Source organism: Astyanax mexicanus, chromosome 9 (genome assembly GCF_023375975.1).
Source record: "Astyanax mexicanus isolate ESR-SI-001 chromosome 9, AstMex3_surface, whole genome shotgun sequence".
NCBI classification, from domain to species: domain Eukaryota; kingdom Metazoa; phylum Chordata; class Actinopteri; order Characiformes; family Acestrorhamphidae; genus Astyanax; species Astyanax mexicanus.
Window position 1 is genome coordinate 24,289,189 of NC_064416.1, and position 72,089 is coordinate 24,361,277.

Below are 72,089 nucleotides of genomic sequence, written 5' to 3' on the forward strand. Positions count from 1 at the left end.
TTTTTTTTCAGGTTCATGTAGATCAGTGGTTTCTGAGCACAGAAACAGTTCATCCAATAACAGTAGTAACAGTAAAAAAGTGGAAGTGATTGACCTGACTCTGGACAGCTCCTCAGATGATGATAATGATGACGAGCCGCCTTCCAAACGAGCTTGTCCATCTCTGTCACCCATTTCACCTCCAGTCAGCAAAGGGTATGTCTCTGTTATAAAACACATGTGGGGAAAATGTACAGCTTGCTTGGAACTGAGCTACTAAATGTTATTTTTTCCATAATAGTAATAATAATAGGAATAACAATAGGAATACCAGGATATCAGAGTAAGTGACATTAAGTTCAAATTGTCATAAGAATTGTAAGAAGTGTAGGATCTGTGGTATACCTAAGTTTTTGATCAAAATATATGTATATTGCTGTGCTGTAGCTCCCCCCATTGGCCAATTGGGGTAATTTTGTTGTCTGTTGAGGTACGCACACAACCTGCATATATTTTTGTTTTGGTTATTTACAGTGGTACCCAGCCTGGACATATGGACACATATGTCTTATAGTCTGGACATATAGGAGCATTATTCTGTTTCTAGTATTAAATTAAAAAGTTTTTATTTGTTTTTTTTGTTTTTTTTTTTGCTCGTACAGGGTGTTAAATCTTCATCGGGCATCACCAGTGACGCGAGCTCCCAGCATGCCAGCAGTGGAGACAAACTACATCCCTCCTCCCCCTCCACTTATTCAGGATTATCGTCCCTATTACCACACACCCAGTGACCTACCAGGTATGTGCCTTAACTGCTTGCTAAGCTGAGAGTGCTTTTGTTTTTTATGAGGCTGCAGTGATGTCTGCTATGTTATTTCAGTCTAACCCATAAAAGCCCATGGTGACGTTTGTGTCACAGAGGCTTTAAAAATGTGTCTTTTCTCCCCCCCCACAGTATTTTGTTGTGCAGTGTTGTTGTAACATAAATGTTGCATCAGCATTTAAACATTAGAATATTTAAGTGATTTTTCTGTCTCATTAAGAAGAAAAAAAAAAACTAACTGCTCAATTAATTTTACTTAACCACTTACTTTGAATACATGTTAAACAGATTTGGTGTTTTTATGGCTAATGCAACCTTCAAGGCAGAAGACATGCTTAAGTCTTAAACAGTTTTACTCTGGTATTCTAATACGTTTTTGCTGGATTTCATTTTTCTTCCACAGAGCTGAACTTCTTTTCATTTCTACAAGGGGAAAATCATCCGGTAAGCTCTGAGTCTGTTAATTATGACTATTTTTAGCTTGGTTTGCCATTTCAATTTTAATTTCTTTCCACATAAACTGGCCTTCAGGCTCAGCAAGGGCCTACACACTCAAACACACAGCAGAGAAACATATACAGGAAAAGACTAGACCCGCTTGCACAGGGCTCATCCTTATTTCAGACTTGGTATTTTTTTTCTGGTAATCTCCAATCTAGTCATATAGTAGAATATTGTATTTTACAGCACACAATGGCTCCTAGATATTCATGTCTTATCATAGGTTATAAGTAATCCTCTCTGTCTGCAGTGGCTAGCAATTTCCCAGTTACACACCAGTGAAACAGATGCTCACAGTAAGTTGATTTGTAATACATGAACATCTTAAATAAGAGAGAGTGTTGTATTTAATACCTGGGCAACCATTAAAAAATCATCTCTATTATGTAATACATGATCATCTTAAAGGGATAGTTCGGGATTTTTGACATGAATCTGTATGGCATCAACATGACCAGTGTCGTGCATTCTCACTGACTTACCCCCGACCATGTCCGGTGAGCGGAGTTCTTGTCCAGTATTGTCCGAGCCGAAAGTAGTCCGGCATGTTTGCTGGGGTCACGAAACGAAAGCGTTTTTCTTCCCAAAACAGTACGAGTGCAAAAGAGTGATTTATTTGCATAACAAAAAACGGTGTCTGCAAAAGTCACGCCTCATTATCACTGGGGCACTACTTTCATTTTGGATCAGTGCGCATGTCATTCTAACTTGCGAGCAGCGCACTAGTCTTTCAGATCATTGGCTGCGCTCAGCTTCAACCAGCAACGCAAAGAGCAAGCTTTAGAGAGAAGTTTATCGGCTTTTAGAAGCTTCTTGAACACAGATTTATACATTTGTATGTGTGTGTGTTAAAATGGTGCGGACTTGTGATTATCCAGGCTGTAGCAACAAAGATGTGGCTGATTCTCCGCACAGTTTCCATCGTATCCCCGTGACTGACATTGCTCTCAGGCAACTTTGGATACTTGCAATGGGCTTCCATGTGGACACCAAAGTGGTGAAAATGAAGAAGCTTCGTGTTTGCGGTGCGCACTTCAGCGAGGATGACTATGTTTCTCCATGCCCGCTGTTGTTTGTGATGCAGGCAGCAGCTGGCCCGCCGACGTCCTCATCAATTGACAGGTTCTGTATCTCGGGCATAACTAAAACCCACTCGTGGCAGCAGTAACATTCCACCTCTGTCGGCATTAGTTCGCACTTCAAACAAGTGCACCAGGATTTGTCGGCCACCCTTGGTATCGCAGCAGCAGCAGCAGCGGCTCCAGCTTCGGTCTCAATCATTTCTCTGTCCACCCTCTCTCTTTCTGCATCCAATTCGATTTGGGCAAGTTCCTCCTCAGTATACTCAGGCTCATAAAGATACCCCCTTGGCTCTGAGCGGAAATCAATATATTCCTCGTCGCTCTCGTAGTCCGACATGTTCCCGAACAGTAAACAGTGAAATCGAAACCGTAGGCTAGCTGCCAGGTTGCGCAATCGCGCGCACTGATCCAAAATGAAAGTAGTGCCCCAGTGATAATGAGGCGTGACTTTTGCAGACACCGTTTTTTGTTATGCAAATAAATCACTCTTTTGCACTCGTACTGTTTTGGGAAGAAAAACGCTTTCGTTTCGTGACCCCAGCAAACATGCCGGACTACTTTCGGCTCGGACAATACTGAACAAGAACTCCGCTCACCGGACATGGTCGGGGGTAAGTCAGTGAGAATGCACGAAACTGGTCATGTTGATGCCATACAGATTCATGTCAAAAATCCCGAACTATCCCTTTAAATAAGAGAGAGTGTTGTATTAATAACTGGGTATCCATTAAAAATTAAATCTCTATTTTGTGCTACGAAGCATCAGATTGCTACTTAATAAATAGGTTGAATACAAGCTCCACCACAACCCAAATACAACACTCAAATCCTACATTTGCTGCTATGAATCATTGAGTACTTGTACTTCTGTTACTGTAATCACGTTTTGATGGTGATGTGGAATTGTACTGGACATTATCTTGCAGGACCTTCACTTACAGGACATCAGCATACATATTCAGTGTGGTATTAGTACTTTTACTTGTGTGAAGGCTGCAAAACTCTCAGTTGCCAACATGAAAACTAGCCTGTTTTAGTGGTTATTATCTTCATTTATATACATTGGTTCCAGACCTTTGAACAGCTGTACGTGCTTTATGTTATCATGTAGAATTGAAGCTACTGTGTGGGTATCTGACTTATGCTCAGGTCCTGTTCTATATTGCTGTAAACTGATAAACTGTCTGTTCTTCACCTCCAGCATTACAACATGGTGATGGCAGCAGCAGCCGCAGCATCCGCCTCAGCTTCGGAAGATCATGAGCTCCTCCTGAACCGCTTCATGCCCTACAACTCGCAGCTGTACCTGGACCAGGCGGGCACACCGGTGAGCGGCTCGCTGGCACCAGCCAATGGCAGTGGGGGGAGCAGCAGTGGTAGCAGCAGCAGCTTGGTGTCATCCAGCAGCTTGCGGGACGCCCACCCCCACAGCAGTGTGTCCCGCTCACGGTCAGACGCTGCCGCCTCGGTCATATACGGCTCCATCCCCGACGTCATCTCACTGGACTGACCTCACGAGGGCGCCACACCTGGCCCTTATCATTATCCATGGGAGTCGAGAGAAGTTCCATGCACTCAGAGAGGATTTAAACACGAATGAGAAAGGGAGAGAAGAGGAGAACAGAAAAATAAAAGAGAGAACTTTTGTATAAAGAAGAGAAGAAAAAGAAGAAGAAAAAATGCTGTACAGAGAAGAAATATCTATTTTCAGTTTTACTTTTGTATATAAACAGGACGCTGCCTGCTCAGTGCGTGACTTCAGTTGATATTTTTTGTGTGGATACTGAAGATGTTTTTTCACTGCTCTGTGTCTCGTCCCTTGATCTTATTCTTTACCTTTTATACTCTTTTTGCTATTTCGTTTCACCACAAACACTTATTTTAGTCCTAGTCATGGAATTAGACTCATCCTTGGTCAGTTTTTCCTTGTCTTGACGCAAGACTCTGGCCTCAAAACGTTTGTTTTGTTTTTTTGAGGGGTCAGTAATGTTATTTAAGGACACTTTCTTGTGCAGGTAATTTATAAGGCTTTAACTTATGTAGTTTGTATGCTGTATAAAAGCATTTCCTTACGCCATTACAGGATCGAGCCATGAGGCACACTCGAGACGGAAGCGGCAGTCACCCATTATTTCAACTTTTGTTGGCATTTTGCTTTCATTTAGCTCTCCAAATGGTTTGCAAAAGATGTGTGGATGAAGAGTTATGGAGAGACCACTGTTGCACAGATCTCACATAATTTAAAATGAGTTCTTTATCAGCTGATCAATGAGTTGGGGCAGAGCATCAAAGGTGTCAGGTACTATGATGTGATGCATTTATTTATCTAATCACCTGGGTGAGTTACAACTGAAGGCTAAAGAAATTGCAGTATTATATAACCTTGAGACCTTAAAGGTAAATTAAATTTCATTGTAATTCACACTCATTTATGAGGCGACTGGTAAGAGGATATTTATTGTCACTGTCATGCAAAAACCCTGTATCTCTGTTTTGTTTCATTGTGTCAAACTTTCATGATGACCAGTTCAGTAGATTTGGAAAAAAGTATTGATTGGTGACAGTGACTATATTATAATGTTGTAAACGTTATATAAGGTGTGCATGCTCTCCACACACCGGTCAAAAAGATTAACACGTATAAACCAGAAAACATTGATTTTACATCTAAAATCTCAAAGAGGAGATTGCAATTGTGTTGGCTAGCAGAAATCGGTTTAACAGGCATTGATTATATTGATAATCAAGGTTTTCTTCACTGGTTTGGGTTAAGAGTTAAGTTAATTCTTATGCAACTCTACCACAGCGCCCTTTCCTCATAGACTGTGGTAAACAGTCTCAGAGATGCTTTAAAGGGATAGTTTAACATTTTGATAGTTGAGTCTGATCAAATGAGCAGTAAAGAAGATCTATAGAATGACCATATTCTGTTTTTCATCATTTCATTCAGTGGGTCGACACATGATTTACATTTTTTAAAAGGGCAGAGTTCTTTATACCTTTTTTAGGATAGGTAGTGGCTTTGCCTAAAACCCTAACGACTCCCAACTCTTCGGAAGCTTAAGTGCTTCTTTTGCATTGGAGAAATTACATTTTGTTGATGGTTTCTATAAAAGCCTTTTGAAAACAAAGAAAGAGTTCCATCACAATTATGAGTCAAAGGCTACGTTCACATTGCAAAACCTCATTAACCTATTCTAATAATTTAATTTAGTTATCTTGAAAATTCGTAAATGTAAATGTAGGACCTGTATCTGTTTAGATACTAGATACCATACACACAAGTGAATAGCACGTTCATAGAGTTAAGTGGATGTATGATATACAATCCGACTGTTCACACTCATGCCTACAATTCAGATGTCAGATCAACTGACAAATATAAAAATGAATCAAGTAATTTTGAAAATATTAGATTTAAGATTTTGAAAATTTTGAAAAAATGATCTTAGTGACAATAGTCTTATAATTAGAGTAAACGTTGCCAAAGAACCCATTTCAGTACTGTTTAGAACCTGACTTTTCTCAAAGTGTGCATTTGTATAGTATTTTCACTGTCATTAAATTCAGCTTACAGTTATTTAATTTAGTCTTTTTGTAGCATTTCTTTTGGTCCATTGATAATGAAATTTGTATGTACAATGAAAGGAACAAATGCCAGACTCAGACTGTCAAAGCCAAAAGCGACTAAAACGGAAATACTTGGTTTTTGCTTAACAAGAATAATATAAAAAAAATGTTTATATTATCAGCATTTTATGAATCTTTTGCCCTCATGAATTGTCAACAGTTCAAAGAAGATTTCTACAGCAACAGTTCCACAGACGTTCGGGTTATTCTTCAGACAACTTGTGACTGGATGAAGTGGCTTTGTGAAATTGTGTAGGCTTACTTCAGAAAAACTGCCATTTCCAAAAATGTTCATCTATCCTTTTATAGTCTATGATGTTTCTGCAGGTGATCTCACAGCCACATCATCTTTCCTGCCCCCTCCCGTCCCTTTGTATAAAACTGAATTTATTTATTTTTATCTATATATTATATTTTTACTATCTTTGACAATTATGCTTTACTGTCATTGAGCATTTATTTCCTCAGTAATTATTTAAAGAGCTCTCGTCACTCGCTTTGCATTGTTAACAAGTATCTTTTATTTGTCCTTGTGTCTCTCATTCTTTCATGATGCTCTTTGTCTGTGCTGTACCAGATGCTTGAGGCATCAATTCCATCTCCAGAATCTATCATGCTGTGTCAGATTTGACTTTTTTTTTTGGTTGGTGTTTTTGTTGCTATTAAACACTTGAACAATGAATGCCAGCTGAGTGTGAACATCCTCTGGCTCCATTGTGACATTTAAGAACCTTTAAGAAGTGATTCAAGACCCCTCGTCAGACGAGACAGGCTGCAGCTCAATTGCTCACGGTCACTGTGGTCCAGACACTGGCTATTTTGAAGGCATACATTCATACATGTAGACCTTATACACACACAGATATGCGATGCATCTGATAAGAATCATCACACACATGCACTGAGGGACCATGAACTGATCTCAGCATCTCCAAAAGGAGATTACACTGAATTTAAGCCATGAAGATAAGTCGGTCAGTATCTAGCTTCAGTGAGGGGACCTGTGATTTATTCATTTTTATGATTACTCCCCCACAAACACATACACAGATAATTGCCAAGCACACAGTCTTTATTACACATATTGAAACAACCCCCAGTCTTTCATTATTTTCAGACGAGAAACAGAATCATACCACTAGACACGGGAGTGGGGCCCATTTTAGCTGTACCAGTAAAGGCTGGCCAGCATGAGTTCTCTCTGCCTTAAATTCTTGTATTATTTTATGGTACATTATGAGAGAAATCATTATGTATATCAAGCCACTATTGGTTTGTACAAAATATCAAATAAATTATTTATTATTTGCTTTGGAATACATTGTTTACCTAATGAATGTCACTTGTTTATGTAGAGAGCGGTTTAGCTGTAATAAAACAAATACAACTATTAACCACTTCTGTCTTTATTACCTACTCTACATCCAGACTGTGAAATTTTGAAAATCAGGACTTGCTCACATACCACCATTAGGGTTCCAGTGGTATGAGATTTTCATTGTATGACAATATAAGAAATATAAAAATAAGCTGTTGTGTTGTATAATTAAAGTATGTGATGTTATTTTGCTTGTTGGCAGCAGAGGTGGAAACTTTGTTCACCATCTTCAAATAAGTGAAAGTGCTTATACCATACAGTAGATATATATTCAGTTACAAGTGGAGATCCTGCACTAAAAATCGTAAGTAAAATTATGTTAAGCTATGATGTTTATCACTATGAAAGAGATTTGAAAGCGTTAAATCTGCTGATTCTTAGCATAATTTAAATGATGTGGATTTTAAATGGTAGAGCAAGCGAGGGGAGATAATATATGACGATTTTTATAGCAGATATGTCTCCAGTGTTCAGGCACCGTATGATTTATAATAAAAATATTTAAAACGCAGCATATTAGAACATGCTCCTAGCATAAGTGTAGGTGGGCTTTTGGATATACTATATCACTGTGTTAGGATAAAGTTTAATTACGAGGCTGAAGTTGGTTTGATATTCGCAGCTCCAGATTCGTTTGGCTCGATATTCGCAGCCTCGTATTCCCCGGCTGAAGTTGGTTTGATATTCGCAGCTGCCGCTTCACTGAACCACCGTGAACTAAAGGGAGCGTTCACAAACACCCGCTGTTTATATTAAACACCTCACAGATCAACACTGAAGGAGATAGAATGAAGAAAAGCAGTACATCTGTTTATTAACAATGGAAATATACAATATATTATTAAATATAATTTTATATACACGACCTTTCATCACTTATTTTCTCCAGTTTTACTTACAACATGAATTTGCTTTTCTAGTGTAATTCATTCATTTCCTGAGTAAAAAATATCTGAAATAGAGATTTAGCCTCCTACTTTCAAGAAAACCTGGCATTATCCTGTCCGGAGCCAATTGTATATTGTAAAATATTTATTTTAATTACTGAATTTATAATTATATATTATAATAAGTAATAAAAATATATATTTAATAAAATTATATTTTAAAAGCCATTGCGCTCAAAAAATATGAGGCAGATGTTCAAGTGTGATTTTGAAGAACTTTTTCATGTTGGGCCAGAACAAATACACATGATCTGAAGAGTACTAGTCTTCTACTGTAAGAAAAACCTGGAATTAGCCTGGCCCAAGCTGATTTTATACTTTAAAATGAACTGCCAACATGGAATACCGATCCATAAAGCACAATTTTTTATGTAAAGCTGATGTTCCAGTGTGATTTTGAAAGACTTTTTCATCTTGGGCCAGACCAAATACACATGATCTGAAGAGTACTAGTCTTCTACTTTAACGAAAACCTGGAATTAGCCTGGCCCGAGCTGATTTTATACTTTAAAATGAACTGGCAACATGGAATAACGATCCATAATGCACAAAAAAATTGAATATAAAGCTGATGTTCTAGTGTGATTTTGATGGACTTTTTAATCTTGGGTCAGAACAAATACACATAATCTGAAGAGTACTAGTCTTCTACTTTAAGGAAAACCTGCAATTAGCCTGGCCCGAGCTGATTTTATACTTTAAAATGAACTGGCAACATAGCATACCGATCCATAATGCACAGTTTTTTTTATGTAAAGCTGATGTTCTAGTGTGATTTTGAAGGACTTTTTCATGTTGGGCCAAGATGAAAAAGTCTTTCAAAATCACACTAGAACATCAGCTTTACATAAAAAAAAATGTGCATTATGGCTCGTTATACCATGTTGCCAGTTCATTTTAAAGTATAAAATCAGCTTGGGCCAGGCTAATTCCAGGTGTTCCTTAAAGTAGAAGACTAGTACTCTTCAGATCATGTGTATTTGGTCTGGCCCAAGATGAAAAAGTCTTTCAAAATCACACTAGAACATCAGCTTTACATAAAACAAATTGTGCATTATGGCTCGTTATACCATGTTGCCAGTTCATTTTAAAGTATAAAATCAGCTTGGGCCAGGCTAATTCCAGGTTTTCCTTAAAGAAGAAGACTAGTACTCTTCAGATCATGTGTATTTGGTCTGGCCCAAGATGACAAAGTCTTTCAAAATCACACTAGAACATCAGCTTTACATATAAAAAAATTGTGCATTATGGCTCGTTATACCATGTTGCCAGTTCATTTTAAAGTATAAAATCAGCTTGGGCCAGGCTAATTCCAGGTTTTCCTTAAAGTAGAAGACTAGTACTCTTCAGATCATGTGTATTTGGTCTGGCCCAAGATGAAAAAGTCCTTCAAAATCACACTAGAACATCAGCTTTACATAAAAAAAATTGTGCATTATGGATCGGTATTCCATGTTGCCAGTTCATTTTAAAGTATAAAATCAGCTCGGGCCAGGCTAATTCCAGGTTTTCCTTAAAGAAGAAGACTAGTACTCTTCAGATCATGTGTATTTTTGGTCTGGCCCAAGATGAAAAAGTCTTTCAAAATCACACTAGAACATCAGCTTTACATAAAAAAAATTGTGCATTATGGCTCGTTATACCATGTTGCCAGTTCATTTTAAAGTATAAAATCAGCTCGGGCCAGGCTAATTCCAGGTTTTCCTTAAAGAAGAAGACTAGTACTCTTCAGATCATGTGTATTTGGTCTGGCCCAAGATGAAAAAGTCCTTCAAAATCACACTGGAACATCAGCTTTACATAAAAAATTGTGCATTATGGATTGGTATGCTATGTTGCCAGTTCATTTTAAAGTATAAAATCAGCTCGGGCCAGGCTAATTCCAGGTTTTCCTCAAAGTGGGAAAGTAGTTCTCTTCATCTGATGTGTATGTGTTCTGGCCCAAGATGAAAAAGTCTTTCAAAGTTTGCCAGTTCATTTTAAAGTATAAAATCAGCTTGGGCCAGTCTAATTCCAGGTTTTTCTTAAAGTAGAAGACTAGTACTCTTCAGATCATGTGTATTTGTTCTGGCCCAACATGAAAAAGTTCTTCAAAATCACACTTGAACATCTGCCTCATATTTTTTGAGCGCAATGGCTTTTAAAATATAATTTTATTAAATATATATTTAATTATTTATTGTAATATATAATTATAAATTCAGTAATTAAAATAAATATTTTACAATATACAAAATTATATTTAATAATATATTGTATATTTCCGTTGTTAATAAACAGATGTACTGCTTTTCTTCATTTCTTCATCTCCTTCAGTGTTGATCTGTGAGGTGTTTAATATAAACAGCGGGTGTTTGTGAACGCTCCCTTTAGTTCACGGTGGTTCAGTGAAGCGGCAGCTGCGAATATCAAATCAACTTCAGCCGGGGAATACGAAGCTGCGAATATCGAGCCAAACGAATCTGGAGCTGCGAATATCAAACCAACTTCAGCCTCGTCTTCAGCCTCGTAGTTTAATTAGAGTAAAGACATAAAAAAAGTTTTTTGTTCATTAATTATTTTTTTATTGTTATTATTAATTGCCATTTACAGTTTTGTGACATTCAAGCCAATAAAGGCAGTGATCTCAGGTATTTTAATGCGCAAGGGAAACAGAATTATCATGAAAAATAAATATAAAAAAGCTGTGTTCTTTGTTAAAATGCTTGATTAATCTGGAAAAAATAATATAAGTTAACCAAAAAGTCTCTAGACTTGGTATGTTTTTTCTCATTTTAGTCTATTTTCCTTACACTCTAAATTTTCCTGCACTTCTCTTTTGGTTATATGTCCCTTTCTCAGTGTTAAATCCATCCAGTCCAGTCCATCTACAGGCGCATGCGTGTACTTACAGCAAGCGTTTAAAGTCAGTGCCGGTGTTACAACTGCGAAGTAGCGCCCTCTGTGGTCACAAAACCCGACGGTCACAGAAAACGGTGTAACATCGGTTTATGGAAAGCTCTTGTCCTCCGTTATACTTTACAAAATAACTGCACACCGCTAGAGGGAGTCAATGAAGCCAATTAGCTAAAAACTCAAATAAATGAAAAATAGTAACTAATCACTTGTCCAGGACATCGCTTTAATATTATCAAGTAGTTTCAGACAGTAAAGACCTGAATAATTAGCATTACTGCTACTGAGTGCAGACTGGTTGATGAGCTGGTGCTGGAAATATGGAAATACAGTTAGAGCAGATTTTAAAATGCCCAGAACATTTGAACATTTTAAAGGACCATTTTCAGTATAAAAATGTATAAGAATGCATTGAACAAAGTCAATATACTCTCTTTCTTAACTGTTTTTATATTTTTAGAGAAAATATATCTTATGCATTTTTTTTTTTTTAAACAATACATAAAAAACCCGAATAAACTAATGTTTGGAATAAGGGTATCTTTTTAGCGAATATTCGTTTGTGTATAAAAATGTACCTAAACTTATAATTAAATTTACTATACTTGTAGTCAGATGAAGGGTCATCAAAAAAATACAATATATACTGGAATTTAAGAGGAATTTCCTTACCCAACCTCCTCTTCAAGTCTTAAAAAAGAGCAAGACAATACACAAGAAAAAAAGTGTTTAATGGACTAAATGTGGCTCCTTTACAAAAAACTCCTCACTTATATATATAAAAATACACAAAATAGCATTAACCGAGTAGCAAGGTTTAATATAGCAGTTATTTTATTTTATTATTGAGAACATATAATAAAAGTCAAAATAAAACGACTGTTTATCCTTTGTTGAGCTGACCATTTAAGGTACTTTTTAATTTGCTAAAATGATACCATTATTCCAAACTTTTGTTTATTCATATCTAAATAATTATATACACTCACTGACTAATTTTCGACTAATTAAAAAAAAAATCATAAATCCATCGATATTTTATTTGAATCCCACTTTTCTTTTCTTTTCTTTTTTGCTTTGTTTGTTTATTTGTGTTTTTGTTTTGATGTACTTGTGATGCTGATTGTACAGGATGTGTATTTGACCTATTATTGTGTCTATTTTAGGCTGTTGGACTGTATTGTCCTATTACATTGATTCAACATTGGGGTTTATATTTATGGTTTGTATTAAACTTTACTTGAATTTTATGTTTATATATACTGTAAACAAGAAATAAAAATAAGAAGCATATATGACCAGCAAACCATTGGGCTGAGTGGGGAGCGCCCTCTGGCGGTGAGATGAACCCGGAACACGCTCTGAATCGGTGCAGATCCTTGTTCCTGTTAGGTCACATGTCCAGGGCGCCAAAATAACGCGTCAACAGAGAGCCGTAGTGCGGCGCCTTCACCGTGTCTGAATGAACCCGGAGCTGGCGATGCCTGGATTTGATTTTCCAGATATTTTTATTGTTTAATCTGTGAATGGCGCCTAAACAGGACCCTAAACCTAAATTTCAAGAAGGTAAGAGCGCTGCGGGGCGCGCCGTGCGGGGCGCTGCTGCTGCTGCGGGGGGCTGTGCTTTTGTTTGTGCTAATGGAGAGAGTCGCACAATGGCGCTGAGAGGAGCTGAAACACAAACACAGACCCGGAGAGAACCGCGGCTCTCAGGGATCAGAGGACTGGGGTCCGGGGAGCGGACAGGGTTATCAGCAGGGCCGCGGGTCTGTCTGGTATCTGCGGTGTTTCGGGTTTAGATGAAAGCCTCTGGGAAATAAGGCGGGTTGTCTCTCTGTGTGAATATGACCTATAGCTAGCGTTAGCCAATCAGCTCTCCCCCTGATCCACTACTACTACTACTGCTGCTGCTGCTGCTGCTTCAGCCACCAACTAAACTCTAATAGAATAGCTTAGCTTGCCTTAACATAATATTATGTCGCTTTAAAGCTAATTACATTAGCAAAATATCATGTAAGCTATTTTGTTTTTACAAGGCTTTCCAAGCTTCCTAAAACATCACAAACCAAGCTTGAAAATGTGTGGAATACTGACATTAATGAATTCTTAGATGATAAATCTGTAATTTATTATAGAATAGCATAATATTTTTACTCCAAGTATGAAGATAAGATGTTTTCACATGGAAATGCTATTACACAAAATTCATTACAGTCCTTGCAATGTACATGCTTATGGACTTAATGTTTCAAATATGTGTTAGAGATTCTTAGTTATAAAATAAGTTTCTCCATATGTTAGTAAATTCCTTTATTTGTTTTGAAGATGTTTAACAACATGGTAGTTAGTTATAAGCTAAAAATAGCACAATAGCAGTCTTGGCAATAAAAGCCTGTTCATTTCCAAATGTGTTGCGACGTTTGTTACGAACATGCGTTTGTGGGACAAGCGGTAGAGCTGAGTATATGGGTTATGATAAATAAAAAATGGCAAATCCTTTCAATTAATTGTATAATGAAGAAATGGTACAAACTGGAAGTCCAACCTAATTAGCTAGCTATTAGGTTTGTTATTTGGGAAATGTATTCTCAGTTTACTTAAGCTACAGCTATTTTGTGAAGGCCTCATATGTTTGTTAGAGAACACTAGTGACACATGGTAGTTTAAGAAAGATTAGATAGCCCACTGTTAAATCCATCATCCAAAAATGGAAGTAATGTGGCACAGTTGCAAACCTACCAAGACATGGCTGTCCTGGCAAGAAGAGCGCTAATTAGAGATAAGAGCCCCATGGTCACTCTGGAGGAGCTGCAGAGATTTCACAGCTCCCTTATGGAAAAGTAGGCAGAAAAAAGCAATTTTTTTGAGGAAACCAAAAGAAGTCCCATAGAAGACACAGCAAGCAAATGTGGAATTGTGAGAGCAAATGTGCTCTGTTCAGCTGAGACCAACGTTGAACTTTTTGGATTAAATGCAAAATGCTATATGTGGCAGAACACACAACAATCCTGAAGAAAAACCTGTTAAAGGCTGCAAAAAAAAAGTTGTTAAAAGAAAATGCAGTAAGGGTGGCATGACCTGGCCTAATGTTGTCTTGCTTTTTTGTGCCTTTATTTCAGGTGAACGAGTGCTGTGTTTTCATGGGCCATTGCTATACGAAGCTAAGGTAACTTTTTCTTTATATTATTTTTCTTCGGAAAATCTGAATAGATAGATTGAATGCAACAAATTGTATGTGACCAAATACACCATTTACTGTCGTAGCAGAATTAAACAGTGTTTGTGGGCTGGTCTACAGCACAGTTTGTTGTTTTTCTTGCTCAAACACATTTAATTAAGCTGCTAATTGTAAATGTAATGCCTGGCCCAGACTAGACTATAGGATCTTCACACAATCTTTCACCAGTCTTTTGTCTTTAATCAATGTTAGTTGTAAACCTTCTCACACTACATGATCCACCCCGAATAAAAGCACCACACAGAAGTGGATAACAGCAAAACAATTTGTCAGTGCTTCCTGCTTAAAACAGTAGGTTAACACAATTTAAGTCCAACCTATGTAGTCTATAATCTCAGCTCTCTTGGTTGACAGTCTTCACGTTTCCCACCAGACAATCATCATCATCATCCTCACTCTAAAGGTTATTGAGTCATAAATACAAAAAATGTTTGCCACTTATGCCTCACGATTGGCACAGCCCCAACTTTTCTGGGAAAAGATCAAAAGATCAGAGAAAATTGGTCAGATTATCCTGTGGTGTGGGCCGGGCAATAACAGATTTCAGGTGGGATCAAACCAAACTAAGCTGAGCACCAACACAGACCCTGTCCTGAATATCTCTACAGCACCGATATTTCCGGGTGCTGCACCCCAAGTGTTGATCATGTCAGTAAATCTGTTTAGCCTGTTTAGCCATGTGCTTGAAGTTTGTGTGGAAAAGATTTACCTTATTGATCCTCTCTTTTACAGTGTGTAAAAATCAATATTAAGGACAAACAAGTGAAATACTTCATTCATTATAGTGGATGGAATAAGAAGTAAGTATTCTCGTGTTTGTTTTGATGTCAATAAGAGATTCTGCTGCAGTATTAGCAGATTGATTGTTAAAATATTGTTTATTTATTAATAAAATAATAATGCATTTTATTTAATAAGTATAAAGTGCTTTATAAATTTGTCCTGTTTTTTAAAGCTGGGACGAATGGGTTCCTGAAAGCCGTGTGCTCAAATATGTGGACAGTAATCTGCAGAAACAGAAAGAGCTTCAGAAGGCAAATCAGTAAGTTTCTTATGGCGCCAGCTAAGAACGGCAGAAAACGTATTTGTATTAATGTTAAACATTCAGTTCACATTAAGACACTCTTTTTTTTTTGTCATACCTCCTACACTTACATATAGTTTTAAACAAAGTATAAACATTGATTTCACTTCTTTTATTTAGATTATTTAGACTCTCTTTGTTAGATTTCTAACAATGGTGAAAAAAATAACTATTGTTATTGATGGCAGTCAAGACAAAAAGCTGTATGTTTAATTTGTCTTTTTTATATTCAAGTAAGCATTTATTTTTGAGTAGAGTTTATTAGGTTTCAGTACACTTGTTTGGTTTCTCACTTGTCACATTATCACTGTTTGAGTTTTCTATTGAGAACAGTTCTATTTGTATGATTTTTCCCACAGTGTACTTTTTTTTTACTGTTACTTTTGTTTTTAATAGAGACCATTATGTTGAGGGAAGGATGAGGGGAGTCGCACCAAGCAAGAAGATAGCTGCTGTGCAGCAAAAAAATGTTGATGTGTGAGTTCCTCTTGATTTGATTCTTTCTGTAGAAGAGGATCTGTCTAACTCGTGAATTTGTGATATTTTTCTAACATTCAATTTTTCCATAACTAAAAAAACTAAACAGATAATTCAAGCCTTTTATTCTCTATTTCAGGAAAACTAAGAAGAACAAACAAAAGAGTAAGTTTTCAAATGTATCTGTACTTTTTTTTTTCTTTTCTTTTTTGTAGCATTGAGTATTTAGAATGTTCCGTAGTCCATAATTAGACTCAATCCTTGTTTGAGAAACCAACCAGACACCTCATTTCATTGTGGATTTTATTGGTTTGGTAATTGTGGACACATTGTCTGTTCGCCACAGATCCAGTTACAGACTAAGAGTAAAATAAAAAAAGATTCCAGTGATTCAGAGACTCAACTTTGGCCTTGTAGTTTAATTAGAAACTTGATTCTTATTCATTAAATATGCAGAGATCTTATTAATGGAGAAAAAAAACCCACAAAAAATAGTTATGTTGGTAATTTGAGGTCACGGCTACAACAATTGTCTTCTTTTTCCAGCACCAGGACCTGGAGAAGGGACCAGCACAGGGGAAATGCCTCATCCACCGCGCAAGAAGAGGGCACGTGTCGACCCAACTGTAGAGAGTGTAAGTTAATTCCAACTGTGTGTGAAGTTTTATGTGCAGAATTTGTTTATATATGTTATGTATATGTTTGTGTTTATTTTATGGTAGTCCAGTGTTTGTAAACCAGAGAAGCTGGTGATAGTATTGGAAAACATCCTGAGGGTGTCCCAAAAAAATGGAATCAAATTTTTGTTTTTCAGACTAGCTCCAAAGATGTCAAAATATCATGCTCTTAATACTGTTTTTGTGTTGTGCTGATATGTTAGGACATATCTTAATAATACATTGTGTTTTTCTGGCCAAAATACACTTGCTGTTCAAACGAATGTCTAAGGCCAGAGATTTACTTGCTGTTTGGCCACGTTTTCGCATAGACTACTGGCTGTGTTGTCAATGTAGCTGTTTACGTACTTGACTATGTGCTGACACATGTTACTGGAGGCTTCCACTAGAGGGCAGATCAGGTGTTCGATGTCTGCAGGACAAAACACCCCGCTGGCTTTGTTCCCACTCCATGTCTTTGTTATTTTCCACTGGACTGCGGATGTACTTTCTATTTCAATTTACACTCTGCATCTGCATTGACTTTTTAAACAATGCTGATCTCTTGCCAGCTGTTCTGACTAGCATATTTGTTGCTGTGCAGCAGCAAGGACGCATGATACAGATGCAGGTAGTTTCGGACTTAGTCATAAGCTGGTGCTCAACACTTTCCATCAGTTTGATGTGGCTGCTGCACTACCCCTAGTTTTTTGTTTGTTTTTTCCCCTTTCTCTCCTTCTCATATACACCACTTTTATATTTCTGTGGACATGCACTCTAAGTGAACACTGGAGATACGCAAGGCAGCAAACATGCAATTGCAAATACAAGTTTATCTCTAGGCTTAAGGTGACCAAAACATCTGTGCAGTACCCTGGATGTGTAACCAGAAGAAATGCATTCCATTAAAGTTGATTTCCATTGATTGCTTTGTTGCAGGAAGAGACCTTTATTAATCGTGTGGAAGTAAAGGTAAAGATACCTGAGGAGTTAAAACCATGGCTTGTAGATGACTGGGACCTGATCACCAGACAGAAGCAGGTGACTCCTTACAATGGCTATGATAAAACTAACTCTAAATTAAAATCTAACTTAGCTTGTAGAAGAATCACATTGCCTTTGGTGTTACAATGCATGCTAAACTCATTTGTGCATATTATTTAAGAATCATTTCAGTATTTTATTTTACATTTTTAAATATTCTTGTCTTTGTGGCTGTTTTTGTGTTTTTATGGTGCAGCTTTTTCACCTACCTGCAAAAAAGAATGTAGATGCAGTCCTGGAGGATTATGCAAATTACAAGAAATCAAGAGGAACCTCTGATAACAAGTACGTTGAGATCAATAATGTGAAAAATATGACATCCCATTAAACCTTTAGTTCATCATATTATTTTTTTTGCACACCACATTCGGCACAGGTGCTTTTACACATACCTTGTCTGATCCGGACTTTCAGACTTTTCAGTTCAGTTTAAACCAAAGAATCAAGTGTGAAAGAGGACACAAGCCATGATCCAGACCAAAGCACCAGACTATGGCAGTATAAAAGCACTTTTCTAGATGGTCTGGAATTTAGGACCAATTACAGGAAGTTGAGGCTGTCTTTAAACGAACCCGAGAAAAACAAAAAAAGAATTGGTTTTATGCCCAAATCCGATTCCCCTTTCTTTGCAGAGATGTCTCACACCATTGTGGACACAGATGCTAACACTGGAAATTCTGTAGATTATGCTTATTTATAAACAGAAATAAAAGGAATCTGGGGAAAATCTTTCTCATTCTGCTGAGGCGTAAAAACACCCGCATAGAAACCCCATGCAACACCTTAGCAGCCACTTAGCAAACCCAACCCACACCTGTGTGATGTACTATAGCAACCACATCACAAACCCTTAGCACCCACCTGGGATTTCATAGCAACTATCTTATTACTCCACTGGTTGTCCTTTGTGATTACGTGTTCAATCCTCTTTTATGTGTTTTATCCAGAGAATACGCTGTAAATGAAGTGGTTGCTGGCATCCGCGAGTACTTCAACGTTATGCTGGGCACACAGCTCCTCTACAAGTTTGAGAGGCCACAGTATGCCGAAATCCTGGCAAACCATCCAGACACGTCAATGTCTCAGATCTATGGAGCCCCACACCTTCTGAGGCTTTTTGGTAAGACCCTTTAGATTTTGTGTGGGAAGAATGAATGTAATCTGTGTCCACAAGCTTGAGTTATGGTGTGGTAATGGTGGGGGCAGGTTGGCTCAGCATCAGCATCAGTTTCTTAATAAATAAAACTCAGCTGAGGTCTACTGTGAATTCTGGCAGTTTATCAGCATCTGTTGATTACAGAGTCATAGAGATCACGCTGGGACCAGGGTGGGAAAGCTTGTGCTGCTTTTAAAAGTACAAGCGAGTTAACTGGGCTGTGGACATAACTAGATAACTGTAAAAGCTGTGCACAGGTTCTGCCTTCATAATAAACACTGTAAATGTCGCAGAGGTAACTGATTGTAAATCAGACTTGAAGTGAGAAAAGGGCATTCAAGGAGCGTGACTGTTGTGTTGAACTGATCCTGTGTTTGAATGGGAATTGTAATTTTGGCACAGAGGACTATTTTTTTTTTTTAATCTGTGAAGTTATCTGACCATTATTCATTTGAATCCTCTTTTCACTTTCAAAAAGTATAATTCACTTTGTACATTTTTCTCAATTTGAGTTCTGACTTGAGTAGTTGCTTTTAAAAAAAATCTTAGAGTTAATACTAGACATGGATTAACCTGCATTTCTTCATATTGAGAGTGATCTCCCTGATGCCATGTTTCAATTGAAGGGACAACGTAACATCATGCTCTTTAAAGTGTGCTTTAGTCGTTCTTTTCTTTAATTGGAAGCAAAATGTCACTTTCATTATGGAAGGCATTCACTCTTTTTGAATAACACTTGGATAATATTTTTGAAGTTAAATGTTTAATAAATACATTTACCTGAGCTGTATGTGACCTCTGTTTTTAAAATAGAGGAGTTTTTTTTATTTGTGTAGGATATTTCAAAATATTTATATTTCAAAGTGTTAAACTATTCTTATTAGTTAAATGTTCACTGCTTTTTAAATGGTATAATTGCATTATTATGACATCATTAAGTCAGTGACGTCTCTTAAAATGACAAATATAATTTCACAATTAGTCCTGTCATGATAATAACATTATCAACGTATTGTACAATAAATGAACATTACCTTACAAGTATTTGATAATAGTGATATCATCTATTGATTTGATTTTATATATATACAGTGAGTCCAAGAAGTATTTGATCCCTTGCTGATTTTCTTCGTTGGCCCACTAATAAAGACATGATCATTCTATACTTTTAATGGTAGATGTATTCTTACATGGAGAGACAGAATATTAAAAAGAAAATCCAGAAAATAAATCTAAGGAATATATATTAATTGATTTGTATTTCATGGAGTGAAATAAGTATTTGATCCCTTAGTATTCATTAGCAGTTCTGGCTTTTACAGACCAGTTAGACACTCCCAATCAACTTGTTACCTGACCTGAAGCCACCTGTTCTCACTAATCACTTGTGTGAAAAACACCTGTCCACAGAATCAGACAGATCACACAGATTTCAAGTCTCAACATGGGTAAAACCAAAGAGCTGTCACAGGACCTCAGAGTCAGAATTGTTGACCTTCACAAAGCTGGAATGGGCTACAAAAAGATTAGTAAGGTGTTGGATGTGAAAGTAACAACTATTGGTGCAATTATCAGAAAGTTTAAAGAGTATAACATGACAATCAACAGACCTCGGCCCGGTGCTCCAAAGAAGATTTCGCCTCGTGGGGTGGCAATGATGCTGAGAACGGTCAGAAATCGTCCTGCAACCACTCGGCAGGAGTTAGCAAATGACCTGAAGGCAGCTGGGACCACAGTTTGCAAGGAAACAATTGGCAACACTTTGCTCAACAATGGATTCACATCCTGCAGTGCCCGAAAGGTACCCCTGCTGAAGAGAGCACATGTGGAGGCGTGCCTCAAGTATGCCAATGATCATTTGAAAGATGAACCAAGTTATTGGGAGAAGGTTTTGTGGTCAGACGAGACCAAAATTGAACTTTTTGGCCTCAACTCCACCCGCCATGTGTGGAGGAAGAAAAATGCTGCCTATGACCCCAAGAACACTGTGCCCACCGTCAAGCATGGAGGTGGAAGCATAATGTTTTGGGGGTGTTTCTCTGCCAAGGGTAGCAAACCCAAACCCCTCTGCCAGGGATCTGAAAATGGGCCGTGGTTGGGTCTTCCAACATGATAACGACCCTAAACATACAAAGGATTGGCTCAAGAAAAATCACATTAAGGTCATGGAGTGGCCCAGCCAGTCGCCAGACCTCAATCCGATCGAAAATCTATGGAGGGAGCTGAAGGTCAGAGTTGCCAAGCGACAGCCCACCAACCTTCATGATTTAGAGAGGATCTGCAAAGAAGAGTGGGCCAAAATTCCCCCTGGTGTGTGTGCTAAACTTGTGGTTAACTACAACAAACGTCTCACCGCTGTGCTTGCAAACAAAGGCTTTGCCACTAAGTATTGAGTGTGTTTGGCAAGAGGGATCAAATACTTATTTTCCTCATTGAAATACAAATTAATTAAAATATATTCTTTAAAATTATATTCTGGATTTTTGTCTTGATATTCTGTCTCTCCATGTTAGAATATATCTACCATTAAAAGTGCAGAAGGATAGTGTCTTTATTAGTGGGCAAACAAAGAAAATCAGCAAGGGATCAAATACTTCTTGGACTCACTGTATATATAATTTTTTATTTTTTTTATATTTATTTATTCATGTTTGTTCATATATATAGAACAATTAACAGTATTTTAGCCAGTCATGTAATTTGATGTAATTGATTTTTACCAATCTATGATCTAATTCAAATGTTGTTGCCTTTTAAAGGGTATAATTGCTTTTTTATGCTATTATATTATGTCAGTGGCATTTATTGGTCTTAAAATGAAAGAATCGAAGCTGTTCACAAACATCTGTATTAAATTTCATATCGTGACAGGCCTAGTCAGTTATTTTAGAATTCTATTCCATCCAACAAGAATAGTTATTGTGACATGCATTTTTTTTATTTAAATGTACAAGTTTAAATAATGATTACAGCTCTAATAGTATTTGTGTGTGTCTGTGACAGTGAGAATTGGAGCCATGCTGGCGTACACACCGCTGGATGAGAAGAGTCTTGCGCTGCTTCTAAGCTACCTACAAGATTTCTTGAAGTAAGTACAGACTGATGCTTACCTTAAATAACAGATACTTGGTAGAGTGGAGCCATACCTCCAAATCTAATTAGGGGATAGAATGAATGAGACTCTGAGATGTAATTGAATATTGAGTTAAAGCACCATTAGAGACTAACTGAGTGTAAATTCAATTCCTTTTATTGGATCAAATGTTCTTTTAGTGTGCTGAAGAATTGCACAGTCTCCGGGTTTTCCTGGTCCTGAAATCACCCTGTTCTGCACATTTTGCACATAGTGGTTTCCCTGTTTCACTGCAACTCTGAAAACAACTGGTTAAGTAACTAATGAGTTGAATTGGTTGTGTTGAGAAAAGGGGAAGCAATAAATATGCAGTGCAGGGTGCCTCTTTGACCAGGAGTAAGAAACACTGGTCTCAGGTACCATCATTATCATATCTGGTGAGTGGTTTAAGGAGAGCACAGATGATTTAGTGCAGGGTCATTCAGACCTGGTCCTGGCACCCCTTGTCATATCTCCTAACACACATGATTTAAATAATCGGCTCATTAGCTAGTCCTGTGTTTTAAAGGAGACAATTATCTATAATGAACCGAGGGGGCACCAGGACCAGGACTGAAGAACACTATTTATTTTAACAGTCATACATGTGCAATGTCACGGCAAATTTGATTTAAATGTTACAATTGTTCATACTGTTGCATTTTCCATGATATTTACTAGAGGCAGAGTATATCTGGCCATTTTTTTCCTACATGAAGTGCAATTGTAATGTTGTTACTTTTGAACGTTTGGCATATTTAAAAAAAATAAATCAATCACAAAAGAGATTGCACAAAGGAAAACTATCACAATCTAATTTGTTCCCCTACTGTCGTGCAGCCCTAATACATATACATGTCAGTGTCACAGCAGTACAGAAAATGACTCGGGAAGTTTTTTGTTCAGTGCTCCATATGTTCTAGACCAATCCTGTAATGTCTGATGAAACACCTCCTGTTTCAATAATGCTATCTATATTGTTCTGCATAAAGTGCAAAATCATACTGAATGCATTTTTTTTTCAATTGTGTTTTGTCTGATGCAGGTATTTAGTGAAGAATTCATCGTCTTTGTTCAACGCCAGTGACTACGAGGTTGCCCCACCAGAGTACCACCGCAAGGCAGTGTGAACACGATGCCTGTGAGGACCTGTATTGCTGCATTTCCGTTGTTCAGTATTTTTAATTTTGGTTCTTTTAAAAGAAAATAACAAAAACATGATGACTTGCCTCCGGATGTTTTGACTAACTAAAAGGTGAATTAAGACTTTATGTAACAGTGCATTCTGTTGGACTGGTACGGTCATTGGAACGTCACTTAACTGTCCTTATATTCAAATATATTTGGTTTAATTAAACTGATACACAGAACATTGAGAAAGATGAACCATCAAAGACTTTCAACTTTTTTTTTTTTCTCCCATTTTGTTTGGTATGTTTGTTTGTTAATAAATTGTTCCTTTCAAATACAGCTCTGCGGCATCCCTGGTACCATTTTTCATAATATGTAAAGAAATTCCAATATTTCTGATTCACTTTCATTTGTGTTTTGGTCATTCATTAAAATCATTTTCTCTGAGGAAAACCTTTCAAATGGTTGTGTTTTGAATTTTAATTGTTGCTAAAATGTAAGAAACCAGAGTGAAGTGGTCTAAAGAACAAAAAATATTTTTAAACAGGTAAAAATAGAAAGAACATATGGATGCTGTAGTTCGAAGAAGGCACTAGCTGTTCCTCGCTTGAGAACATGATGTTTTGGTCATAGAAAAATACATAATGTAAAAAAAATAGCAAAAAACTGATTTACATTATTTTTCACTTACCCCAGATGTAAATGTTTGTGTGCGCTAATTCAGGTTGCAACTGGACATTGGTTGCATCCAGAAACTCCAAAAGTTACTACTTTTAAGTTAAGTTATTTTTTCCTGATCCTCTACCTCTTCTCCTTTTACTGTTTTTAATATTAAACTATTTACCAATTTATTTTTTATTGTGTATATGTAGAAAGGATGCAACTTAGGTGCATTATATATTATTTGGGTGCATTAGGTACACCCAAATAATATATTCACCCATTATGAACAAATAAAAAAGTAAAATTTACACAATTAACACATTAAAAGGATGACCAGATATTTGCGGACTGTTTGCAGCAGCAGCTGTGATTGGCTGGTTAGTATTAGAGTGAGCTGAAAGCAAAAGTTGGCTCAGGTTATCAGTAGTCAACATCTTATTAAAAGGGATTGGCTGTCAAATTTCACCAATTTCTTCTCCTCTCCACTCAACCTACTTTTTCTTCAGCCTTATTCAGGGTAGGAGAGGAGTAGCAATGTTTAGCTGGTGAATATAATCTAGTGGTTTCTGAAATGCTAATTTTGCATCATAAATCATTAATTAGAAACAGGTGTTCTCAATCTATGCTACCACAATCAGGTGCCAGTGGGTGGACAACATAATGTTTTTGCAAGTGTATCAGGGCACTGCTGTACTGATAATGACCCACCATCCAAATAATACCTTCTCTGTTGTGCTGTGAGGTCCTGGCAATTGTAGAACAGGATACATATAGGAAAATAAAGTATGCAGAAACTGAAGGACTTCTGTCTGAAATGATAAAACTGCAGGATGCTTCTATATGCTCGGTAGAGCTAAAAATGGATAATGGGTGTAAAAAGATCATAATGTTATGTTTTATCTGAGTATGTTAGTTAATGTTAAGTAATGTTAAGTAATATTTTCACTGAACTGTTCCTTTAGTGTTAGATGTAGACGTTAGTGGAGCATAACATAGCTATAATAATGCAGTGTCTGTGGAGACTCTGGAAGTACTCATAAGTATGGCATTTCCAAGCACATGAATACTGGGAAAATATGTAAGGTGGTGTACCCATGGAAACCTTAGCCTGGTATTTGGGAGTACACCTACTTTGTTTTAGAAAGAATGGGTGTGTAGGGAAGTGCTCCATTCTTGTGCAATGTTATGAACAGCCTTTCTTCATCAGGATTCCAGTCGTACTAATAAGGGGAACAGTGTAGATTTTTGACATCTAATTAATAAGCTGATTCTAAAATGGTCCTGGCGTGTTGGTGTGTGTGACTGGTTCATATGCTGTCCATTTCTGATCAAACTCAGCAGTCGTGGGAGAAGAACCTTGGTGAGAGAGGTAAAGAAGAACCCAAATATCACTGTGGCTGAGCTCCAGAGATGCAGTAGGGAGCTGGGATAAAGTTCCCCGAAGTCAACTATCACTGCAGCTCTCCACCAGTTGGGGCTTTATGGCAGAGTGGCTTGACGGAAGACTTTCTTCAGTGCAAGACATATGAAATCCTGCAGAGAGTTTGCCAAAAAACACATGAAGGACTCCCAGACCATGAGAAATAAGGTTTTCTGGTGGTCGAAGCATTTTGCTATCGGGGTGTTCTTCAGCTGCAGGGACAGGACGATTGACTGCAATTGAAGGATAGATAAATGCGGCCAAGTACAGAGATATCCTGCAAGAAAACCTCAGACTGGGCACAGAAATTCAAGCAGTTCAGCTTTGTTTGATGGCTTGTGACCATCCAACATCTTACATTATTACATTCAGAGGTTTTTCAATGGGGTTCAGGTCTGGAGATTAATTGTAAACTTATTTTAATGTCAGTCAGCAACCACAGAATGACATCAAGTGACCTACAAAAAGAATGGCAAATGGCAGCTGGGGTGAAGTGCATGGAAAGAACAGTTCAAAACAATCTCTTAGAGGCAGGAAGCAAGCTAGAAATAGGACCTTCTTCAATGAGGAGCAAAAAAGAGCCAGGCTGAAGTTTGCAAAAGATCAAAAAAATGTACTGTAGAGGACTAAAGTAAGATCATTTTCTCTGATGAGTCCAGTTTTCAGCTTTGCTCAACACCTGGCCATCAAATGTTTAGATAGAGGCCTGCAGAGGTGTGCATGCCTAAGAATCTTGAACCCACTGTGCAATTTGGTGGAGGATCGGTGATGATCTGGGGATGCTTCAGCAAGGCTGGAATTGGGCAGTTTGGTCTTTGTGAATAGTGTATGAATCAAGCAGCATACGAGGTTATCCTGGAAGAAAACTTGCTTCCTTCTGCTCTGGCAATGTTCCCCAACTCTGAGGACTGGCATAAGGTCACCCAAAAGCAGTGTGAAAGCCTGGTGGAGAGCATGCAGAGAAACATGAAAGCTGTCATTAAAAATCTGGGCTATCCTACCAAATATTGATTCTGAACGTTTCCTTAGATTAAACTTTAGTATTGCTGTTGTTTCTAAATGAATATGAATTTGTTTTCTTTGCATTATTTGAGGTCTGAAAGCTTTTTCTGCAAATAACTGCTCTAAATCACAATAGGTTTATTTGTAACTTGTAACTCTGTAATTTTATATATATATATATATATATATATATATATATATATATATATATATATATATATATATATATATATATATATATATATATTCACTCTAGTGTAGAAACAGGGAGGTGGTCATAATGTAATGTGTGATATGTGTCTCTGTGCTGGTGATTAGGGTGAATAGGCTGGGCATGGCTCCAGGCTTTATAGCCAGTCATAGGACACTCTGACAGCACTGCACAAAGTATCCAAAACAAACACTCAGCCCATTGTGTGTGAGTGTGTGTGGGGTAGGGTGTGTGTATGAGTGTGTGTGAGTAAGTGAGTGTGTGTGTGATTCAGAATCCACTGGTTAAATCATGTGAATCGGATTTTTCTCCTCAGCTCGACCTTCGTACCGGGACTTTAACCGCAGGGCAGCGCGGGGCCGGGCCCCGGCTCCCCCGGATGAGCGTCGTGTTCCGCGGGGTTGTGGTTTGCGGGTAGCGGCGGCTGAATGGCGGAGCGAAGTTTCACAGGAAAACTTTAACAGAAACTCGGGCTCGGCTCTTCCTCTCAGCGAACCGGAGGAGCAAAGCGGCGCTTTTCCGTCTCTGCGACGATGAAGAGTTTAAAACAGCGCCTGAAGAAACACGAACTGTCTCCCAGTGTGAGTAACTTATTCCCCCGGTTTAACACTGAATCCTGCAGTTTACTCACTGCGGTCTCACTCTGACAGTGGTTCAGATAATAGTGCTCTCAGGTTCAATGCGGTCGGGGGGGAAATGAGGGTGTGATCGGTCTAAACTCAGTGCCCTGACCCTGTTCACTCTCCAACTGTCTCTACAGCAGTTTTACCTGTGTTTAAACACAGATATACTCAGTTGGCCTGTAGCTACAGGTTATCAGCCCGGCTGTCAGGGTTGTGTCAGTTCAGCATGTCTGCTGTGTTTTTAGCCTGCAGCTCTCCTGACTGTGGTAAGAGTTAAGCTCATGAAGAGAACCTAAAACCCCAGAGAACATTCCACAACCTTTACAGCTGGACTTACTATGTGCTACTTTACACTATTTCTTTATTTTTTTTAATCAAATATTATAGGTGGGTTTTTGTTTTAAATGCAAACATCATACATTCAACAATACATTATGTATACAATTAAGTGGTCTCTTAAATATATGTATATATTTATATATATATTCTGATTCAGAAACTGAAGTGGTCTCTTAATTATATATATATATATATATATATATATTTAATTAAGAGACCACTTCAGTTTCTGAATCAGTTTCTCTGATTTGGCTATTTCTAGGTATATCTTTGAGTAAAATGAACATTGTTGTTTTATAATTTAGAGCATTAATTTGAATTTGAAATAACAAAAAAGATGCAGAGCTTTCAGACCTCAAATAATGCAACGAAAACAAGTTCATATTCATAAGGTTTTAAGAGTTCAGAAATCAATATTTGGTGGATTATACCTGCTTTTTAATCACAGTTTTCATCCATCTTGGTATGTTCTCCTCCACCAGTTTTACACACTGCTTTTGAATAACCTTATGCCACTCCTGGCTTGTGATCATTTATCTTCCTCTTGATTACATTCCAGAGGTTTTCAATTTGGTGTAATCAAAGAAACTCATCATTTTAAGTGGTCTCTTATTTTTTTCTTGAGCTTTATATAAAATAATAGTAAAGTAAATAATATTAAAATAAATGAGATATTAAGGACACTAATAATAAAATTACCAATAACACTAGCAGCAACATCATAGTAATAAAAATAACACTAGACAAACTAATACACTGTTATAGGCTATGTCTTACGGAGACTGTCAGTTAATCCGTACTTAGATGTACTCCAGTGTTTTGGTGGGAAGTTCTGTATAGAATTAATTTACAAATGGCTGCCAAAAAATGTATAAATAGAAAAATAGACATTTAGTTTCATTAGCAATTTCCATATTACAAACTACCTTTCAGTGTTTAGTACAGCATAAACAGTACTGACTGTAGTATAATATAGTGATTCTTTATTCATCCAAAAAAATGATAATCATTCCCTGGTAGCAGAGAACATTGAATAAATGTTAATCTTTTAGGGTATTAAGAAGGTATTATTATTTATTAAAATATAATGTAATACATGTAATATAATACATATATTCATCCAATAAAATGATAGGAGTGAGAAATGAGGTTGACATTTCACCTTGCAGGGGAGCAATCCTTTCAGTTACTCTAAGTTCCACCCATTTGCTCACACATATCGTCACTGCCCAATGAAAAATATTTAAATCAATGTAAAAAAAGAGTTTATTTCAGATCATTTTGTAGCATTTCTATTGGTCTATTCATCAAGAAATGTTGACAGTGTAAAAGACAGTTTGTGGGTTTAAATTATGTAATAATCTAAAATCGACAAAAATAGAGATACTTGTTTTTCATTGGACAACGATAATGTAGTATGTGTAAATAAACACACAACTTGGTTTGTGCCTCTAGAGAAGTATTACCCATACAATAGGACTCTTTGAAGCAGAAAAAACATGAACCTACTGGCACCATGCCTAATGTTGAATTAGGCTTAGGATAGAGGTGTATAAAGCCCCCCAGAAATAAACTGTGGAGCTGTGGAGCTATGTTTCTTGGAATTAAGACTTTTGATTTTGTAAGACAAATAAATGTGCAGGTGTCCCAGTATTTTTGTATGTGTAGTGTAACAGCAGTTGTTCAGTGTTATTTGAGTGACAGATCCACCATGTGCTCTTAAAGGCATATTACAACATTATCATACTGCCTTTTATGGATGTTGAGCATAAATGTATCAGAACCAGACAGATGTAAGAGCTTGTTATAGCTTGCTAGTCTCTGAGAACATAATGTCCATCACTAATATACTTTTCTAAGTGTGATTTGCTCAATTGTTCTTTGGGATGATGATTTTTTTCCATCAAATATTTCTGAGTAGGCGAAAGGATAATGGACCCGTTTAGGAGCACAACCCACTGGAGTGCACAAAGTCAGAATAGACCCTCTGTATACAGACTGGTATACAGGCATTGTGCAGAATGAAATGCAGAGTAAAGCCACAGACTTGTACATATTTCTTGTTTCCTTTGACCTTGTGGATGTTGTGTGTTCTAATATCCTGTTGCTGTTTGCTTGACCTTGCAGAGCTCAGAGTGGAGCAAGTATGACGAGCGTCTGCTGAGAGCAGTGGAGAACGGTGACATAGACAGAGTTACCGCCACGCTCAAAAAAGGAGCCATCCCCACCAGACTTGATGCTGAAGGCTGCTCTGCGTGAGTGCTGCCCTAAAATGACCCCCACAAGCACATACAAGCCTGTTTATTCTGTCTCCATGCTCACCATGAATCAGCCTATCTAACACGTCCCATTCGGTGTAATGAATTACACATTGCCTGGGCATGTTTACCACTTGCTTCATTGTAAGGTACAGAAATGGAGAGAGGACCCACAGTGATACAGCCAAAGAACTGCACTTACAGTTTTGTGCAGAACCTCGTCCTCAGAAAACTTAGTGATACACTTTCACAAACATGTTGTCAAGATCAGACAGATGTGATAGATCTCTATTCTTTACATAAAAAGAACAACTGATCAACATCCCATTTACTACCAACACCTAATTCTGATTGCACCTTCAAATTATCTGCTAATGCTTAAGTATTACATAAATGTTTATTAAATAAATTATTTGTTTCTTCTTATCTACTTTTATGAATTCTGACAATCTGGTCAAATGTATGCAGAAATATATATATACTATTGTATAATTTCCCCCATCACAGAAAAGAACATTTTGAAATGTATTTTTTCCAGTACTCCAACGGCTGCAGTAAATGAAACTGCTCATGCAATATAAACCATTTTAGTATGTAAATCTATACAACACATGACCTTATTTTTAGACCTCTTCATTGTTTCTTATTGTTTACCTTTTAAAAAGGGTTTGAGAATGATATGGTGTGTTGCTGACATTGTGGCTGAAATGATCTGAAAATGATATGGTAACTGAAGTCTAAAAGCTTTCTGTTTGCTTTCCTGTGAGCACGTCTGATGGTGCACCTTTTTAGAGGGTATATGATCAGTGGGAGTGTGTGTTTTCCCAGGTCTCATTCATTTTTCTTTCTCAGAGCTTGTTTCCCACACTTTTTATTAAAGGATATAAGGGGCCCTAGAATGTAGGGGTATTTTCATACCTAAAATTGTGGACCAAAGTTCAAATCAAAGTTCATGTGTGTGTTACAGTGTGTACATTAGGTCCGGTTTGTTCTGGTTTTACACTGCAGTTTACTGAGTGCTCTAAAAAACGTTCCTATGTCCTGTTATCATTAACAGGTGGGCTGCAGCTGCTGGGTTTGTAGAAGGTTGTCAGTTTGACCAGTTGCCTTCCCAGGTGTTGTGCTGAATTTTGCCAGAGCATAAAAATTGTTTTACATTTATTTATGTTTATTAATAAGGAAGACCTGACCTCAGTAGATGGGGTGTAAAATGATGGCCTCAAACTTGAGTAGGTGACCTATCTTACACCGTGCACAAGACGCATCACGATGCTCATTGCATCTTGCACCCTACAAACAGTTTGTTTTCATGCCTTGCACCTGCGCCATTAAAATAGCATTGTAGGGAAGGCATATATCTACGGCAATAAGTGTGGTGGTCTGGAAATGAGGTGTGGTCAGGTAAATCCTTGCCGGTGGAAAACACAGGCCACAGCGCCACTGACTGATTTAAACCCTGACGACAGTCAACCGTCAGACGTTGATTGCACTGCTTTTCTGTTTTCCTTTTTCTTGTTTCTGTTTAATTTAATTTAATTGTATCTGTTGTATAATAGACATAGCGTTCATAGTTTGCTTCATTCCATTCATTTATTTATATTAAATGAGGGATACAAGCCCAGTAAAAACATTGTGTCATTCCTTCACCACAGACTTCACCTAGCTGCCAGCAAGGGTCTAATAAATAGCCTCAACGTTTTCCTTGGCCATGGGGTGAACCTGCACGCAACAGATGCTTCTGGTAAGACCAGTTCTGTCATTTCTAAGCCAGTTTTAACACCCTTAGAAACAAAGAACACGTTGTTTTGCTGTTCAGTACCTTCTTGGTCATCATATGTTGACATTGTTTTCTCTCTGTAGGTAAAACAGCGCTGCATCTTTCTTCGGGAGGTGGACATTCAGCGTGTGTGCAGAGACTCCTGCAGGTACTGCAAGCTTCGCTTTCACTTCCCAACAATCACAGGAAGAAAAGGCCTGTGAGGCAACCGGCCCGGAATGGCACATTATTGATGTCCCACGTGCACTTTGTAAAAACAGCCCCAGCCCTTTTTCAAAGCCTGCTGTACAAGACATAATGACAAGGGTGGATTTGTTCTCTGCTATGGGCTTTGTATGATTGCTGTGCTTTCTTCTTCTTTTGTTCTTTCACATAAAACACTTTGGGTCAAGCACGGTTAGAGCAGTCTTTTGTGCCATGGCAACAATGCCTCAGTGTACAGTACACACATGGGAAAATAATGAAGGAACTTCTTCACAGAGTGGAATGGGATCCAATCTAGTCTCATTATGCTCAGGACTGACTGAAACCAATCCGATAAGATCTTTTTATTTTCAGAAATAATACAGCCACATACTTTAGGTATGAATAATTGGTGCTAAAAATAAATTGTGTCATAGAACATATGAATACCTATCATTTTATTCTGCACTTTTAGCGTAAGCACAGTTTACAAAACTAAACAAATTACTGTGGTACAAAATGCATAAACATTTAAATACATTATTTCTGTATTTACCTTGATCCAGATCCACAAACTTGTATTGGGATACCCCTTGCCCTAAATTATTTAGGCCTGCAGTTTGCATAGTGCTAATTAATGTACATAAGCTGCCATAAATTACTACATTATCTGTGTAGTTCCAACATAAAACATAAGAACATATAAAAAGAAAAACGGTATATATATTTTGTTTTCTTCTAAACCCAGTATTTTTGTTTGTATGTTACTTTACAGTGTAAAAGTCCTGTTGATAGCACTGATCTGCAGGGAAGAACAGCTCTGCATGATGCAGGTGAGGAGGACTCCATGTACACGTCTCCATTTTTTAGAATTAATTATACGAGAGTGTTAGAGAACTGTGCATATCTATTGAATTAACAATGTGCATTATCTTCTGCATATGTTTTTAGATTGCTCTCTGTAAACTAGGGGTGGGAAATAAGACCCTAAAATCACATTATTTCAGAGTATTTCTGCAATAACAGTTTTCTTGGCTATATGAAACATAGACTTTCAGTCTTTTAGTGATCTTGTCAATTCTATTATGGACAGGTGTTTAAAAAAGGGAGGGTTTTGTCAGTGTGGGGTGTGGTTGTGTTGGCATAGGCTTGTAGGCACAGCATTCATTTATGACAGATCTGATCTGATCTGAGTATAAAAATCAGAATTAATTAATGAAGTTTGTCAATTGAACAATTGGCATTGTTTTAATAGCCCTGTTGTTCATATATATGACCACAATGCAGGGTAAGTAATTAGGGATAAGGGATTTTAATTACCCTAATTTATTTGCAGCATATTCAGGTCGGAATACCATAATCAAAATGCTGTGCGACAGTGGAGCGTCTGTCAGTGCTGTTGACACAGTAAGTACTAAGCTTATTTCTTATTTAAAAATAATAAGGTGTGTGTATTTGTGTTTTTTGTGTGTTCTCCTCTAACCTCACTCAATTGAGCGATAAATTTCACCTGGTCCTAGTCTATTGCAAAAACATTTTGTGTGCTGTAGTGTTTATAATGCTGCTTCATGCAGCTGTTTACACACTACAATATCTTCTCTATCTACTGTAACTGTAGATTAACCCATGTTTATGAACAGTATTACAGGGAAGCTAAAGGTAATCTGTAAACTCATTCTGCAGTGGAACATGCGTCTTCTAGCTGACTTCCCTCTCCACTGGTTGGTCTCTGACCTCCTAAGGATCTGATTTGATTGCAGTTCTTAAAAAGCAATTCAGTGCACCACATTTTGATGTAGTTTTTATTTGGATGATAAAAATATGTTTTTATATTTATTGTAATAATAACTTCCTCATTCCACAGTCTGTGTATCTGAATTGCCACTTTTTCAGATTAATTTGAAATCTTTTTAAACCTCTAATCAATAGTGTTGGTTTCACTGCTGCCCAGTATGACCACTGCAGTAGATTACCCACTCATGTGCTCTCCTACTGAGCTGATATATAATAAAGTCTACTTCAGCTTCCTTCAGTTTCCAGTCTATTTTAAAATAAGAGTCAGCAATGGCTGTTGCACTCAGCACAGCGAGACAGAAGGAAAAGGCAGGCTTTGTGATTGGAGTAAACGAAACTATTCTGTTTTTTTGGCAAATGCGTGATAGTCACATAGTTTTAGATTTATTGTGACAATATGTTTGATACAAATTATGGCAATATCTCTGTCTTCCACAGGATGGCCGGTCTCCATTGTTGCTCGCAGCACAGATGTCTCATCCTCGAGCTTGCCAGCAGCTGCTACTCTGTGGGGCATCAACCAATCTCCGAGACAAACAAAACAAGTATGTAGTACGTTACTTTCTGGCGGATTTTTCCACTGTGCATAATTCAGATAGTCTGTGGGCCATCCCTAGGGCTTGGGGAGTTATTCCCGAGTGAAAATAAAGGTTGATTGATTGAATTGCCCTCTCACAGTGAATGACTCCAATAATCCCAAAAGAGTAAAAGGATGTTAGATATTCAAAGTGGAAAAATGAAAAGATAGCAGAGTGAAGCAGCTCTCTAACCTTCATATCTGCTCCCAGATAATTGCACTTTAATGCAAATAATATAAAAATACAATATAGGTCTGGGGCAAGTTGTTAATGCAGACATTATCATCCCTTATTATGGAAATACTTTGATTTCCATAACATGTGTTGGCACAACACTAAGATGGCTGTGCCCACTAAAAACAGGTTTTACATCCCAAACCCACCTACAAATATTGCACCTCCCTTATACAGTAAGTGTGTTTATTAATGTAGTGAGTTAAGTACAGAAGTGTATTGTTTGAAATGCATGCATACACTTCAGGGAGCTCTCATTTCTCTCCATCATCTATAAGATGTTTTTACACTTTGATTGGCGTACATCTGTAGTAAATTCAGTACATTCATGTACATGATTTGGAAAGACACCACTATTGTCTATATATAAGATCTCACAGCAGACAATGCTCATATAATTTAATATACATTTAAATAAATATATTATCAAGAGTTTATATATATTTTTTTATAATATTGCTTTTTTTATGCTTTTTTATGAAGGTGTAATTGTCATTCACTTAACCAAAAAAAAACGAAATGCTCAATCATCTTATGAGATTGAATGGTCTATCAGAATATACATTAATATAGGTAAATATTTTGTGTCCGTAGGTAAATATGTATGTGCTCCAGCAAAGATAAATCAGTGCTAATATCAGTCTTGAGGAAGCAATTTGCTCAGCACCAGTGCTCCATTTTTCAGCAGGCAACCAGTAATGAACAGTCAAGGGCAACTTCTGCTTGAGACCTGCGCGTTTGTGCGTTCAGAGCGAAGCACAGCTGCTGAAATATTCACTTAGTGCTGTTGACTGAGCACTGCTGCCAAGAAAATCAACGCAGCTGAGAAAATATTTAAACCACATTGCAGCTTTTTATTGGAGGGGTCTCTGTTTATATGAATTTATTACTCGCAGGATTCATGGGAAATAAGGGTCAGGTCAGGCATTGTTTTCTGCTGTTTTCTGCTTTCCAAACAAGAGAACAGCAAGCTTGTGAAGAATGTGCAAGACTAAACTCTTGAGTAGCTTCCACTTCTAGCTGTGAAGATGGCCTTAGGTCAGGGTCTCTGAGTGGAATCTTGTGTGGTCTTCCCTGAGGGAAGCGTTCCCCTCTGTATTGTATTGTAATGTACTGTTTTCGTTCTGTGTGTTTGGTTGGGTGTGTGTAGGACAGCACTGATCCTGGCCTGTGAGCACCCCTGTCGTGAAGTAGTGGAGGTCTTACTGAAGAACAAGGCAGATGTTACAGCTGTAGACCTCTACAATCATGACCCTCTACACTACGCCCGACTAAGTAATGACCAGGTCCTGATTACAATGGTCCAACAAATCTTGGAGGCAGCTAGCAAAGGTGAGCCACTTTATCTTTACTAAAACCAAGAGCATCTTTTAATATGGAGAAGAGAAGTTGTGTCTGAGAGATGGTGAGGGGAAGAACAGAACATATTCTAACAGTGAGTATACTGTTTGTACAGTTTATTGTATACACTTTGTATCAGTTTAGCTACATGCCCTAGTTACTTGTAAGTGTCAAAGTGACAAATCAGAGCAAATGAGATTTATTGACGACTTTGATCAGGTCCAGGAGAAGCATATGAATGCATTGTACAAAAGCCTCTAAAGGCAAAGCACGCCAGTGAAGCAGAGGCACAAATCCTGGAAGCTTTAGAAGTGTGCGAAAAATGTATTAAATAATTTTAAAACGGCTGCTGGTGTAGCATTGCAGAGTAGCCAGCGGTTCTGATACATCAGCTCACAGACGCCTTGTGCTGCAGACATCACCCTTTTGGAGCGATGTGGGGAGAGAGCGCCATCTACCCACCCAGATAAAGCAAGTGTGGCATGTGCACTGAAAAAACGTATCTGGACAGACAAAACCCTCTTAAATGTCACCAATATTTCTATTATTTCTCAGTATGAGATAATTATATATATATATATATATTTATATATATATATATTTATATATAGACAATTACTGGTCACATGTTGCTCTGTGGCCTGCTAGTGTGTGAACTAATCTCTATCCACTCTCTCTCGGTGGATATAAATGGTGCTTTCATTCTTTATTACCTGCCAGGCATTGGTGTCTGATGGCTAATGTATCTGAGCTGGGTATCCGGCACTTTCTCCGGGGCACACTGGCTTCCTGGTGATGCTGCATCAGTGGGAGTTTAAAAAGAGGCGATGACTGATGTGCATGTACTTGTCCTCTCCTTCCTAGTGTCAGGAACATGGAAAATGTTATAGAGCATAATACTAACTCTTGTCCCATGAATTTTGGCATGTCAGTTTCTTTTTTTTTTTTTAAGCACGAAAAACATACCCTATCGCTCTGTGTCTTTCCACCTGCAGCTCAAGAGGCTGCCAAGACTGCACAGAAACTACAGCAGCAGGTGAGTAAGGATGGATGGTGGATGTTTAAGACTCATACTGTGTTCAGTGAAGTGTGGTTCATGAGGTCAGCTTTACACACTTTAATGATGTTACCAAGACAAACTGAGTATTTGAAACTCAGCCTCCCATGGAGCTTTAGCTTCCAGCACAGTTCTGTGCTGGCCTGCTGTATCTACAATCTAAACGGCAGTACACTTCTCATGACATTCTCATGTATCCACTAATCTTACTGCCACCCAGAGGTCACTCTGCTAATAACCGTGCAATTCAATAAGCTCTCCTGTGTTCTTCTCCAGTTCTCTGCTGTTAAAGAATATGTGGTGTTCTGTCTCTGCCATGTTTAAATCAATAATGGAAATGAATGTGTGTTGTGTTTTTCTTCACAGAGGTCAATGAATGCTGAAGCTCAAGCTCATATGATGAGGAAGCTGCCCGCACATGTGAGCAGAACGTTGCCCCCTCAGTATCTTTAATAACAGATATGCAGGAATTAACCTTTAATCTGTGCTGCTAACAGTTGTTATTGATTTGACCATAACTATGACTGAATAGGGCAAAAAATAATCAAATTAGCTGCAGATCATTTCAACAATTTGCAGTACAAGGTGTGGCAAAGCAATTTGACTTCCAAACATTTTATGTGAAAGAGATGAATGGTATTAAAACTGTTTTGGATACTGATGTTTATACTTGGAGTTTAATGGCTTGAAGTAACTTATCTTTATGTTTTGGTGCATCTTTTAAATTGTAATAAACATCATACTTCCAAGCTCCTGTCAATGCACAGCCTTAGTCTCCAAAGAAACTTCCAAACCTCCAAACTCTTGCACACTTAATATAATAGCTACATTTTCCTTGTAGACATCATGATTCCTGGTTTCTGTTCCTGGTTCTGTGCTAAAATGTCATGAGGCAATGGACATCAATGATTCATGGGCCTCTAAATTACTTTGTTTTCATCTCAAAGTCTGAATTATGCAATACAAAAAGCATAAAAAAAGCATTTCCCCTGTTAATAACCTCATTATTTGGTACACTCTTTAAAGGCACCAGTTAAAGTCCCATCATCTGGCATCAGCTGGTCCAGCACAGGAGTTCCTCCACAAAAACTGGAGAAGGTTCCAGCACAGCAGCATTCTGTGAGTTGCTTAATAAGCATCATAACCCTAATGAAGATTAAACCACTGGGCAGCTTATTTTTCTTTATAAAGTAGTTCATTTCTGCAGCTGCACTGAATCGATGTATTAATTTCTATGAATCTGAATTTCAGAGAGAACACAGCAGCCGTTCTCCAGATGGTAAGTGCCTTAGGATTATAACTATTGATATTTTAGGAAGCAATTTATACCTGATCTTCTATTTTAACTGTGCCAATTTTGTGTCTTCAAGGAAAAGATGAGCCACAGGCTCCTTTGGAATCTGCACAGGTATCTATATATCCTTTCCCATTGCTTGTTATACTGATATGCACTAATTGAGCATAACACTGTTTCAACATTTATGTAGGACTATAGAGTCTAATCCTTCTATTTCTCTGCGTACATTATTATCCTCCTTTCACCATGTTCTTCAATAATCAGGACCCCACAGGACCACCACAGAGCAGCTATTATTTGGGTGGTGGATCGTTCTCAGCACTGCAGTGACACTGGTGGTGGTGTTGTGTTAGTAGTGTGTGTTGTGCTGTTATTTTGTGGTGGATCAGACACAGCAGTGCTGCTGGAGTTTTTAAAGACCTCATTTTAAACATTGTCCTGTGGGGAGCATCCTGTAACCACTGATAAAAGACTATAGGATGCCCGACACAAACTGGGCAGCAACATATGAGCTTCTGTCTTATGCTTTATATCAACTAATAACACAATAACCCAGTCCTCAGATTGACCCCCTCCTCAAATAACAGCTGCTCTGTGGTGGTCCTGTAGATTCCCATATTTCCTAGTTTTTGCCATAATTCTGCACATTTTGTGGAGAAAACACCAATTTGTTATCTATAGATGTTTGTTATTTCGTTACTATACTCATATGAGCATTTCTGTTTAAAATTTGCTTCAGGTTAGGCACTTTAGCCCTCATTCAGCATCTCCTGCATCAGTCGTTTTACCTCCCAGACCAGTGGAGGTGAGGGCTGGTGAGGTGAAGGTTCTGAGGAGGGAGCTGTGGCAGGCTAGACGAAGGCTGGAGGCAGCTGAGGAGGAGGTGCTGAGACTGGATGCGACACTGGCTCTGCGTGCACGTGAGTACGAGGACCTGCGGAGGAACAGCGAGCGTGCCCTGCAGGAGGCGCATGGCCGGTCCTGGGAGCTGGAGGAGGCGCTTGCGGAGGTGCAGCGCAGGATGGCTGGTTCGGAAGCCAGGGTGCGGCAGATGCAGGCCCACTTGGTGACTGTGCGCGAGAACCTGGTGGAGGAGCTAAGAGTGCAGCTTCACGATGCCCGTACGCACAGGGAGGCGGCAGTGGCCGAACTGGAGAGAACACGGGAGGAACTCGGGCACCACCAGAGGGAGGTAGAGGAGCAGAAGGAACGGAGTGGAGCACTTCTACAGGAGGTTCAAAGACTCACTGAGGAACTGCTAAGCAAAGATGAGCATACAAAAGCCCTCAAGGCGAGCTTGGCGAATTTGGAAGCTCGGAAAGCACAAATGGCATGCAAGCACATTCAGACTCCCTCGGAATGGCAGCTAAAGTCTTCAAAGACCACAATGACAGATATTACCAGTGAGATTCTTCAACAAGAAATGGACAAAAATAACTACATCAGCAGAGATGAGCATACAAAAGCACTGAAATCTACTTTGGCTGCTGCAGAAGCTAAAAGAACAGAAATGGCTTGTAAAAATGTCCAGACCCCTTCAGAATGGCAGTCAGTATCTTCAAAGGCCACCATGACAGACATCACTGGTAATATCCTTCAGCAGGAGATGGGCAAAAATAACTACATCAGTATAGAAGAACACAATGCCATGAGGAGCTCCCTCAGTGCTGTGCTCCAGCAAGCAGAAAGTCGAGCTCAGGAGGCTCAGCAGAGGCAACAACAGGCCGAACAGGAGAACCTAGGCCTTCTTGCAGAGCTTCAGGAGCAAAAGACAGAGCTGGACACTCTCCAGGAAGCCCTACAGGCAAGGTTTGTGCCTGTAGCACTGCTGGAGGAGAAGGAGAGGGAGCTGTCCCTGCTCAGGCTAACCCTGAAAGAGATGGAGAAGAGCAAGGACAAGAAACAGAACTTTGGGAAAACTCATAAGAAGCTAGAGGACACCAGGAATCCCACCACTGTTAAATCTCAGAATCAGCAAGTGTCTCCGAACAGAAGAGAATCGTCTCTTAGTGGAACTCCGGAAGAAACCTCCGAAGGACAGCAAAAGGTTCCAGGATGACTTTTTTTTTATTCATATTGAAAGAGTTTGGTTCCAAAATGCATACATTGACACTTTTATAATTTTTTATATGTTTCTTACATTTACTTTGTCTTTTATTTAATTGCAGATAGTGTGAACCCAAGATATTTTGATATTTTGTCTGGCCAGTTTATTTAAATTAGTTAATATGCATCCATTCCTGCAGGTCAGGCTTGTCTTAACTCCTTAAAATCACTGTTTTTAATTGTTTTGTTAAAAAAAAGCTTGGATATCCCTGAAAAAAAGATGTTGTCTGAGGGCTCAGAGATCATGGGTGTTCAGATTTGGCTTTTGCGCTTGCCCTTCATGCACTGACATTCCTCCATCTTTTAATAATATTATGTACTGTACTGTACTGAAGGAAGTAATATTCAAAGCTCCTTCAACATTTTGGAGGATCATAGTTTTTAAACTACTTCATAAACTGTCCACCTTAAATAAATTCAAAGCCTTTCATGGATACTTCTTTTGAACCAAATCATGATTACAGTCACCTGTTGCTATCGCTTGATTTAAATAACATCATTATTCAATTTTATCCAATCTCTACAACTAAGTTTGCTAAACAAAACATGAGGTATCTTTATTTCATACTGTCTGCAATTTAAATATAGTGGATGTAAGGAACACTGTTTTTCTTTAATATGCAACAGAGCAGTACAAAATGTTCTGTATTTTTTAAGTGTGTTTATCTATTTTATATACAGTCCATAAGCATTTGGGCAGTGGCACAATTTTAAATATTTCGCATCTGTATATATCAAAAAGTGCTTTGATATTCAGACTTCTGTTTTTAATTCAGTTTTGGAATGCCATTATTTTTTTACATAGTCCTTTTATTTTCACAGGCTGACAAGTAATTGGACAATCAACTGATAAGAAGGTTTATGGCTGGGAGTGCTATTAGTATAAAATAGAAATCGTTCATTTTTGACCTTATTGAGGAGAGATTAAACTGAGATGAACTCAGAGCAGAGTGAAAGAAGAGTAGGTTCAGGATCTGAATCTTACAATGTAATAGAACGTATAGAACTGGGATACTGTTGTTTGTTGATTTTTGTTGACCAATCACGATAATTACCAAACACTACACTGTTCACTGTTTACTGGGTGGTAATGATCGTGGTTGGCGGTACGGGACCAACAGACAAGAAACTCGGAGCAGAGTTCTGTAGGACATGGCAAAAGTCATATATTGTAATGTGACTGACTCAATGCAATTGAGTTGTTTCTCTTTGATCTTGTTTCATTTTTGAGCAAACTGCATACATACTAGTCCAAATACTTATGGACCTCATTATTAAATATAGATTGTAGGTGCCATCTGCCCAGTGTTTATGAAACCAGACTTCTATTCTGTAATTTGGAGGTTTTGTAGAGTTATGTATGTTTATGGAGTTTGAAGGTTTGTGGCTTAACTTAAGTGTTTTACATTCAAGGAAGCAGAGTCTGCTGTGGAAGCAGAGACCCAGAGGGAAAGTCAGGTCAGCTCATCAGCATCCAGCCGCCCCTGCAGACTCCAGCAATCAGAGAGCAGCACCCTGCAGGCACACATTAATAGCCTGCAGCAGCAGCTAGAGGTCAGTCACACTCTATAAAACATGAGGAGGGTTAGGCTGCTCTCTTTACCTCTACAGTATAACCACTAGTTTATGCTGCACTGTGAGAACATAGGAACAACAAATGGTGCTTAAAAAATGTCAGGTTGATGTTGCTTTCAGTTTCGTCAGAAATGTTTTATTCCTCCCTGTCTGTTTGTACTGTTTTGTTATAAATTGCATGCTTCAGACAGATTGAAAAACGTGCTTCAAGCACAAATCAAGCAGACAGAAATGTTTCAAGCAGACTTTTTAATACTAACTGCCTAAACACTCCTGAACCTCTGGACTAAAAATGCATTTTAGATAACGGGCCACATTACAAGCAGTTCAGTGCAGTGGGGATCTATGATTTTTCTGAGTAAGGGGCTATCAAGGGGAAACAATATTCATAGAGGGGCCAAGTATTATTTCACCAGTCACACCATCTTCAAACACTTCAAAACGCTTACATAGTAAGATCTATGGAGTTGATTTGGGTTCAAAAGTTTAAAAAACATTCAAGAATCAAAAGGAAAAAGTGTATGTAGAAAATTCTAAAATAAAAAACAGAAAAATAAAACAAATTTGTATGAAAATTATTAATATATGGATTTTACCAGTGTTTGCTTTCATTTTTGTCTTTTGCTTCAGAAATCTCTCATTTGCTTCAGCTTTTTTTCTTCTATATGTTTATAATCTGCATTTTTGATTGCAGATTTCATATTTTTGTGTAAAACTATCGGGTAAAAATTAACTTTTTTTAAACTAATTTTACAGGATTTTTTTTACTGTACATAGACAAAACGAGTGATAGGACAGGGGCACTTCAGGAGCAAGTCAGGTTTCAGGGACCATCGCCCTTATGGCCCCGTCCCTAGAACTGCCAGTAGTCCAGTGTAAGGAGACCACATCACTTTTTTTTTATTTTATTTATTTATTTATTTTAAACTGGCATTGTGTGTATTTTAAAAAGCTTTTTATTTGCCACAGTTTGGATTAAGTGTTCTGCTAGTGGAAAAGTGACTGACTGACTGACAAATTATAACTTTCCCTGTCTGATAATCAGAGCTCTGAGCTATAATATAAGATATATTTTAATCCTAATAAACCGAGTCAGGGATCAGATTTATTAACTCTGCAGGATTCACACAGTGCTCTTATGGGGCTAGCTATATTAAGAACATCAGATTTTATCATAGTAAAGTAGCAATATAAAATACTGTGTCTGACAATCAGTAAATTCATAAGGGTTTGGAACACAAACTGCAACCAAGGGTTATAATATTAGTTTGTTCATTGCAGTAGAGGTGTTTACTGCATTAATCAGCTGCAGCTGGTCTCAGCCTCACTATTGAGTACACTGTTTATAGTCCTGCCCTTCCTGCAAAAGGAAGATTATGATGTTGACTCTGTTGTCCTGTCCCAAGCTGAAATGTCCCAATTTGATTGGCTGTTCTGTTGATGGGTCCCTCTGTTTATGTGGTTTAAGTAGAGCAGATTTCTTATTATAAATGTCTCTGACCACAGTTAATTATGTCCTGCTGGGAACATGAGTTCTAAATTTAATTGTCAGTTTAGATTAAAACCTTTATTGGACCATGTTGACACCCCTGCTCCAGAACATAACTTTTATTCATAAGGAATGTCCTTTATGAGTTCAATTTCAAATTCTTGCATGGTCTCTCTCACTCACAGCCAGCGTGATTTGAATTAAAGGGGGTGTTTTCTAAAGATAAGCGAGAGAAATAGGCAGTAATATGCATTAGCACTCTCAGACAGTGAGGTAGTATATTGTAGTGGAGCACGCAGGGACTTATTTCGTTCCGCTCCTCAGTACTAGAGATGGGCAGGCAGCAGCCCACGCCTCCGAGCTGCAGGGGAATCTTCAGAGACAGAGATACCTCACCAGGGCTTCCCCACCTGCCTGCGTCGACGAGCCTGCTGTCCAGAGACACCCAAATCCTACCTGATTTTTACACCAACAATCCCAGCAAGCACTCAGTGCCATTTCAGTGCCGCGCTGGAGGCTAGCCTGAAATTGTCTGGCATTGTGGCGAGAGGGCCCACGTTGACTCGAGATGGCTGCACTAAATTACATTTTTCGAGTGGCCATTCAGATGAAATTACTCTGACAAAAACTTGAGCCACCCAGATGACTTCTTACAGATATTTTCTTATATTGGTCTGATGCTGAGTGGAAACATGTCTCTGGTTTGCTTTATGTTATCTGCTCTGATTCAGTCAGAATTATAATGCTATTTTTATTCCATGTATGTCTGATTTTTATGTTTCATGTGCAGATTCACTCTCTAGCTCATATTTTGAATGCTGTTATCATGGTAGTGGACAGCACAACAGCAATCCCAAGAGTTCCTTTTTATCTGCCTTTTGTTTTAAATGGTTTATTATCATGTCATTTTTAAAATGAATAATACAGTCTGAGTAAAGTAGCTATAGCGGTGGGCATTCAACTACAGACAACATTCCTCCCAAATTGCACATAAAAATAATATTTGTCATTTAGAGCATTTGCTTACAGAAAATGAGAAATGGTCAAAATAACAAAAAAGAGACATTATTTTCAGACCACAAATAATGCAAAGAAAACAAGTTCATATTCATTTAGACGTGAAAAATAATACCAATTCATAGAGTTCATAAATCAATGTTTGGTGGAACAACCTAGATACAGCTTTCATATGTCGTGGCATGCTCTCCACCAGTCTTTCACACTGCTTTTGGGTGACCTTATGCCACTCCTGCCACCAGTGTTCCAGTGTATATAGATCCCTTGTTTTACCACAGTGTTTGTCATGTATTGACCGTCTGTTACACTTTTTATAAGTGTAATAAATAAATAAAATGAAGTACATTTATAAAATAAACAAGCAAGCCCACAATGAGGGCTGGCATTTCCAAAGTTTACATATCTTGAACAGGCCTCTTTGTATTGTATATTAGCTTGGCACTACAGTTATGTTTTTACAGTATCTGCGTAGAGTGTAGTGCACTGTTGTAGGCCTGGTACACTGATAATAGTGATGTTAGTGCTAATAAACTGAATTTAAAACATTAAGATGTTAACTTGTTTAAGGTTTCCAGCAGTTCTTAGTTTTGCTTTAGAGAACAATGTGCTGAACTGAAGGATTTCTGTATTAAATATTAATGTAAATTAATAATTATGCAACAATATATATATTTTTTTCAATATTTTGTCTCCACTGCAGGACTCTGAAAGGCGGTATAGACGAGTTCTCGATATGTACCGTACACGTCTTCTGAATGCTGCACAGGTATGTTTTAAAGATTATGAGGTAAAGTTTTACCTGAATGCAGTGTCATGCAAATGTTTGGGCACCCTTGTATCATTTTGTGCATACACAGTACCAAGCCTATAGGGCAAGGGTTAATTAAAATCTCTATTATAAATCTCTTTATGCTACAAATGTGTTGGTTCTTTCTGTAAAAATAAATGTGTGAAGCTCTCTACATCTGTAAATCTGCACATTTCAGTTACTATATCACCAAGACAGAGGGAGATAGAGAGCTATTTATTCATATATTCAGTAATAATGGATAGAGAGATTTACTAACAATACATTTACAGAAACTAACAATGTAGTGTATTCCTCTATTATATATATATATATATGTGTGTGTGTGTGTAATAGTCTTAATTGTGTTCTCTTTATCCTTTTTTACACAAAAAAATGTTAAAGTAGTTAAAATTTTGACAAATTTGACAATATTCCCTCAGTAATTGTTATGATCGACAACTATACAAAAGCATAACAGCTTCAGATACGAATAGAGGTGCTTGTTTGACTAGTTGTGCTCTATTTTTAGGGTTACATGGATGAGGAGGCCAGGATGGCACTGCTTCAGATTGCCCAGATGAGACAGGAGTGTGTGTATTGATCATCACGTGTGGACACGCCTGTCTGAATATGCGTTTCTGTGTGCACTAATACACGTGAGCACTGATTAAGTCCTGTGGAGTACGTTTACGTTTAAAGGCACATCTGGAACATCAGTGAACAACGATGATCCATGTAATTTAGATCGCTGTTGGATTTAGTCATGAGTCATTAATTAAGAGAAACATTTAGATTAGATTTGTATTGTAAATTTGTTTTTTTACAGTCTGTACATTTCATACATACATGCCTCACTAATGCGTTTTTATGTACCTGGTGTCCAATTAATTAATCCAATTAATGATTGAACTAATCATATTATATACAGTATAATACAATACTGTATGTATTTTACTGTATGTATAAAGTTTGTATGTAAGTATAATGATGTGTATGAGTAGTTACTCTACAACTAATACAACAAATATAAAAAAAAGGATTTAAAATATGTTCCCTTTTGATGATTTTCTTCAAAGCAAAGCCAAGTCCACAGTTAATATGTGAACCGTATGTCATTTCCATCACACTGACAGACCTTTGGGGAATTCGTCAGATCCAGTCACGGTGTTTGAGTCAGGTTTCTTAATCATAGGTTTGTTTGATGTGTTTCGTCATGCTGCTGCTGGACATGCTGAAGGAACTGGACTGCCCTCTTGTGGCTCGTGCTACAAACCTGTTTACCTTTTAGTAAGGAGGGAAGTTTTTACATTCCTGTAATAAATATCATGTTTTAGTTTGATGTCAAACCCACCTTTATACATCAGTACAATCTGGAGGGTCTAGCTTTAAAGTGGCGTGTAGTCTGGAGATGCTCAACATTTTTGTAATATGTATTTTTTCAAGAGTAATGGACTCCTGTAAGAAGGATAACAGTGTTTTTGCACAGTCAGTTAAATTTACTCCCTTGACCGCCCCCCTCACCCCAGTAATAAAAAGAAAAAAGTTTGTATGGTGTCTTTTCCAGCTCTCTTGTGGTTAACCCTCTTAGACGTTCTCCAGAACCTCTCCCCATATGGTGTTCATTTAAAGTGTAACCAGAGAAATGATGCTTGTAGCCTCGCACTCACCTTGGCGCAGTCATTCATCTGCACTTTTATTTCTGTTAATAAGATTTATTTTCTACACCGGCCTGGGGTAGCACTAAGCTCTGCGCCTACTCTCACACCTGTGTGTGTTTTCCATTCCGCAGCTGAATGGAGTTATTGTGGCCAATGTGGTTTGATTCATTTTCTTGGACGGGGCTTCCGCACTGTAGCTACACTCTGTGAAAGCATGTGATATTCAGAAGAAGCGTTTGGCAGGGGGAGTGTGTTTTATTTTACTGAAGGCTGGAGATTTTCTGCAGGAAAAAGAAACTTAATACGCCATTTAACTTTGAAGCCAAGCCAACCACATTCCCCCCTCCTCCACCCCTTCACCTCAATTTGTTCAGTTGAGACCCACTTCCATGCTCCAGCCATTATTTAGAGTCCTGGTTCAAATTTAAAAGGAGAGCAAACCACAACATGGGTTTCGAGTTTAGTTCTTTGTGGTCTGATCTGTCTAAGCTGTTCTCAGTAATTATGGTGAACGCCTTTTCAGCGTGCCTGGAGATTTGCCTTTAATCAGATTTCCAGTGCAGTAACCAGAACCACATGGCTGATTTTGGTTTGGTTTTGCTCAGTGTGCTTAAAGATCACAACGTGGCACTTAACAGCCCCCTAACAAGTGCTGGCTGTAAGTAGCTCCGCCTTTTCTTCAGCGGATTTTGAAGGGTTGGGACTTCACTCTGTGCTGTTCCTCTCCGGCTTTCTCCACTCAGAACTCTTTAAAGTAGTGAATTTTCCCCTCTAACTCGAAACACATGAGATATACATGCCTGTGCCATTCCAGATCCGTCTTGTTTTACTTTGAGAAATTTGAGGACAAAGTTGTTTTTTCCTGCTCCGATTATGAAATCAGTGGGATTATTGTTTTCCCCAGATTGTTTTGCATTTCTAGGTATTAGCATGGTCTATCAACTTAAAGGAATAGTTTGGCTTTAAATCATATCTTCTCAATTTTCTCTCACCCCAGTCTAGGTCAGACAAAGTTAGTTTAGGTTTTTTAGTTTTGCCATAGAGCTGCAAAGCAAACATAGCTAGACTGAATATTGGAATTTAACAGACACCAATTATACACCTAAATCAAGATCAAGTAAAGGTTATTTCCCATAGAACAGTGGTTCTCAAATCCGGGCCTAGATAGAGGACCCCATCTATCTTGCATATTTTACTGGTCTTCTGCTTTAATACACCATGAATATCTTCAACTCAGGATAAGAAAATTAATCTGGTAATTATTAGGATTTGATGTGTTGGAAGCAGGGTAAACCCTAAGCCCCCCCCCCCCCACACACACACACACAATGGTGTTTTTTTCACCACTGAATAAAGTAAATAGTTATTTTATCATTCCAGCAGACACACCAACAAAGAACAATATTGTGATACCGTAGAATAAGCATTTATAAAAGTTTATGACTGTTTTTTTAACCCTTATTTTGGCATTATGTATCTTTATTAACAGTGCCCTACAGTAAAATGTTCGCTAAGCTGTCCCTCATAGAAGCAGTGATGTTAAACATGGGTGCATCACATCTGTGTACTGCATACTAATACTATGAGGTTTATATACTATACAGTGTATTTACAAATCCTAATAGTGTGGTTTGGGCAGGTTAGCACAGGAAACATTAACATACATACTTGTTTTGTACTAAAAGGAAGTGATGAAGTTATATAAGCAGTTTTTATCTATTTTTTATTTTATTTTCTTTCCTTTTTCATTTATTATTTTCATTATTTATTTATATGATTTTACATTTTTTTGTTGCCAATATTATAATATAAATTCAAATAATTTAATTTAGGAGGCCGCACACACTTTTACCACTTTCATGCAAAAGACGTGAGATACAATGCTAGTTCTGGTCTGACGACATTTGATATACAACTCTGGGAAAAATTAAGAGACCATTTCAGTTTCTGAATCAGTTTCTCTGATTTTTCTATTTATGGGTTTATGTTTGAGTAAAATTAACATTGTTGTTTTATTCTATAAACTACAGACAACATTTCTCCCAAATTAAAATATTCTCATTTAGAGCATTAGAGCAGAAAATGAGAAAAGGCTGAAATAACAAAAAAGATGCAGAGCTTTCAGGCCTCAAAAAATGCAAAGCAAACAAGCTCATATTCATAAAGTTTTATGTGATCAGAAATCAATATTTGGTGGAATAACCCAATATTTGGTTTTTAATCACAGATTTCATGCATCTTGGCATGTTCTTCTCCACCAGTTCAAGCAGTTTAACTTGGTTTGATGGCTTGTGATCATCCATCTTCCTCTTGATTATATTCCAGAGATTTCCAATTTGGTAAAATCAAATATACTCATCATTTTTAAGTGGTCGCTGACCCAGCTCATCCACTTTTTTTACTTTATTAGTTATTTGACCAAGGATTGGTTCCCTACTTATCCTTTCTATGTATAGTTCTTTTAAATTCTATTTTTTGTAATTAAGTTAAACAAACATGACAAACCTTCTCATTGTTTGAAGAACATCTATATAATGTATAGCTTCTAGAAAAGGAAAGACCCTGGTGATCTGCCAGCCTAATCTAACACATCTGATCACGGTAATGAGGGCATTTAGAGGCATCAGAATATTAGAGCCAGGTGTGTGTGTTGGATCTGCAGCCTGCAGGATGGTAGCTCTACAGGACCAGGATTGATCATGCCTGTTCCATACCATCCGTAGGTTGTCCTTAGTGTCGTATAAGTCAGGAACTGTTTAAGAAGCTTTCTTTGAAGAGTGCAGATTCTACAGTTTACCAAAAATGCCTGCAAGGTTTAAACACAGTATTGTTCTCTCCAGCTGTGAGCAGTGGTCCCATCAGGCTGTCAGTAGTTTGGAGCTGACTCTGCTGGAACACATTAGCAGCAGGATGTCTTTGTCTTTAGTCTTAAGGCTTTAGACTTTGCTTTAGTGGAAGCGGCGCTGTGTGGATGTCCCCTGAGGTTTGGCTTATTACCACTGGTTGACACCATGACGTCTTTGTTCGTCTGGGACTGGGACACGCTGGGGGTTTGAACTGTCAAAAAGTTTTTGCTGAGATCTGATAACTTTTTTTATGTTTTCTTTTCTATCCAATGAGAGCTGGAGTTGTTACTGTTTATGAGGTTTTGTAGCTTTTTTGTGGTAAAGAGAAATGACATCAGTAGGATTCATCTTTTTAATCTTCTAATAGTGCTCTGCTAATGACTGTTGCTACATCAGGGGACAACCTGAGAACACCCACATCTGTATAGGTTTTGAGGTGTTATCTTGTGGCAAAGTGTTGCACAAAGTGACTGGTAATCTCACATCCACTTAATCCATTTAATGCAGGAGGCCACACACACATATACTGCAGGTCAGTACACCAGGCTTTAGCTTTAGCCACAGAACATACCAAAAGTCACGGGACACAATACTAGTTCTGTATCCCATGTTATTTGGCATTTCAGTGAATAATTGTCTTTTATTTTGAATAGAATCTGAATAGTAGATGAGTAGCATTTGTTTCTCTATAGGTTTAATCTACGCTCAGCGATTAATATGTACCAGTTGGATAAAGTTTGGACTCACCTTAAACTCAGTTTATTATACAGTTCATTAATTAATGCCAAAGTCATTCAAACTATAAATAAATACATAAAACATGGAATTATTTAGTAAACAAAAAGTGGTAAACCCAAATATGTTTTATATTTTAGATTCTTTAAAGTAGGTACCTCTTTCTTTGATGGCAGCCCTTCTTTTCTTAGTCAGCTTTATGAGGTAGAGTCACCTGGAATGGCTTTCAGTTAAAAGCTGTGCTGAATTTGTCAAGAGTTAATTACTTGAATTTTTGGCCCCTTTTTAATGTGTTTGAGAGCATCAGTTGTGTTGTGAAGAGGTAGATATAGAGTATTTAAGTAATGTTCTAAACCATATTAGCACAAACTACTCAACTAAGTAAAGAAAAAATACTTAAAACACAAAGGTCAGTAAATAAAAAAACAGGAACTTTGAAAGTGCTCAAGTGCAGTCTCAAAGACCATCAAAAATGTAATGATGAAACTGGCTCTCATCAGGACTGCCTCAGGAAGTTAAGACCAAGAGTTACCTCTTTTGCACAGGATAAGTTCATCAGAGCTACCACACTAAGTTACTACATGATTCCTTACATGTTCCTTCTTAGTCTGAATGACTTTAGTATTTATTTATTGTATATATTTAGTATTTATTATTGACTGGTACTGTATATTATTTAATCTGTATTTGTGAAAGCTAAAAGATATGGATGGATGGAATGAAACAATATTGCTGGATGTTGTGGGGAAACTTAAAGCCTTTCTTTTTTTGTGGTAAGCACATTATCACAACCTCTTCCATCATTGCAAACGTTTGACTACATACTTCTGACCTCTGCTGAATGCTTTAAATCCATGCCTGTGTAAAGGACTCGTATTAGCATGTGGGCATTGATGGTAATTGTGTTTGAAACATAGGCACTGAAAAATCCCAGTTTCCACTGGGCTTGTTGTGGGAAGTTGTGTAGTTTGTAGTTTTTTATAGCTTGTTTAATGTGAAGGGGCCTTTTAGACATGCTGTGTGACAGTTGTGACCAGCAAGCTGAAACACAAGACCGCAAGCCAAACCTCAGTCTAGCATCCTGTCAGAAATTACCCCACACCACACACACAAACACACACATACCCCCACAGGAAAGATTAAGTGTGGGGCCCCGACTGTTTGAGCCTGTCTCGCTCTCTGATCGTCCTGGTTCCTACACTTCCTTTAAACGCTTTCTCAAGAGCCGTGCCAGCTGGTGGGCCACACAGGGCTGGGAGAAGTGTTGGGGGCCTTTTAACGTGGCTATGAATGTTTCCCCAGAGCAGGAGTTAGCGGTAGCGTAATTACACAGTCGGCAAGGAGCCTGAATTCTGTAGGCGAGGAGTAACCAGCTCTTCTTGTGTGTGCGTTTGTGTGTGTGTGACTGTTGATCATTAGTATTGGAAAATGCCTCAGCCACAGAAAGGGGCTGTGGTCTCTCCCATCCATTAAAAACATGAAAGAACAAACCCCCTCTTCTCCAGAGAGAGAGAGAGAGAGGAATCCACCAGACATAAACAGCCTGTAAAATGGAAAACTACATCTGCGTTCATTTGTTTCTGAGCGAGATGGCCACATTTGGTAATCCTTACTGAAAATTCCTTCCAATCGCCTGGGTCAGGCAGGCCTCTGCTCATCTGTTTCCAGTGGAGCTTCAGTGGCGGTTTGGAGGCATGAGGGATGTGTCAGTGAGAGAGTGATGAGATGTGGACACTCAGAGGGCCTTTTCACACTTCATACAGGCTTAGCTCTCGTGAGGTTAGCATCACGTCCTCCTCCACTTAAAGGAATACTACTGATGTTTTTCAACCTGTCTGTAGCACATGGTAGAGCTTTAATGCATTTTAAAGCATTTCCAGATGGATGAATACACTACAGTTCAAAAGTCTGGAATCTGTGGGCTTGTTATAATAATATAAAACAAGTATGCTAACAGGCAAATGCATGGAATTATTATTATTGTTAGGAGTGTCACAATAATTAAGTTATTGACTTATTATACAATAATAATTCAATATATAAACATAACCTCAATCATGTTTGTTGGCTCAGTAAGAAGACATCATTGATATGAAAAAGCTACTATATCCTCTTGAATTTAAACATCCGACTGTTCATAATATTAAAGCCTTTATTGCTTCTTAAAAGTAACTGGTAATTGCACTATTCGTATCATTCTTAGCATCTTATATCAGTGGCAGTCAAAAGTTTGGATGCACCTTCTCATTCAGTGTTTTTTTTCCCCAACATATTAAATTAATGCTGAAATCATTCAGACTATGAAGGAACACCTAATGAATCATGTTGCAACTTAAACAAAAGTCTTAAACAAAGCAAAATACTCTGTTAAGCATTTAGCTATTATATTGGGTGCTGTTAACATGCAGTTTTTGATAAACGTATCCTCTGAAACAGAGGTAACTTTTGCTCTTCCTTTCCTGGGATGTACCAGATGAGAGCCATTTTCCTCAATTTTGATGGTCTTTGTGACTTGATGATGCTTTCATTACATTACCTTAAATGTTTCCGATTGTCTAACCTTCATTTCTTAAAGTTTTTTCTTTACTTGTTTGAGTAGTGCTTGCCATAATATGGTTTAGAACATTAATCAAATAGTAATATGCACTGTATGCCAACTGTGTCATGGTAAAACATCAGGGTAAGAAAAATCTAATCAAAATGTATCTGTAAATTAAAACAAAGAAATAAAAACTATTTTGCAAATGCATGCATGCCAGTGTAGATATGATTTCTGTGTAATCTGAAGTCTTATAAATATGATACAACCCTATTAGAACCCTCTTTTGACATGTCTGAAGAGGATATGGCTGTTGTTCTCGATGTGGGATGATGATGAAGAAGGAATCAGAGTGTGCTTCCCCAGTGTACATCTCACTCTAACACACACACACACACACACACACACACACACACACACACACACACACACACATACACAAAGCTTAACACTGCACCAGCCTTGTTAGCTAACGTGTGCATGGGAAGCTCACGGTTGACATGAAATCAAAGCTCACACACAAACACACATCACTGTGTAACACTGATCAGCAGGGAGGGCTGAGCTACATTAGAGAGTAAGTGAGCGAGCAAGGCCGGGCGAGGAGCTCGGAGGTGGTTTAATTAAATCCACTGAGGCCTGGGCTAAAAATAAAGCAGGCCTTCCTCTTTATCAGAATGAGGGATTGTGCCTTTTGATGTGCGAGAGAGGTGAGAAAGGCTGTGAAAGGTGGCTGTGAATATGTGAAGAAAGCCCTAGCCCTCTCTCTCTCTCTCTCTCTCTCGCTCTCTCTCTCTCTCTCTTCATTAAGCTGAATACAGAGGTAAAACACCTTCTAATGTCGCATTTAGAAGCGCCTGTCCTCTGCCCTCTTTTATCTGCTGCACAGATTTTCAGCACTTTGATCAGCACTCTAAACCTGGGCCTTTGATTGCAGCGTTGTGCTTCAGATTTGTCAGTGCATTGAAATGCAAATGGCCTGCTTTGTAACTTCCTAAAAAAACTACCTTTAAAAAAATATGAAGTTGACAATGCGATTATCTATCTGGGAATAGCCGAGAGATATCCTACACACTGGAAAGTGTGACTGTGTGTGTGTGTGTGTGTGTGTGTGTGCTTCCGTCCTTCTATCTGCCCTTCAGTTAGGTCAGGTAGTTTACAGATGCCATTGTGCTGAGGTCATGGTCACCCTGGATTATTCCTAAAGTATTTCCACACAAAAAAAAATCTTAATTTTGACCTCATCTGGTTTTAAGTACTGTATACATAAGCACATATACAACAACAAGATGCCACTTCTGTTTCTGAATCAGTGTCTCTGATTTTGCCATTTATAGGTATATGTTTGAGCAAAATAAACATTGTGGTTTTATTCTATAAACTACAGACAACATTCCTCCCCAACTCTATATAGAAATACGGTCATTTAGAGCATTTATTTGCAGAAAATACTGCAAAGAAAACAAGTTCACAAGTTGTAAGAGTTCAGAAATCAATGTTTGGTGAAATAACCCTGATTTTTAATCACAGTTTTATGCAACTTGACATGTATTCCTGCACCAACTATATACCACTCCTGGTGCATTTTATTTTTCCAGAGCTGTTTATGCTTATTGGCAGCCAATGTGGCAAATTTAAAGTGCTGAACACAAACAGGGATACAATACAAGGACACAACAGCTAAAATAGCTAAAATAGATTTATAAAAATATAAAGACATAAACATACATCATATTTAAACAAACGTTTGACAGTTGTTACTGAGATAATTTGAGACAATATAGATTACACACAAATGTGCCCAACACTGGTTGATGTACAGTAAGTATCAGTGAAAACTTTAGAGGTAGATTAATACTAAAGTCATCCCAACTATTGAGAAAAATATATGGAATTATTTAGTCATCAAAAGAGTGTAAAACATGTGTCAAGAACTGTGTCAAAAACATGTGAATGTGTCAAGAGTTAATAACTTGTTGTTCTCTTAATGTGTTTGAGAGCATCAGTTGTAAAGTTGTGAAGAGGTAGAGTTAGTATACAGTGAATAGCTCTATTTGAGTAATGTTCTCAATTCATATAATGGCAAGAACTACTCAACTAAATATGGAAAAAATACTTTGAGAATTTAAGGTTAGTCAGTCCGAAAAATGTTTTTTGAAAATGTCCTCAAGTGCAGTCACAAAAACATAATGATGAAACTGGCTCTTATCAGGACTGCCCCAGAAAAGGAAGAGCAAAAATGACTTCTGTTGCACAGGATAAGTTCATCAGACTTACTGGCCTCAGAAACCTTAAATTAACAGCACCCCAGATAAAAGCCAATAGAAATGCTTTACATTTTAGTATTTTGTGTTGTTTAACAATTTTAAATGATACTACCTGATTCCCTATGTGTTGGAAAGGAACCAAAAAAAAAGGAATCTATTTGCAGTCTAGCAAACAGTGACCCTGCAAGATTCTTTTATCTTGCAAGAGTTTTTGCAGAGTAATACAACATTTTTTCTTAGATGTGAAAGAGCTTGTAGTCTTCTAGTGTATACAGTAGTTGGCATTACAAACCTTTAACAGCCTGTTCTACCCCCTCATATCCAGCAGAGGACATGCTTGCACTTCAGTCAGATGGTTGATGCTCTCAGTCTCTTCTCTGTTTTCTGCATCATCCAGCTCAACAGATGGCGCTGCTGAGAGTGTCAAAGCTTTTGCTTTTGGCTTCAAACAAAGGCTGAGTTGAGTTACATGGCTGTTCTGAGTGATGCCTAAATTCAAACAGCATGTTCCCTGTAAACTTTACCATTCCATGTTTTCAGCAGAACCTTTAAGCGATCAGCAGTGAATACAAACACAGCTAACCGCTGGAGCTAATTTAATAGAATGGAAACACTTAGGCTCTCCCAGCGAGTGCCAAAAACACCCGGTGATCGTTTCAGACGTACAGCTCAATACCAAAAACGCAACAACAGCCCAGCTGTATGACTCGGCTCTGATCTCACTCCTCTTCATGTGCAATTGAGTTTGTGAAATTGGGTGGAAGGGCTGATTGGCAGTGGGGAGCGAGGCCCAGTGAATAAGCAGCAGCAGCAGGGCCTTGCTGGAGACCGCAGGGCCTTGCTGGAGACCGCAGGGCTCAGCGCTGTGGCTCTCCACACTGACAAGCTCCACTCCCTTTGGGTTCAGCTAGAGGTGACCCAGAGTTGCCCCACATTCTGGGCGTGACTGCTAGAAGGGGGGTATTAGATTTGACTCAGACAGTCTTTAAATGAGGGATTTTTCCAGCGAAATGGTGACTCATGTACTTATTTACATGCAAACGGGGCTAATCTAGCAAAACAGCTTCAGTCAAAGCTATTTAGCTATAGTCTTAGCACAGTTAGCATCCAGCAGCACAGAATATAAAGTTTTGTTTAGTGTTTTTTTTTTAAATACACGTTTAGTGAATTTGATAATTGATAAAGCAGCCCAGATGCTGAACTAACAGACCAGAATGATAGTAAATGCAAAAAAGAAAATCAGTCGTTCACAGTCATGTGTGTTTACAGTGCATAACATCCCCAAAGTGCCACGTTTATAGTATAGTTACTGTGAGCACTACACTGAAAGTACTAGAAACAAACTTGCCTTTATAATCTTTAGAGAATATAAAGCAGTAAAACTGGAGAAACAGAAGTACAGTGAGGAAATAGCTCCTTCAGACAAAATCAGCAAGAATGCCACATACTCTACTTTAGATTAATTATCATCTATTTTCAGCACTGATAAATACAAACTGACTAAAACAAGCTGAAATGCTATTTCTGCTGCGTCCAGCTTCGAAATGTTACCTGGATATTACCTTATGTTATCTCATTTACTGCACATTAAAACATGAGCTATCTAATGAGCCCTAATGATTAATCCTAGGGCTAAACAACTTTTATTGAAAAACAAACAAAAAAAATGTTAAAAATCACGAAATGTCTGATATAGTCCTGATGTACAGCAGAATTTAGACAGCATAAAGTTTCTGCTGGGTTGCTGTCTGGTTATCTGTGTGCTATTAACCTGTCTAATCCAAAATATTGCATGAAATAAATGTTAGAGTTAGCATTAGCTACTTTAGAAGATACAAAATCAGCCCACTTTAGTGCACTATAGTAAGGGAAAGTGAACCAAAATAAGGTAAAATGAGGCTGACTGCAGAACAGCCTGACCACAGGATAACACTGGATACAGCATGATGCTAAACACAAATACAGCCTCACCATGACGTGAGCTTTCAATAATAGCGATACCATGCTAGACTAATAAGTATATCCAAATACATTAAAAATACAGTAATGTACTGTATTTTTCTCACAAACATTTGTGCATGTAACTGAATAAAACCTGTCTGTATAGCCAAAACTCACCTGTGATTAGCAAAGCTAACAGCAAGCTGCAGAGCAATTTAGCCTCAGCGCTACGTAGAGGCAAGCTGAGCTTTCCCTCCCTCCCACAGATTTCCAGCGAGCCTGTTAAAGGTTACAGCTGGGATCTAATGAATATGTTGAGAGCATAAGAACAAATTAATAAGCATGTGGCTCGGGAGGGAGGGCAAACATCTGTGGGACATTCAAGCTCGCATCTAATAAAAGGGTATTAAATTAAATGCATTTTTACGCTCATATTTTTCTCATCGTCAACCTTTTGTACCTCGGCAGTCGATCTAAGTTCCGCCAATGTGCATTTACAAGCTGTTGTTGGAGGCTTGGTGGCAGTGGCTGAGATTTATTGAACAGTTTATCCCTGGACGGCAGGTTTGTTAGCGGGAGAGCAGTAATCCGGTATGTGCCCCTCGCCGCCCCCCCTCATGGATCACCAGAGGAGCTTGTCGGAAAATCACTGATGTCTTTACAAATATTTACTTTTGCCCTGCAACATCTGCTATATTTATTGTTTTAAAATCCCCCCACCCCCTACACCGCTAAGCTAGGGATTGGAGTGTCCAGATGTTCCCAATAAGGCCTGCTAGCCTAGCCATGCCGGAGCAATGGAGGTGCCCTTGGGCTTGCAGGGGCCTGTCCTGCTCTGTGTAGCCTGTAGCCCTGTCTAGATAACTGGACGGGGGCATCGGAAGGCCGGTCCCTTATATTAAAAAGTGCTCTGTTGTGGTTAGGCTTAGGGTGGATAGGTTGTTTTTTTTTTTTCTTCCGCTGTGTTCCTGCATGTGCTCACGGACGTCCCTGTGCTAGCATGTGATCTGAATGCAACAGCGGGTATTTAGGTGGAGGGCATTAATGATTTATACACTGCCTGTTAGCTGTGAGAGACGTTTGGAATAATAATATCCCCCCGCAAGATGTTTAATCAGCGGATACCTTTGGATTGGAACAGCAAGCCCTGCACGGGAAATGGGCCTCCTGCAGCTCCAGTGGGGTGTGTGTGTTTTTTTTTTATCTCTTTCCCCTTTTCCTAGTGAAGCGTGCAGGGTTAGGGGATGGATGGGCCCCTCTATGGGTCTCTGTGGACCGACTAACCTGCAGTGCACATTCTGCGGTTCTAGATCCATTAGTGCTGCTCTATGTACATGACCCACTGCAGATATACTAACCTCTACACATCCAGAGAGCAGGAAACAGCAGGCCTGTGGAGGCCAGAAGAGGAGGCTGGTTAGGGGTGGGGTTGTTTCCCACACAAATGCCCATCAAATAGAGCAGACCTGGTGTAGGAGCATGTGTCAACACCTGTCTTCAGTGTGTAAGTATGCACAGTATATATGTGAGTGTGTGTACGTGTGTGTTTGTTTGTTTCAGATGATATGTGTGAAAGCTAAAGAGAAACAGGGCTTATCAGTAGTGTAGTGGCAAATAAACCTATAAAACAATATATCCTAAATATATATATATATATCCTATCTGAGATAAAGAAGTTTATTAATTTGCCATGTAGAATGTGTATATAAATCCCCAATTACAAATTCATTGTGGTGCTGTGAAAAACAAATTATACTTATATAACTCCTTTTTAGGCACCCAAGGATGCTTTACAATCACGGTTTACATGCGACCATTTACATTTAGCGTTCATCCACACACACACGCACACACACACACACACACACACACACACACACACACACACACACACACACACACACACACACACACAGCATTTAGAAGCGGCAGCCAATCACACACAGCATATTCTCAACCAGAAACGACAATCACCCTGGAAGACTGCATCAGGCTCCAAGGACCCAGCATAATGCCAATCCATATCTGATCAAATAGTCTTCATATTCACACATTCATACACCACCTGGTGCACCACGCCAATTTAGAGTATCCAATTTACCTGATCTCCATGTGTTAGGACTTTTGGAGGAAACCAGTGTCCCCAGAGGAGCTCACGCAGACACCAGGAGAACATTGAACTTAATTTGCAACTAACTCACAAGACTTGGTATAAAAAGAACACTTTAGAGAATCAAAGTCTTTCAAAAGCAAATATATACAGAGGTTGAACAATCTGCGAAAAAAAAAACTGGAACAATTTCAGAAAAAGGTTCTTCAACGTAAAATTGTGAATACATCTACATCTACATAATGTTATCAAGAGATTCAGAGAATCTGGAGAAATCCCTAATGCACACAGGACAAGGCAGATGCTGGTGATCTTTGGGCCCTCAGGTGGCACTGCATAACAAACAGGCATGATCCTGTATCTGGAAATCACTGCATGAGCTCAGCAGAAACACTAACAGAAATTACTGTCTGTGAACAGAGTGAAGTGTTCTTTGTAGCTGCTAGTGCTTTTTTCTGCATTAATAGATGCTTTGTGTAAATATATGTATTTTTAAACATTTCTATAAGTTTATGCATTAGTGTATATTTGTATGCTTATATATATATATATATATATGTTTATAACTGTCTGTATTGTACTGACTTGTTCATGTGACAGGCCTTTCCTCCCTCAGAAGTTGGAATGGGCTTGTTGGGGGGTTCCAGCAGCCGTTAGCACCGAAGAAGAGGGGAGGGGAGTGGGGCTGCAGAGAGGTGTATGTGTGTGCCTGTGTGTGTGGGTGTGGGTGTGTGTGTGGTGTAAATTATTTGTGCTGGCAGATGTTCACAGACCCAAATATGCATGAGTTTGTGGACCTGGCAGTTCTTAGCTCCTGCCAAACTTGCCTTGTGTCCCCCCCGCCCCTCCTTTCTCCATTTTTTCTTGATGCATGCAGGAGCTGCTGTTATTCTGGCTGTTTTACAGCAAGCATTCATCTGAGCTGTCATCACCTCCAACCGCTTTGGTGGAAATTATTTCACTCCCTTATTAAGGGAACTCCAGTGAAACATTACCAACGGCGGTGGGGTCAACATTCTTGGCATCTCTGTCATCACGCTGCTGCGCTCTGCTGGTGGACTTTCTGGGCTGCGTATAGTTTGAAATGTAAACCCTGGCTAGAGCACAGACACACACACACATATACACACACACACACTTAAAAATAAAGGTGCTTCAAATGGTACTTTGAGGTTGGCCATAGAAGAACCAGAACCACTTTTGGTTCCATTAAGTGCTACTTCTGAGCGATGCACTTTGTAGTTGTATAAACACAGACTGTAATCCCTTTGTTTGTCTGCATACTTTATCATCATCCTTTCATCCTGTTCTTCAGTAGTCAGGACCCCACAGGACCACCACAGAGCAGGTATTATTTGGTTGGTGGGTCATTCTCAACACTGCATTTACAATGACATGCTCTTGGTGTGTGTTAGTGAAGTGAATCAGACACAGCAGTGCTGCTGGAGTTTTTAAACACTGTGTTCCCTCACTGCCCACTATATTAGACACTCCTACCTATCTGCTCCATCTTGTAGAGATAATGTGAGCGACAAAAGCTCATCTCATGCTTCATAGTTTGTGTTGATCATCCTGTAGTCCTTTTTAAATAGTGGTCACAAGATGCGGCCTACAGGAAGCTGTTGGCTGGATGTTTCTGGTTGGTGGACTGGTAGTTTTTAGTGCAGCAGCGTTTAAAAACTCCAGCAGCACTTCTGTGTCTAAACCACTTATATACAAACACAGCACAGCATACCGCAACACATCAGCTCCGTATCACCACCATGTCCCTGCAGTGCTGAGAATGACCCACCGCCCAAATAATACCAGAAATGGTATACAGTCTGTAAATATAGAACTACAAAGTGTTCCTATGTGCTCAGTGTGGCTGACAGGATGTAGAGTGAGTACAGAGAAAAGGAGGTGGTCATAATATTTTGACTGGACTATGTATGTCATTGCTAAAAGAGCTATTTGAGTTTACAGGGACAGTAAGGAGAAGTGGATGAGTTGAAGCACTGCCTCTACTGTGCAGTCCTCCCTGGTATTTTTATCACAGGAGCAGCTGTCATTCCTCCAAATCCTTTACTGCAGGCGTGGATGAAATCTGCCTGGTCCAGTAATCTGACTCTCACATTAAGGGAACATGTATTGTTCAAATGTTTGCTTACTTTGTCTGGGGCTCATCATCAGTTTAGACAGCTTTTGAGTAGAGCTGCAAAGACTGGTGGCAGACAATGGTCTATTCTGTGTTGTGTGTGTATATATATATATATATATATATATATATATATATATACAGCTCTGGAAAAAAAAATAAGAGACCACTTAAAATGATGCGTTTCTTTGATTTTACTGATTGATTTAAACTGAAAACCTCTGGAATATAATCAAGAGAAAGATGATCACAACTGAACTGCAGGAGTGGCAGTTATCAAAAAGCAATGTGTAAGACTGGAATCCCTGGAAAACCAGGTTTATTCCACCAAATATTGATTTGATTTAACCCCTGAGGTACTTCAAATGGTTCTTTTTTTGTTTGCCATAGAAAACAACAGAACCACTTTTGGTACCATAAATAGGTACTTTTGAGCAATGTATGACATAAAAAACATAAAAAGATTTTTACACTCACATGTCAGACACAGCAGTGCTGCTGGAGTTTTTAAGCACTGTGTCCACTCACTCTCCTTCCTATTAGACACTCCTAATTTACTGCCCCACCTTGTAGATTTAAAGTCAAAGACAGAAGCTCATCTGACTCTCAGAATAATGGAACTCTCCACCCTATTCGACATGTTTCCTAAAATTAGATTATAAAAACACAATATATTGCTTTGCTTAGAGTAGCGTATTATATTGCTGTATATTAAATTGTAACCCACAGAATCATGTTATAAATACACACATGTGAGCTCAGGAACACTAACAGAAATTACTGTCTGTGAACAGAGTGAAGACTATGTGTGAACAGACTCTGCAATCAAATGTAAATTAAAACTGTATCATCTAAAGATGAAGTAATATGTCAGCATGATCTAGAAATACCACCGTCTTCTATGGCTCAAAGCTCATGTATCCAATTTACAGTACCAAAAATGGTTCTTGTTTTTCTATGGCATACCTCAAAGAACCATTTGAAGCACAACAGAGGATCTGATTAAAATACAGCAAGGTAGTATATGTATATGTGCATGTATATGCGTGTATAACTTACCATTCTCTAGCTGCTTTTGCTGTCTGCTGTCTACGATTGTCATTCATGGGGTGTAGTCTGAGCTGCTTTGTACACAAACACCAAAACGAACAAACACAATTTTCACATTAAGTTACATCGTAAAAACTCCTCAAAAATTTTTAGAAAATGACAATTGTTTTTGTTAAACATAGTGAATGCCTCATTCACAATATTACCATATGCTGATGAAGTAAAGCTTTGTACGTTGCATACTGGTGTGTCCACCTGTCTCTGGCACTTACAATCAGTGTGTAGTCCTTTCCTAGGGTTTCCTCCTCTTAAGTATAGATGTGTATTTTAATTAATGATTGTCTGCCTAGCCTCAGTATTGAAGGATGTTTTAGCAACTGAGAGTGGATTTATATTGGCTAAATGCAATAGTAGCCACTCATTTAGAAATGTACAATAATGCCATTGGAAAAGGTGGCATCTGGTAATGTTAGAATCTGAGAGATTAGCTAGTCCTAATGCATATTATATAGAATAATAACAGCATGTAATTTTTCTTTAACTGTCGGTAGAATTTTGATTGTAATTTACATTACATTACATTTAGCCAACATTTAGACTTTTTTCCTAAGTGACTTTTTAAAGAATTATGTACATTAGCAATATAGGAAACAGAAGATAAAGAAAGGAAGATGAGCAGAAAATTAGGGTAGAAGTTGTTACATTGATAGAGGTGTTGGGAGAGTAAGTGCTAAAGTAATTTAGCTAAAATGTGAGACCAGACACATCTGACAACCACAGATTCATAAATCACGTAATAATTACACAGTCATAAAATTATTACAAGATGTTGTACACTTTCTGGTCCTGATTTAATAACACAGTGAATAAATAAAGAGAACATAACCGGCCTAATGCGCTTCCCCAAGGCTCGAAACAGTGCGGCATGGCCTTAGTACCCATTTAGCCCTGCATTGGAAAAAAGTCCTTTGTGTCCAGTTGGCCTCAATCGGTTGACCTCAAAAGCAGGGTCCGTATCCAAGCCATTGATTCTCACCACATTTTAGTGGTGCTTAAAGTCCACCACTAAATGCCTGGTCAGTCTGACCATTGTAATTCGCAGCATTCCGCAGAGCCCGATTCTGAACCACATGCTTCCAATCATGGGCGAAATGTGGAAAATGTGTGTCATATAAAGGGAAACGCCCACGAGTTCGTTCTGCCGCTCGCTCTTGACGAGACGGCCAGAAGAACTCAATCCATATTAAACTCAGATGTCTGTTCAGTTTATACTGGCTGGCTGTCAGATGTGGGTTTTTTTCCTCAACATCTTCCCATTGCTGGTCTATTGTTATGCAATGTAAACTGTGTAACTATTCAGTATGTTATGCCCATAATGACCTTTGGTCTCTGTTTCTGCACCGAGCCACAGCCATTTTGTCTCTGTCAGGGCCTTAACCTTTTGCAAATGTCACGCTGACGGGACGTGTGAATGCCATAACAATGGCCGGCGTGTAATCAAGTCATCAGTGACGCCCAGCGAATAATCAAAAAAAAAAAAAGCACACAATTATCATAATCACATATCCAGACAGTGGCTTGCTGACATGCGGGTTGTGACTACAGTATAGAGGAAAATGTCTGGGAGCTGTTTCTAGAGGAGGGCTTTTGGCAGCCTGCCACGCAGTGCCTCTGCCCCCCCTGAGGCCGTCTTACTCACCAGTCAGAGAAAAGGAGAATTACACATATTAAAGAGGGTAAACGGCTGTAATCACAGCACTGGGAGGAGGCTGGAGGAGTCATCAGGCCCGCTGAACGTGCATGAAGAGCTGTGCAGAGTGTAAAAGAGGCTCTATCCATTTCACACACACACACACATCCACACACACACACATCACACCAGTGTACTGCAGGCAGGAACCACACATTGCCACTTATGCAGTCAAGAATGTTCTTTTAAGCCCACTGAGACGTGATCCAAATTGCATGGCTTGGCCCTAACACGAGTAAATACGCACAGCAATAAAGTTAGCACTTGAAGCTACCAGTCTAATGAAGTATGCTTGATTACAGTACAGTACATGCTGGATGCTGGTCATACAACTGTAAGTCCAGTACCTGCAGCATGTATGCTTCAGAAGTTAAAGTTAATGCTAGTAAAAATGTCACTTTTTCTCACTCATAGTTTATTGAAGCAAGCAGACACTTTTGATGAAATATTTAATATTTCCCAATACCACATTTGTGTTTGTACAAGTAATAGTAGATGAATATGGTAACAAGTTACTGTTGTGTGTAAAATAAAGCAGTAAACTCACAAGAGTGAGCATCAAAAATATATATTTTTTATAATTAGGTCAATGATATCATTGTCTGCTATTTCTCAGCAAAACCCAGCAAAGCTGGTGTGGAGGGCATAAGACACACACTTACAGCTTATTTACATTACCTACATTAGGGTACACCACTACTGCAAGCGTGCATGTGTGAGTCTAAAACACCCGTTAGTTTAGGTTCCTAGAATGCAGTGCTCAATAAACCTAAAAAGTTTTTTTTTCTGTACTAATCGCATTATTGCAGCAGTGCTTCAGGTGGGACTCAAAATGAGGTTTTATGGCCTGTTGTCTAATGAGCTTTAACCTTTTGGGTGTACTCTGAAGATTTCAGTCAAGTGATAGAACCAATATTGCAATTTCTTTGCATAAAAAAAATATTTCTCAACTTCTGATTGGGTGAGCAAGATGGATGATCACTTCTCCTCAGAATTATCTGTTATAAAACCAGTGACTTAAATGTAAAATTAGTTTTGACTAAAGATGAAATGAATAAAGTGTGGTCTTCTCTTTTCCACAGTAGTGTGTTACTGTTGTGTGGAATTATTACACACTACAGCAGGGGTCACCAACATGGTGCCCGCGGGCACCAGGTAGCCCGCAAGGACCTTATGAGTAGCCCGCAGACCTGGTCTAAAAATAGCATTTTTGTTGCTATTCTTTTTTTTTTTTAAATCACAGTTGCATTGGTGTAATTTTAGATTATATTAGATTAATATTAGCTTAGAGATAGCCTATAGTTTATATATTATTATACAATATAATGTATAATATAATATAAAATGTAAATAATTGCAGAGATTTATAAAAATAGTGTTGCATATTGATATCTGTGTCTTCACATAGATGAATGTCATTAATTATTAATAATAACATATAATTAAAGGTAAATTGAGAAAAGTTGTAATTTCATGAGTGTGTATCAAACTGGTAGCCCTTCGCATTAATTGGTACCCAAGAAGTAGCTCTCAGGTTCAAAAAGGTTGGTGACCCCTGCACTACAGTGTAATAAGATCATATTCAGAGTAGAGTATATCTGTTTTAAAGCAGGCTTTGATGTGTAATTCCTGGGTGGTACCTTTTTTTACACAGCTTGCACAGCTGCAGGGATGACGCGAGCTAAATCCAAGCGTGAAATTGTGCCGTTTTTATTGTGCCCTGCCCAAGTCATGTTGCTAAAAAACACTGATTCCCTGCTTTCTCTGCTTGCCTTGGCAGTTGGCCCTGTTTTTTTGTCATTTTTGGGTTTTTATTTATTTTTTTATTGCAGGGATCTGTCTGTTTGTTTGTTGGGTCAGTGGCGCTCGCTCGTGGAGGGGTGTGTTTGCCAGGTCAGTGGAGCGGAGCAGGACGACCTGGAGGTTCGGAGGACGGCTCCTACTCACTCTCCTGTATTTATCACTCCTTCTCCTCGTGGGTGTTCCCCTACTTTGTCGTAGGGAGGTGCTGGCGGAGGAGCTGGCGGTGGGGCTGGAGGTTGTGCTGGGGCGGACCACCAACACCCTCAGTGGAGCTCTTCTCCACGAGCGTCAGATAAGAGGGCCTGGAGTGGCTCCAGATGAATTAGCGCAGGGCCGAGCCTCGGACACAAACCAGCCCCTCGAGGGAACCACAGGCATCCATAAATATTTAGGCACAAAAGAGGTTTATGGAGCTTGTTGTAAAAGGATTTATGGTAGACGGCAAGTTCGGCCAGAATCGCGAAGGGGAGGAGGTGGGGAGACGTTTTTGGACTGGAGTTTAATGGACCTCGGCTGCGGGGGAACGCAGCTCCTTGATGCTGGACCATCAACACTCGGCCTGGAGGGGACTGATCCAAACAAGCACTTAAACACCAAGAACACAAACAGCACATCTGCCCGTGGCCAGCTTTTCACAAAACAGGTGTGAGCTAATAAAAGACTCTTTACCTGCTGTGGGAGGAATTCCATGCCGGTATGCAGAACACATCAACAGTTGTCTGAGGCCTTATTAGGACAACACAGGATTCATCTGCCTTCTATGTGCATCGCGAGCTGTTTTATTGCTGCTTGCCTGTGTGAATGGTGGCCTGTAATTCTGTGAAGTGTTATGGTATGCTTCTGTGCTTATTTGGGAAGAGCAAAGCTTTGGGAGGCCTTTACAATATCAGAAGTAGTATACTGGGAGCTGATCTGATAGGTCTCAGAGTTAAATGAACATTTGAATTGCTAAATTATCAAAGTGCTAATTTAACACTAATAGTGTTAATTTAACACTGACAAAGTTACTGTGGCATCTCCAATAAAGTACTCTACATTCAGTTCATTAGTACATGTGTAAAGAAGGTTTGGTTCTGAATACTTTGCTGCTAGTAACTATAGTTTAGTTACTCTTATTTATCTAATGCTTTTTACACTGTCTTAATGCTTAGTTAAAAAGAACAATTGCAACATACTGCTACAGTCACACCATACCATTTATAAATGATTTATATGGCAATCATAATGCTTATTTCATTGAAATATAATATAAATAATAAAAGGCCAAACGTAAACGCACACTAATTCAACTAATTTCATATTACTTAATGAATTACCTATGGTAGTTAATGAATCATCCGTAACTGAACAATGCACATTAGTTACTGAATAATTTACAATAATTATTAATAAACTCATATTAGTAACAGATTTAATTTAGTTACTGAAGAACTCCTATTCCTTACTAAATAACTCACATTAGCTACTGGATAACTCATATTAGTTACTGATTAACTCATATTATTTACCTCAGTAACTTACAGTACTTACACATTAACTCATATAGTAACTAAAAAACTCATTAGTTACTGAATAATTAATATAGTAACTGAATAACTCATACTAGTTACTGATAAACTCATATGAGTTACTGATTTGGTCATTAGTTATTTATTAACTCTATTATTTACTAAATGTCTCATTCTAGTTACTGAATAACTCATTTGTTTACTAAATAACTTATATTAATTGCTGAATAACTCAAACTAGTTCCAGTATAACTCATACTATTTACTGCATAACTCATAACTTTATAACTCATAATAGTAATCAGGCATTTATATACGTTTTGAAAAAACAAATTGAAGGATTTATAAAATAATTATGTTATATTTTCTTTAAAATTGTAATAGTCTGAAAACATGCCTTTATTGTGTTTCTTTATTGAAGGTTTACTTACAAAACTATAGTGATTATTCAGGATAGTGATTAAATATGTTTCGGTATTGCTCACAGTCACTCATAGTAGTTGTTGAAATATTTCTATAATATATTGATTAATACCTGAGTAATATGACTGGATATTAAGTTAATATTTTTAACCTGTGCCATTTCTTTACATTCCTGACATAATTAAACAACCATCATTTCAGCATCTTACCTCATCATTTTAGATTTGACCTTAAATCACAGAGATGATAGTGAGAATCCAATTCACTAGAGTTCTGTATGAGTCTAAACTCCTCTTTACCACTTTCTTTACTATTCTTTTAGCACAGGTCAGTTCTGTTTCAGTTCCTCTAGTCCTGGAACAAGTTAATATTGAGGTCACTTTCCCAATTCACCCACGCATCCTATGCAAATATCCCACGGAATGTGCAGAATTTGTCAATTAATGAAAAAGCTTTGACCTGTGCCCTGGCCTGCGTCGAGGATAAATGTAAAAGTCAGGACACGATGTAATGAATCTAAAGCTTCAGACAATTGCCTGTGTAATATCCGGCCATGTAGCTGAAAATCCGCTCTGTTTTCCCTGTCAGTTTGTCAGACAGTAGCATAATAAAAGAGGGACTAAGGCTAGTCTTTGATATCAGGAAATATGAATTATTGAGCTGTCTGAAGATGAGGCTTAAGATTACATCAGATCCTATCTCCGACAGACATCACGTAATGAAAGAGATTTATCATTTTAATATGTGCATGTCTGCGCTGTAAACAGAGGCCTGTGTTCGTGGAGACTTCAGGGAGGGCACTTATTGGTTAGGGAGCTCCAGGTCGGAGTACTCATATTCCACCTGCACCACATCCATTTTCATTCTCCTTACTTAATCCTCATACTAGTTAATTGGGTTGTCAGTCACTCCTGTTCTCCTCGTTTTATTTGTTTTTGCCTGTTTTTCTCCTATTTTTGTCGGGTGTGGTGTGGTAAGAATTTCCCCTTAGCATACAGCAGCAGCAGCAGCACCTTCGGGAGAGGAAAGACTACACATATATATATATGGATATTATGATGCACCTGTAGTGTAGTGCTTTAAACTGCACCTGAATATAGCTAGACTAAATCCTGCCCAATCCCCGGCACAATATTATAAATCAGAAAGAACAATCAGCCCAACCCAACCAGAATCCAATCACTGCCGGAGCCAGAATAATATTCATATTAATTCATCCTTATGATAGATAGCATGTGTAAGTTATGGTGGTACAACTTTAACATTTTTATGTTAATAAATGTTTATTATTTAGGTTGTAAATACTTTATAAACCATTAATAAGAAGTCACAACACATAAGGTAAGGGCAACTAGGATATTTTGTTTGCCAATTAATGATCCAATGTTCATTTTACTGTCAAACCTCAGATCTTTCATACATTGTCTTTTCCAACAGCTACCATTAAACTTAATTGTATTATTAACATATTTGTAAAAAGTTTAATCATATAAATAAAACTAAAAGCTTAATTATTTAACCATAATTGACAATGTATTATACATTATTTTTAAAATAACTCATTTTTTTTACCTTTTACTACTATTTTGCAAATGACAGCTCATTAATAAACTCCTTTAAAAACCATTTCTAAACCCTTTAAACGGGTTGTCTTATTTCAAAGCTGTATAGTTACATTATTAAAGATTGTAAAAGAAGATACATTGTGCAACAATTCATATTTAATGCTTCTGGATTGTGTAGTATAATTTTCTTCAACTCCACTGCTGTAAATACAAATCGTATACACTTGCATTTGTCGACAATGTCATGCCTTCCTCTGTCTTCCAAAAAGCTGATTCAGACTCCATTTCCCGAATCACATGACATTCACTCTATACCCTCTCCTTTGTTCAGTTCATTGCCAAGTTTTGACTAGCCACCTAGCATTACTGTCATTCCTGTCACTCTTTTCTCTTTTTGTGTATGACAAGGTGAAATAAAATCAGGATTTTACTATATGTAGAAGCTCTAAGATCTAAGCTTCTCCTTACATCTGGCTTAGGACTTATAGATGTTGTGTGTGTGTGACATGTTATAAAGCATTAAACAGTTGCTTCGTAATAAAACATTGTCATAGAACTTCCGATGTTGATGCCAATAACAGTGAAGGTGTGAAAAGAAAGATTAAAGATAAGCAATAAAAACTAAAGCATGAGTAAATATAGACAAAAGCCATAATGCTGCTGTAATTGAACTCTGAATTAATAATTTACATCAAATGCAATGTGTCATAATATGTCATAAGGTAGCGAGAGAGGAGATACATTATACACGGCTATACACACACACAAACAACTGACACATCACTCCAATGATGAACACCCTAATGAGCTGACTGGTCGCCAATCAAAAACTTGTTGATACACAATAAAAAACACAGTGTTAAAATCGTTGTTTTTTCTTAGCAACCCTTAGTGTTAAACCATTCTCAGTGTTAAAATGAAACTTACCACAGTGTTTTTCTTGACTTCTTGATTTTGCTCCCAGCATGCTCTGCAACCAGTGTTACATTATATCAGATTATGAGGGGGTTTTAAGTTGTTTGAGGGTGTTTTGGGAGTGTGCTTATGTGTTTATATGCTTGTTTAGATAAGTAAGTATAATTTTGTTATGGTTCCACTGGTAGAGTTATTCACCTTCTTTGTGTTGGGTTGCAAGTTGGATAAGGGTCTCCACTGGAGACATTCTGCCATTATGAGAGGGTTTAAGTTGGTTGTGGGTGATTTAAGTGTGTGCTTATGTGTTTATATGCTTGTTTAGATAAGTAAGATTTAGTTATGGTTCCACTGGTAGAGTTATTCACCTTCTTTGTGTTGGGTTACAAGTTGGATAAGGGTCTCCACTGGAAACATTCTGCTATATTTGTAATAATGTGTAAATTAAGAGTAAATCTTTGTTTAAATGTGATTGTATGGAATCAGGACACAATCAGGCACATTAGATTGATATTGATAATCCAAACCAGACCAAGCACTAACAAACAACCCATCCTACCTGACATGTGCAGACAAACACATGTCAAACAAACAAATGTGAACAAACAAGACATCCAAGAGCCTGATAGCATTGAGGAGAGTCTCAGAGCACTCAGAACAGAACTGATAGATGTGCCTGATCAGAGCATCCTCCCAACCTCCCAATAAACAAGTGTCCTGCACGCAGATACTGCATAGAATGAGTACATCTCCTCTGGCTGTGTCTTAGCTTTTAGCCTTTTTAAGGGTATCTGTAAAACCTCTCGAAACCACTTCTCAAACTTCTCTGCATGAGCATCCCTGCGAACTGCAGTAAATGTAAATGCAAATGTCCAGTTCTGTCCCAGAGCGGTGTGGCCTGCAGAGTGCTTTCCAGAGATATGAACCTGACTTCCAGTGCCCGGGGAACATCTCTGCAATGCTAAGCAGGGCTTTTACCAGGTGCACCGCCCTGCAGGTGTAGGCTGCACCCTGCTGTTCTGATTCATGTTTCAAATGTTGATTCACTCAGCTGTTATGAGGAACAACAACCAACTCACAGAGTCACAGAGCCACAGAACTGCTGTAGTAACTAACTTCAAATAAGCATTTTGTTCCATCCAGCACTTTTACACCATTGTTCTTCAGTAGCACTTTTTTTTTGTCTCACCACTCTGTCTGTCTCTCTGTCTATCTGTTCCCATTCACACCATTCTCTCCAGCATCTATCTCTCCAGTTCAGAGTGAATTGTTATGCTGTAGCTTATCTTTTGCTTAGAGCAAGCTATTCGCCGAGTTTCACTCCACAGGAGGATAGCTTTCTCCCTGTCTTTCTTTCTCCATTTCTCTCTCTCTCTCTTTGTATCCTCATCTTTCTGGCTAGGCCCCAAATGTTTCCCCCCACCTCCTCCTCCTCCTCTTCGTCCTCCTCTTCCTCCCCTCCAGTCACATCTGTCCAGCCCACTCTTGTATGTTCCTCTGCGGAGGGAGGGTCAGAGGTCCCTGCTGCAGTAGATCGCCAGAAGATCAAGAGTGCTCATTATCCTGTTAACTGTACATTTATCAGACAAGACGCCGGGGCTAAAGCACCCGGGCCATCATTAAGCTTTAATAGAGAGCGGGTAAAAACGAGAGGAAGCAGTACCAGCAAAAAAAAAAAAAAAAAAAAAGCTGGAGCGGTAAAGCAGCGTTTCTCTTTAATGTCTCTGATAGCTCTGACAGGATTATTAATCAGGAAACTAAAAGAAATTTCTGGACCTTTTGCTCCTGGCTTCCTCACTTTAGAGTCTTTTAGCTAGCGCCATTCCGGAGCAGCGGCGGGGTCGCAAGGTCTGCCGCTAATTGGTTCTACAGGGTTTTGAATAACAATGAGCTGAGCCCAATTACTGAGCCACAGAGATATGGGGGGGAAGGAAAGGGTGGGATGGGGTGGAAGTGTG

The 72,089-nt window shown here is 38.4% G+C and overlaps 3 protein-coding genes across 5 annotated transcripts in view; all 3 read left to right on the plus strand.

Moving 5' to 3' along the window:
- Positions 1-7,409, plus strand: part of pias1b (protein inhibitor of activated STAT, 1b) — a 26,373-nt gene extending 18,964 nt beyond the window's left edge. For all 3 annotated transcript variants that reach the window (XM_049483487.1, XM_007249145.4, XM_049483486.1), the window contains exons 11-14: positions 12-195; positions 642-778; positions 1,206-1,246; positions 3,587-7,409. In XM_049483487.1, coding sequence (XP_049339444.1) covers positions 12-195; positions 642-778; positions 1,206-1,246; positions 3,587-3,895 — 671 coding nt within the window. In that variant the 3' untranslated portion in view covers positions 3,896-7,409. The remainder of the gene's footprint in view (positions 1-11; positions 196-641; positions 779-1,205; positions 1,247-3,586) is intronic.
- A 5,207-nt stretch (positions 7,410-12,616) lies between these two features.
- Positions 12,617-23,595, plus strand: morf4l1 (mortality factor 4 like 1). Its single transcript, XM_007249144.4, has 12 exons — positions 12,617-12,801; positions 14,355-14,401; positions 15,206-15,273; positions 15,429-15,515; positions 15,954-16,034; positions 16,174-16,199; positions 16,581-16,669; positions 17,630-17,731; positions 17,931-18,019; positions 18,682-18,854; positions 21,894-21,978; positions 23,048-23,595. Exons 1-12 carry the CDS (start codon positions 12,762-12,764, stop codon positions 23,130-23,132), a joined length of 972 nt encoding a protein of 323 aa, XP_007249206.1. The 5' UTR covers positions 12,617-12,761; the 3' UTR covers positions 23,133-23,595.
- A 3,015-nt stretch (positions 23,596-26,610) lies between these two features.
- Positions 26,611-47,548, plus strand: uacaa (uveal autoantigen with coiled-coil domains and ankyrin repeats a). The gene is made up of 17 exons (XM_007249142.4): positions 26,611-27,010; positions 29,519-29,646; positions 31,302-31,390; positions 31,510-31,574; positions 32,385-32,442; positions 32,946-33,016; positions 33,842-33,948; positions 35,366-35,547; positions 36,552-36,592; positions 36,980-37,033; positions 37,640-37,732; positions 37,865-37,892; positions 37,984-38,021; positions 38,650-39,957; positions 41,430-41,570; positions 44,798-44,863; positions 45,417-47,548. The coding sequence occupies exons 1-17, from the start codon at positions 26,963-26,965 to the stop codon at positions 45,486-45,488; spliced, it is 2,589 nt and encodes an 862-aa protein (XP_007249204.3). The 5' UTR covers positions 26,611-26,962; the 3' UTR covers positions 45,489-47,548.
- The last annotated feature ends 24,541 nt before the right edge of the window (positions 47,549-72,089 follow it).

What these genes read in the sequence shown, in the direction of transcription:
- morf4l1 (XM_007249144.4), top strand. Translation starts at nt 12,762, where the DNA reads ATGGCGCCTAAACAGGACCCTAAACCTAAATTTCAAGAAG. An exon ending in CATTGCTATACGAAGCTAAG is followed by an intron (nt 14,402 to 15,205) that starts GTAACTTTTTCT and finishes TCTCTTTTACAG; the next exon opens with TGTGTAAAAATCAATATTAA. An exon ending in AGAGGAACCTCTGATAACAA is followed by an intron (nt 18,020 to 18,681) that starts GTACGTTGAGAT and finishes TGTTTTATCCAG; the next exon opens with AGAATACGCTGTAAATGAAG.
- uacaa (XM_007249142.4), top strand. Translation starts at nt 26,963, where the DNA reads ATGAAGAGTTTAAAACAGCGCCTGAAGAAACACGAACTGTCTCCCAGT. An exon ending in AACACGAACTGTCTCCCAGT is followed by an intron (nt 27,011 to 29,518) that starts GTGAGTAACTTA and finishes TTGACCTTGCAG; the next exon opens with AGCTCAGAGTGGAGCAAGTA. An exon ending in TGAGGAAGCTGCCCGCACAT is followed by an intron (nt 37,034 to 37,639) that starts GTGAGCAGAACG and finishes CACTCTTTAAAG; the next exon opens with GCACCAGTTAAAGTCCCATC.